This window comes from Gigantopelta aegis, chromosome 4 (genome assembly GCF_016097555.1).
Source record: "Gigantopelta aegis isolate Gae_Host chromosome 4, Gae_host_genome, whole genome shotgun sequence".
Lineage (NCBI taxonomy): Eukaryota > Metazoa > Mollusca > Gastropoda > Neomphalida > Peltospiridae > Gigantopelta > Gigantopelta aegis.
In genome coordinates, this window is record NC_054702.1 from 86,593,949 (window position 1) to 86,666,037 (window position 72,089).

Here is a 72,089-nt window from a genome sequence, read left to right on the forward strand (position 1 = left end):
ATACCAAGCGTTCTTTTAGTGTAAAAACACTTGGTTCATCAACTCACCCATCTTATTTGCCCATTCTGCGTGTCCTCATATTCCGCCGCCAGTATGTAACCCAGCAATCTATCGTACTTCAGTGATACCCTTTGAACAAATCATATAGAACAAAATTACTTATGATGGGGACCCTCAAATTTAACTAATATTTTATTAGATGAAGATGTTACTATGGAGTTTTAATTACCATCTAACGAAAACCTTTAGAGCATTTTTACCTTTTCATCAACATGAAAAACTAATAATATAGTTTTATATATATATGACAACACAATATCCAAAGTTCTCAGTCAGCGACTCTTGTCATGTGCGCCAAGAGCCACAAGACCACCTCTGTTTTGACAGTTCATGTGTATTAAATATCTCTCTCTAATTTGTTTACATAGTTATTAAATCGGCAGCAGAGCCTTTCCAAGCATCACCCAAAGGTTAACAAACTTCGTGATAAGTATAGTTAATACATTGTTGACGTGGTCTGAACGTGAAGAGTAGTGATGAATTACCGGCCATGTTTCACGGGGTATGCAGACCAGACATCCTGGCTTGCACGTAAGACCGTAAGTCATATACCGCTGTAACGAATACGGCGTGGAATGACTAGCTGTATAACCCTACACTGACTGCGTTTTTCTTCGTAACAAGTAGGCTGAAGGTTGCATTGTACCAAAAAAAAAGAAAGTTCCGAGTCATAGTTCGACATGAAATATTCACGGAGTAAAAACAGCTGCGGTCCTGATTGGTAGTAATGTGTGACATTGATTATTTGTGTAAATACTGTTATCCATTGGCAATAAATAAATACACTTTTATTTGTTATAAAAGTTGTTATACAGTAGGGTAGACCGGGGTTGGTTGTTACAATGGCCATATCTTTTCCATTTAAACGGCGTAAGCGAACTGGACTAAGACAGGTATGTTGCTTGAAATCTTTATAGTCCGCCATATTTAACAGGGTGGAAACCAGTGCAAGGTACCCCAACAATGGAACTGCGATTTTCAGCAAAAATAAATGTTACTAATAAAATCATTCATCAAATCTTTTAAATTGTATTTCACCCCGTATTTTCTTGCAGGTAGATTAAATGTGAGATGCCACACGTTTTATTGTTGTACTGTCTGGGTGTGTTGATACGCTACTTGTATCAGTTTTATTAGTAACCGTTAGATCGGCCTCGGTGGCTTCGTGATTAGGCCATCGGTCTACAGGCTAGTAGGTACTGGGTCCGGATCCCAGTCGAGGCATGGGATTTTTAATCCAGATACCGACTCCAAACCCTGAGTGAGTGCTCCACAAGGCTCAATAGGTAGGTGTAAACCACTTGAACCGACCAGTGATCCATCACTGGTTCAACAAAGGCCATGGTTTGTGCTATCCTGTCTGTGGGAAGCGCAAATAAAATATCCCTTGCTGCCTGTCGTAAAAGAGTAGCCTATGTGGCGACAGCGGGTTTCCTCTAAAAAAAAACCAGTGTCCAATAGCCGATGATAAGATAAAAAAAAAATCAATGTGCTCTAGTGGCGTCGTTAAATAAAACAAACTTTACTCTTGTTTTAGTAACCGTTAACATTACCGGCAATAGGAATTGATTTGGTAGACTGGAACCTGAAATCTAAGTTTTCCAGTCTTCGAATGTCAGACAAATCGTAGATCTTGATTTCTTGTTGGAGGTATTGTAATACTAACACGCTCATCGCATAATGTATGTGTCTGCCTTCTTTTAGAATATCATTCTGTATTACGCGTTGCTATTTACGATCAAGTAAAGTATCGTATATATGTTACGAGTGAAACTTATTTCTCTTGGGATATGACATTGATAATAAATTTGTTGGGAGTTAATTTTCCATTTAACACCCCAGACAGGTTTTAATCCCCCCTCTCCCACCCAAAATCCCCTATATTTTCACAGAATTATTGTTTACAATTATTTAAATTTCCATTAAAACAGGCGCCAAAGGAATTGCTTAACAGACGTAAGTTTTTACTACTTTTGCTCGACCGGCGTTGTAAGAGTGGAAATAACCCGGATGAAAGGAAGTTATATTTTATGCTGCACTTTGCTACATCACGTAAACACCATGTTTATGTCCAATAAGGCCAATGCTTACACTCCCAGCAATAAAATGTCTGAATACGGATTTTGTGTTCTATTGGGTTTTTTTTTTAATGTATTTGTTATATTTGACTACTGGGGAAAAGACATAAACTGTGCTATGGTACATTGATTCACTTTTTGTCTTCTAAAAAACCCGAAACAAAACAAACAAAAAACACTTTTAAAAATAATTGTATATTTAAAACCCCCCAAATATGTTCTTACTAAAACAATATTAATGAAATCAACGTCTTTGAATACAATGGAACAAGTTAACATAACTATTTTCGAAGAGAAATATTCTGACAGCCATGAACCCTTCGGTTATTACAAAAAGGTGCAGGATGTTGCATGATTTTCACAGTTGGTACTATTAAATAATAATTAATATTTGACAAGTACAAAATCACAGCAATTTGTGTTTTAATTTTCTGTGATAATGCGACAAGATTGGCCCCGTAACACGAACCATCCTTTGAATTAGTGCCGTGAATTAGATTTAATTGTAATCACGACAGCCCACTGAGAACATCATTCAAGACAAAAAAAAAAAAAAAACCTACAGAAAAACTCTCATAGCACAATAAAACAATATTTATAATTCATTATAATTGATACTTTACACTAATAAAAACCAATTACATGCGTTTTATTTTTGATAAAATATTTTCATATTCACAAAATAATAGTTTATATATATTTTTAATTAATGTTCTCTATGCTAAATGAACTAAACGTTTTTTGTTTGTTTAAAACAAGAATAGATCCACAATGTAACATGTACACAGTATTTGTCGTAATAAAGATGATAAAACATGAAACTACCACATGCTGTTAGAATAATTGTTTCCGAGTTGTGAATACTGTAAATAGTATTATACAACGTCTGGTTTTGAGAAAGATACTCTGATGAATTATATTATTACCCAGTGGCGGATCCAGAAAATTCATTTGGGGGGGGGGGGGGGCAATGGCATGAGGTGAAATGCCAATGGAACTTTGGGGGAGATTTGGAGGGGATCGTAAAAAAAGGAAAATTGATATATAATAAAATTATAACTGTCGCAAAATTTAGGGGGGCGGGTGAAACGGTGACAAAGAGAATGGCACGAATCACACACTGCGTGTAACCATGTACATATCCCCGCTCGGGACATAACTTGCACGTGAACCTTCCCTCCGTACATACTAATTTATGGTGACTGCTATTCTTCCGGAACAGTATTTCGTCCCTAATCAGAGATATTTGGCAACGCCAGAGTAACGACTGTCACGGAATTACCAGAATAGATGAATGGCAACTGTCATAAGAGGCTCCATGCCTTTCCCTGGGCCTTGTTTTACGACCTAACGCTTAATTAATTCCAAACGAAATCTGCTCGCGATGGTACAGGCGCTGTGACGAATGGCGAAACTATGATGTGATTATTAGGATTTATAAAATTAGACCCGGCCTGTGTGCACAGGGTGCCAGATTTATGGGGGTCGCAACGGGCCACTCTCAGCACTTCAACAACTAAGTGGAAGTAATTCTTCTAATATACGGCGAAATGTTGGTTTTAGAAAATGGCCTACCTTTACCATTTCAGTTTTCAGTTTTCATCCAGTTATAAAATACCCAATTCTGCTGAAGAGGACCGCGATCGCGATGGTGTGATAAACGACACCACTAGAGCACATTGATTTATTAATCATCGGATATTGGATGTCAAACATTTGTTAATTCTGACACATAGCTTTTGAGGAAACCGCGACATTTTTTCCATATGCAGGAAGGTATATTTTCTATGCACCACCCCACACAGGCCAGCTCATAGCACTGGTTGGGACGGGGAAAAGTCCAATCAGAGCAATGGTCCACCGAAAGAGTTCGACCCTACGACTCGAGCACCTCAGACAAACGGTCTACTGAGGTAGACTCCGCACTGTGGTGGTGTAGTGGCTGGTAGGTACTGGGTTTACATCCCTGTACTGGTTCCCACAAGGATGGAGTCATAACGGTTCAATGAGGTGTAGGGCCATTAGAATCGATCCTCATGGCACATGGGTTATTTCTCCTTCCAGCCAGTTCTCCTCAACTGATGTAACAAAGGCCGTGGCTTGTTTTATATATCCTGTCTGTGGGATGGTATACATAAAACCAAACGATCCCTTGCTTTTAATCGAAAAACGTAGCCCATGGAGTGTAGTGAGTTCAAGGTTTCCGGACTCTCCCCCGCCTCCCCCCTCCTCCCCAAGGCCTCTTTCTCTCTCTCTCTCTCTCTCTCTCTCTCTCTCTCTCTCTCTCTCTCTCTCTCTCTCTCTCTCTCTCTCTTACTAACTACATGCACTAACAACCATCAAATCACTGCTCTAAACAGATTGCCCAGATAGCCGAGGTGTGTGTGTGTGTTATGAACTGTTATTGGATATAAGCACGTCACTCAAATTAAAGTTTTTGTTTAAAGACAGTACTAGAACACATTGAATAATCAATCATCGGCTATTTGATGTCAAACGTTTGGTAATTTTGTTTTTGATTAGCAGAGGGATCTTTTATATGCATTTTCAAGAGACAGGATACCACATACACGGCCTTTCTATACCAGTGGGGCACTGGTTGGGATGGGGGACAAGTGGGCACGACGAGGAGGTTCGATCTTACGACCCAAGCACTCCAGGCGAGCGCTCTACCGACTGATCTAAATCCTGATCACAGTTAAAATGAACTCAAAAATGCAGAAAAATACCTTCACAAGGTGTCAAGAAATCCTTCATTGCAACCAGTTCAGAATTGTTTTACTTAAAATAAAACCTAACACAGACAAAAAACCAATAACCCACCCCCCCCCCCCCCCATACACACCTTGTTACGAGTTTTGCACATATTGGTATACATGTACATGTACTCTTCCCCCAAACGGGGACGGGATTTAGCTGTCAGTTGAGTGCTCGCTTGAGGTGCTTGCGTCGCAGGATCGAACCACCTCAGTAGATCCATTCAACTGATTGGTTTTTTTTTCGTTCCATCAAGTGCACCACAACTGGTCAAAGGCCGTGGTATGTTCTTTCCTGTTTGTGGGAAAGTGCATATAAAAGATCCCTTGCTGCATCAGGAAAATCGTAGCGGGTTTACCAATAACCGATGATTAATTAATCAATGTGCTCCAGTGGTGTCGTTAAACAAAATAAACTTTCTCCCCAACACCCCCATTCTCAGTCCATAGTTAATTTTAAATTCTACATTTTGACAAGACAGCAAGCCGTGGTTACACTATGGAATACACGACACTTTGTTGAGTATGGTTAAGGCAATTGAGAATGAAAGACAGATGGAAAAAAAACCTTATTCAGGTCATAATTATGTATTAACCTCCACGTTCTGACAGCAATCCCCAGGACGCAACACCTATATGTACCAGGCCAGCAAATTTGATTATTTCTCTTCCCTCTAGTACTGTTAATAAATATAGTCCTACTTCTGTCTTTCATCCACGTCTGAAAAATAACAAGACGGATTCTACTCATGGAATCAAACGAGACTGAAGATGGCACTACTGAACACTGCACATCGCACGGAGCTGGTGAGGAATACGTAATCACTATCAAACAGAAAGTCTGGCAGTGAGTTAAAAGCTGTCCCGTCTCACATCCTGAGGACATCTGCCAAAACAAGACTGTTGCAACAGTTTATTATCGCCTTTTGAAAGTAAGCAAACATCTACCGCATAACATTACACAACTTCATTTGGGATGCACGTGCTGCTTCCTGAAGCCAGGTATACTTGTTTATGACAAAACCCTTTTCTGCAAAGGAGGAAACTTCAAAATAAAGCTACAGTCTAGACGGAGTGTAATACTGGTCGATAAATATAGCCAGTTATAATGTCAGAATATTTGTTTCGTATTGCACATCCGTTTAGTGGTGTAGCCAGATATTATGCCAGAATATTTGTTTTGCATAGCACGTAGGATTAGTGGTGGTGATCGTAGGTCGATGGTTTATTTTGTAATGCAGCCAGTGCACCACGACTGGTATATCAAAGTCCGTGGTATGTGCTATCCTGTCTGTGAACTGGTGCATATAAAAGATCCCTTGCAACTAATGAAAACAATTAGCGGGTTTTCTCTCTATGACAATGTCAAAATAACTAAATGTTTGATATCCTATAGCCGATGATTAATAAATCAAGGTGCTCTAGTGGTATCGTTAAAGAAAACTTTATTTTGTAATGATGCTGGGGAAAGCTAAGATGGTTGTGATGATGGTGGTGATATAAATGACGGTAGTGACGATGTGTGAAGTTGTGTAATGGTTTTATACTGACTGGTGGTGACAGTGCTAGTGGTGGTGATGGTGCTAATGGTAACCATGGTGTAAGAAGTTGTGTAGTGGTTGCATAGTGACAGGTAGTTGTGACAGTGTTAGCGGTGGTGGTGTTGGTGGTAACCTTGATGTAAGAAACTGTGACATTGGTAGTGATGAGTATGCTAGTGGTGGTGGTGGAGTTGATGGTAACCGTGGTGCAAGACATGTAATAATCGCATAGTAACGTTAGTGAAGGTGTACGAAGTTGTGGAGTGGTCGAAAAGTGTTGATGTAGTGGTGACATTGGTGTTGGTAATTGTACGTGTAATTGTAAGTGCACTGTGTTACGTAGTATTTCTCCGAAGTTTGGCTCCCCACAGCATAAACAACTATTTAAGAATCGTTGAGCTCTAGATGGAAAGAGAATAAAACCATCGACTTCATATATTACACGGCAATGCGCTTTACCCACTAAGCTTGATATTCCACTTATCTTACAATGACAAATGACGTCACGCAATTGTTAGACGCTTGGAAGGGAACTTTGGCTCCACACTGCATAAAACGTGGCCTTCTAATCCAAAACGATATCCCGTTCTACCCACTAAGCTCAATATTGCAATTAAGTTACAATGACAAATGACGTCCCGCAATTTTTAGAGCTTTGTAGTGAGGTTTGGCACAGCATAAACAAGTAGTTAAGAATCACTGAACTCTAGATGCGACGAGAATAAAACCATCGATTTCATATATTACACGGCATTGCGCTCTACCTACTAAGCTCCATATTCAACTTAAGGAGCAATGACTAATTTCTTCACGCAATTGTTATACTCTTGGAACCTAAGTTTAGCTCCACACAACATAAACAACAGTCTAAGAATCGTTGGGCAGTGTTTGGAATGAGTTATAAAACCATCGACATGATATATTACAAAACAAAGTACTACCCACTAAGCTCAATATTGCCATTAACTCACAATTAAAAAAAATGACATCACGCAATTGTTAGATGCTTAGAAGCGACGTTTAGACTGGTTGGGACGAGAATCAAACCATCAACTTAATATCCTACACAACATTGTGCACAAGCCAATTATGTTACAATGACAAATGACGTCACGCATTTGTTAGACCCTTGGAAGCAGAGTTTAGCTCCACACAGCATAAATAATGATTTGAGAATCGTTGAGATCTAGATGGGAGGAGAATAAAACCATAACTCCATATCTTACACGGCATTGCGCTCGAGACAGTAAATTCGATATTCCAGTTATGTTACAATGACAAATGACGTCACGCAATAGTTAGATGCTTGAATTTCAATTAATGTATTATGTCAAATTATATCGTGGAGAGGCATTTAGATAGGCCTACAGCCTGTTTGCCGATCCATTTCAATTATTTCAAATGAATAAATATTGTTTTAAAAAAAAGAAGAAAAAACGAAAAACGAAAGCGAAGTTTGGCTTCCCCACAGCATAAACAACGATCTAATAACTATGGCGCAGTGGTTGAGACGAGAATAAAACCATCAACTTCTTATCCTACACGACATCGTGCACGACCCAATAAGCTTAATGCCGCACACCCTAGTTCCATCCAGCGAAAATAAATTATAATTTAGTTTATCTACAAACCTGTAACACACTTAGATCACGTTTTTATCAAATGGAGTGAAAAAGCAGGTTTTATATCGATAAATACCATGGGAATCCCCATGTCCCAATTGCTTGAAATAATTTTGAAAGTTAGTATTCTGATGTCACCGGTAGAAGCACAACAATGCCTACGTCACGACAAATTTCACAGACTTGGGTTTTCCGTTGAACCTCTCCTGGACATGTTCCAACTGTTCTGTCCTGGTTGTATCCCCTCTCCAGATTCGTCTTCTTAGCAAAGGTTAGCGGTTTTAAGGGTTTGTAACGTTTTGTATTGAGACACTTACTTGTTTGCCACTTTATTGTGGCTGAAAATGTTCACCGCCGCTGGAAACGTCTCCAACTTCCTCCACCTTCGGATGTTTCTTCGCGAATCGTGCACAAGTATCCGTACACCAAAATGATCACGGTTGCCCGATATACCAACGTCTGTATTAGACAATATACTGGATCAACGCTTCCTTAACGTTTTTTCTCCAACACGTTTTGTGAAAAAATGCAAAAAATGCACAGCACACTCGACAAACATCTGGTTACCAAAAAGCACTTTTGTGAATGGAAATGTAGTATGGTCTAAATAATTGGTAAGTAAAGTGCAATTTTATTTGTGAAAAACCACCAACATCATAGCGAAACACAACACGCCGTAATGGTTAACAACTAAACGTAACTTGCCATTAATGTCCCTTTAAAATTGATATCACGCAATTGTCAGACTCTTGGAAGAGCAGTTTCACTTCCCACAGCATAAATAACCATCTAAGAATAATTGGGCAGTAGTAGGGACGAGAATAAAACCATCGACTTCATATTCCAACACAACGCCCGTACTAACAAGCTCAATATGTAATTTTGTTACAATGACAAATGACGTCACGCAATTGTTAGACGCTTGGAAACGAAGTTTTTCTCCCCACAGCATAAACAACAATATAAGAATCGTTTTCATTGTCCACTAGTATGGGACGAGAATAAAACCATCGACTTCATATATTACAGCTCTAATCTGCTCTAATATTGACTCTTCGATATTCCAATTTTGGGGCGTGACAAATGACGTTCTGCAATTGTTAGACGCTTGTCGAGGTATCTTTGGCTCCCAAACAGTATAAACAACAATATAAGAATGTTTTCATTGTTGTAGGGACAATAATAAAACCATCAACTTTCATGTCGTACAGAAATCATGCACTAGCCACTAAGCTTAATATTAACGTCTCTTTACTGACAAAAAAAATTTCGCCTTCAGCATGTCACGCAATTGTTAGACACTTGGAAGCGACGTTTTCCCACACCCCACCACTCATCACAAATCGTTGGGCACTGCAGGTGATGAGAATAAAACCATCGACTCCACATCCTATACGACATCGCGTTCTAACCAATAAGCTCAATATTGCCATTATATTACAATGATCTAAGAATCAGATATTACACTACAACGCCCTCTACCCACTTAGCTCAATATTGTAATTATGTTAGAATGACAAAAGACGTCATACAATTGTGAGACGTTTAGAACCAAAGTCTGGCTCCCAATATCATAAACAACTATTTAAGAATCGTTGAATGGGATGGGAGGAGAATAAAACCATCGACTTCATAAATTACACTGCAATGCCTCAATATTAAAATTATGTTACAATAACAAAATGACGTCATTCAATTATTGTTAGACCCTTGGAGATAAAGTTTGACTCTCCAAACCATTAACAACGATCTAAGAAACGTTCGGCACTGGTTGGGACGGAAATAAAAACATAACCTTCTTATCGTACACGACATCGCACTCTGCCCATTGAGGTCAATATTGCTATTATGTTACAACAGCGAATGACGTCACGCAATTGTTAGACACTTGAAAGTGAGGTTTGCCCATTCCCCCACCACACGGCAGAAATCGTTTGGCACTGGCTGAGATGAAACTGATACCAGCGACTCCATATCCTATACAACATCGCACTAACCGGCCTCGGTGGCGTCGTGGTAGGCCATCGGTCTACAGGCTGGTAGGCACTGGGTTCGGATCCCAGTCGAGGCATGGGATTTTTAATCCAGATACTGACTCCAAACCCTGAGTGAGTGCTCCGCAAGGCTCAATGGGTAGGTGTGAACCACTTGCACCGACCAGTGATCCATAACTGGTTCAACAAAGGCCATGGTTTGTGCTATCCTGCATGTGGGAAGCGCAAATAAAAGATCCCTTGCTGCTAATCGGAAGAGTAGCCTATATAGTGGCGACAGCGGGTTTCCTCTCAAAATCTGTGTGGTCCTTAACCATATGTCTGACGCCATATAACCGTAAATAAAATGTGTTAAGTGCGTCGTTAAATAAAACATTTCTTTATTTTCTTTCTAGCTAATAAGCTGAATATTGCCTTTGTGTTACTATGGAAATCAAATGACGTCATACACCCGGTGTGTTTTGGGCCTTATCCTACACGACATCGCGCTCTACCCATTGAGGTCATATTACAATAGAAAATGACGTCACGCAATTGTTACGCGCTGGGACGCGACGTTTGCCCACACCCCCACCACACAGCACAAATCGTTGGGAACTGACTGGGATGAGAATAAAACCATCGACTCCATATCCTACACGACATCGCTTTCCAGGCAATAAGCTCAATATTGCCATTGTCGTACAATGATAAATGACGTCATACAATTATTAGACTCTAGAGCTCTAGATGGGAAGAGAATAAAACAATCGACTTCATATATTACAGGGCAATGCGCTCTACCCACTTAGCTCGATATTCCACATATGTTACAATGACAAATGACTTCACATAATTGTTAGAAGCTTGGGGGCGAAATTTGGCTAATCCCAGTATAGACAACGATTTAACCATCTTTGGATGAGTGGTTGGTACGAGAATCAAAGCACCAACTTCATATCCTACACGACATCGTGTTCTAGCCAATAAGCTCAATATTGCCAATATGTTACAAAGACAATGATGTCATACAATTAGTATACTTCTGGAACCGAAGTTTGGCTTCCCACAGCATAAACAACTATTTAAGAATCGTTGAGCTCTAGATGGAAAGAGAATAAAACCATCGACTTCATATATTACACGGCAATGCGCTTTACCCACTAAGCTTAATATTCCACTTATCTTACAATGACAAATGACGTCACGCAATTGTTAGACGCTTGGAAGGGAACTTTGGCTCCCCACTGCATAAAACGTGGCCTTCTAATCCAAAACGATATCCCGTTCTACCCACTAAGCTCAACATTGCAATTAAGTTACAATGACAAATGACGTCACGCATTTGTTAGACCCTTGGAAGCAGAGTTTAGCTCCACACAGCATAAATAATGATTTGAGAATCGTTGAGATCTAGATGGGAGGAGAATAAAACCATAACTCCATATCTTACACGGCATTGTGCTCGAGACAGTAAATTCGATATTCCAGTTATGTTACAATGACAAATGACGTCACGCAATAGTTAGATGCTTGAATTTCAATTAATATATTATGTCAAATTATATCGTGGAGAGGCATTTACATAGGCCTACAGCCTGTTTGCCGATCCATTTCAATTATTTCAAATGAATAAATATAGTTTAAAAAAAAGAAAAAAAAGAAAAACGAAAGCGAAGTTTGGCTTCCCCACAGCATAAACAACGATCTAATAACTATGGGGAAGTGGTTGGGACGAGAATAAAACCATCAACTTCATATCTTACACGACATCGTGCACGATCCAATAAGCTTAATATTGACATCACGCAATTGTCAGGGTCTTGGAAGAGCAGTTTCACTCCCCACGGCATAAACAGCCATTTAAGAATCATTGGGCAGTAGTAGGGACGAGAATAAAACCACCGACTTCAAATATTACACTACAACGCCCTCTACCAACAAAGCTCAATATTGTAATTTTGTTAGAATGACAAATGACGTCACACAATTGTTGGATGCTTGGAAGCGAATTTTCTCTCCCCACAGCATAAACAATAATATAAGAATGTTTTCATTGTCCACTGTATGGGACAATAATAAAACAATCAACTCCATAGCTTACAGGACAACTCGCTCTACCCACTAATCTGAATATTGACTCTTTACAATGACACATGTCACGCAATTGTTAGACACTTGAAAGCGACGTTTTTCCACACCCCACCACTCATCACAAATCGTTGGGCACTGGAGGTGATGAGAATAAAACCATCAACTCCACATCCTATACGACATCGCGTTCTAACCAATAAGCTCAATATTGCCATTATATTACAATGATCTAAGAATCAGATATTACACTACAACGCCCTCTACCCACTTAGCTCAATATTGTAATTATGTTAGAATGACAAAAGACGTCATACAATTGTTAGACTTTTAGAAGCAAAGTCTAGCTCCCAATATCATAAACAACTATTTAAGAATCGTTGAATGGGATGGGAGGAGAATAAAACCATCGACTTCATATATTACACGGCAATGCCTCTACCCAATACATTCGATAGTCCAGTTATGTTACAATGACAAATGACGTCACGCAATTGTTAGACGCTTGGAAGCAAAGTTTGACTCCGCACATCATAAACAACGATTTAAGAATCATTGAACACTGGATGGGATAAGAATACAACTATCGACTTCTTACCCTATACGGCAATGCGTTCTAATCATTAGCTCAATATTAAAATTATGTTACAATAACAAAATGACGTCATTCAATTATTGTTAGACCCTTCGAGATAAAGTTTGGCTCCCCAAAGCATTAACAAGGATCTAAGAAACGTTCGGCACTGGTTGGGACGGAAATAAAAACATCGCCTTCTTATCCTACACGACATCGCACTCTGCCCATTGAGGTCAATATTGCGATTATATTACAACAGCGAATGTTAGACACTTGGAAGCGAGGTTTGCCCATTCCCTCACCACACAGCACAAATCGTTTGGCACTGGCTGGGATGAAACTGAAATTAGCGACTCCATATCGTATATGACATCGCGCTCTAGCCAATAAGCTGAATATTGCCTTTTATTTGTGTTACAATGGAAATCAAATGACGTTATACACTTGTTATATGTTGTAATAACAAAATAAGAAATGGCATCACTCAATTGTTGGACGTTTGGAAGGAAGGTTTGGCTCCCCACACCATAAACAACGATTTAAGAATCGTTTAACACTGGATGGGACAAGAATAAAACCATCGACTCGATATCTTATATGACATCGCACTCTAACCAAGACGCTCAATATTGTCATTATGGTACAATGGCAAATGATATAATACAATTGTTTGACCGTTGCAATCGACGTTTGGCTTCTCACAACATAAACAACGATTTAAGATTCGTTGGATACTGAATGCGACGAGCATAAAACTATCGACTCCTTACCCTATGCCGCAATACGCTGTATGTATTAGCTTAATATTGGCATTATGTCGTAATAACAAAATTACATCACGTAATTGTTGTTAGACCCTTGGAAGTAAAGTTTAGCTCCCAAAGCATTAACAATGATCTAATAATTATTAGGCAGTGGTAGGGACGAGAAAAAATGCATTGATTTCACATATTACACAACAAGCGCTCTACCCAATAAATTCGATATTCCAGTTATGTTACATTGACAAATGACGTCACGCAGTTGTTAGACGCTTGGAAGCGAAGTTCGCCTCCTCACAGCATAAACATTTGATTGGAAGAAGAATAAAACCATCGACTCCCTATCTTACAGGACATCGCGTAATCTGAATATGGTCATTCATTTACAATTTATGATGACAAATGACGTCACGCAATTATTACAAGCTTGGACGCGAAGTTTGCCCTACCCCCAGTACACAGCACAAATGGTTGAGCACTGACTTGGATGAGAATAAAACCATCGACTCCATATCCTATACGAAATCGCGCTCTAGGCAATAAGCTCAATATTGCCATTGTCTTACAATGACAAATGACGTCATACAATAATTAGATCCTTAGAACCGAAGTTTCGCTCCACACAGAATAAACAACGATTTAAGAATCGTTGATTTCTAGAGAATAAAACAATCGAATCCACTTATGGTACATTGATTCCATATCTTAAATGATATCGCGCTCTACCCACTAAGCTCAGTATTGCCATTATGTTACAATGGCAAATGATGTCATGTTAGACAGATCGAAGTTTGGCTCCTCAAAACAATGGATGGGACGAGAATAAAACTATCGACTTCTTGCCCTATACGGCAATGCGCTCTACCAATTAGCTCAATACTGAAATTATGTTACACTAACAAAATGACGTCACGCAATTTTCGTTAGACCCCAGGAAGTAAAGATTGGCTCCCCAAACCATTAACAACGATCTAAGAATTATTAGGCAGTGGTAGGGATGAAAATAAAAACTTCACCATCTTATCCTACACGACATCACTCTCTACACATAAAGGTCAATATTGCAATTATGATAGAATCGCGAGTGACGTCACGCATTTGTTAGACGCTTGTAGGTGAGGTTTGGCTCCCCATAGCATAAACAACTATTCAAGAATCCTTGGGCAGTGGTTGGGACGAGAATAAAACCATCAACTTCATATCCTACACGGCATCGTACACGAGCCAATAAGCTCAATATTAGCATTATGTTACAGTGACAAATGACGTCACGCATTGTTGGACGTTTGGAAGCGAAGTTTGGCTCCCCACAGCATAAACAACAATATAAAAATCATTGGGATCTGGTTTGGAGAAGAATAAAACCATTGACCCCCTATCTTACAGGACATCGCGCTGTACACACTAATCTGAATATGGCCATTCATTTACAATTTATAATGACGAATGACGTCACGCAATTGTTACATTTTTGGACCAAAGTTTGGCTCCCCATAGCATAAACAACTATTCAAGAATCCTTGAGCAGTGGTTGGGACGAGAATAAAACCATCAATTTCATATCCTACACGGCATCGTACACGAGCAAATAAGCTCAATATTAGCATTATGTTACAGTGACAAATGACGTCATGCAATTGTTAGACCCTTGGAAGGTGGCTCTACACAGCATAAACAATTATTTAATAATCGTTGGGTCTAAATGGAACGGGAATAAAACCATCAACTTCATATATTACACAGCAATTTGTTCTACCCAATAAATTCGATATTCCAGTCTTGTTACAATGACAAATGATGTCACGCAATTGTTGGACGCTTGGAAGAGAAATTTGACTCTCCATAGCATAAACAACTATTTAAGAATCCTTGGACAGTGGTTGGGATGACAATAAAACCATCGACTTCATATGCTAAACGACATCGTGCTTGAGCCAATAAGCTCGATATTCCACTTATGGTACAATGACAAATGACGTCACGCAATTGTTAGACCATGGAAGTAAACCGTTATCCGCGATCAAGACCGCATTTCTGCACAATATAGAGTCGAATGTGAATTTGTCAAAATAGTGGTTGATTCCATGAATTTCTGTCTAGTGTCTCGTCTATAGGAGGACAGCCACTTCCGAGGAGATCTTTTACTGGAAAATACTGGTACACCCTTCCTGCACCGCCAAAAAGAGGACTGTCGCGCTCAGACTAGTTTACTAAATCCAAACTAGCACAGAACAGGGCTTATTGGAATACATATAGCTGTGATGACATGCACTCTTGAATCATTGTCAAAACAGCGATGATATCAGGTGTTCGCAAAAGTTGAACATTTCCAGCAGCCGTCGTGAGTTCTGCTATTATAGCTATGAAGACCGTCACTTCATCTAATACGATGAAAAAAAATGTGTAAGAGTTTCGCCAAAGAGATGAAAAGGTATGCACACATTCAAAATATGGAATAGCATCAGCCATCATATTAGTCATACGCATCGTATTTAATAAACATAGTCTCTAAATGTAATGAATGAATGAATGAATGAATGTTTAACCGACACCCCAGCACGAAAAATACGGCATGAGTTCGACCCGTACCCTCTTTCAACGGTTGGGTAGTTTTAGGGTTAGGGTTAGTTTTAGAGCCTTTGATATAGAATACATCGGCTATTGGGTGTCAAACCCTCTAAATGTCTACCATAAAAGGTTTTTTATTGCCATTAGGAGTCCCCCAGGAGTGAAAAGGCAATACTTTTTATATTAAAACGCACTTTTAATTCAACATCTCTGGGAACAATTTAACAGCTAACGTTTGTTTTGTGTAACGACACCACTAGAGTACATTAATTAATTCATCATCGGTTATTGATTATCAAACATTTGGTAATTCTGACATATAATGTTCGAGGAAACCCGATACATTATTTTCATTATCAGCAAGGAATCTTTTATGCGCACTTTCTCCACAAACAGGATAGCATATACCACGGCTTTTGATATATCATTCGTGGGGCATTAGTTGGGATGGGAGAAAAACACAATTAGATAATGGGTACACCGGGTGTTTTCGATCCTTCGACCAAAGCACCCCAGGCGAGTGATCTACCGACTGGAGAAAGTATTGATAATATATCACATCAAACTTGAATTCAGTCTGTAATCATCCTGTTCAGTAATTTTCCGCTTCGCCAGTTCACGGGGCAGGAATTCTGTGTTTTGTTGATTTAGTATAATTGGGGTTTTCCTTCGTTTTCTTCTGAAACTGCTTTTCAGCCATAAGAAGTGTGGCCTTTCTCCACGACATCTACTTAATCAAATACATTTAATTTTTTTTTTTTTTTTTTATATATTTTGTTTACCATTCTGTAGGACCTCTCTCCTTTCTACGCCAATATTTGTAGTCTAATGAATGGGGCTCATTTGTGTGGCAACAGTGTGTCGTTGTCATCACTTTGTGCACGATCATCAGTGTGGGTCTTTGGGTGTTGCTGCCCGTTATACCGTTGTTAAGGGATAATTGGGCCCGTAGGAATCGGAGGGGGCAGCGGAGGTGAGGGCGGCTGATATCCCCACTTGAGAACGAAAATGTGTTTTTTGGCCCTACTCTATATAAATAAAGATAAAAATATGACATATCTGCGTCCCCACCACCATCACACCCGTCACTAAAGACATCCACTAGAGACTGTGATATTACGGCTTTGAGTGTGATAAAATGCACTGTCGTGTTCTTCAACAATGTTTTTCAAAGTAAACAAATCGACCGTCTCGGTGGTAATTAGAGGTATACGCATTTGCGATTGTAGGCAAAATTAATTATAGGAAAAAATGGACGAAACCAATATTTGTGTCTTATCTATTTGATTCAGATTCAGGAGACAGTAAAGATCTGTCTGGTATTTGGTATCTTGTTGTTTATAAAGCACGAACAGCTATGAAGAGATCTGTGCGGGAATGTGAAAAGTAGCACTTAGCACCTCCCCCGCACCACATTTCCAGTTTAAAATGCACTTTATGTATTAACTGTTTTGTTCATGTAGATTTCATCATCGTTTTACATGAATTATTTACTCACTGCTTCATTAAGATGCAAGGTTGAGTCTTTGTCATATTATGAACACCATAGTTTGGAATAATGTGAGACACAAACATCAAAAACGACACTTTCTGTGTTAACCCCTCGCTTTGAAAAACATGCGTGATGCCTCATTGAAATGGTATTTTGACTTTTCATTAAAAAAAAAATCACAGGAATTTGAAGTGTTGAGATCTCAGGTATAATTTCTTTATTCGAGCATTCAGGGTGAAAATAACATGTCATAGCATGAACTTTTAATTGTTTCAGGTTTGTGTATGTTGATAATGCATAAAACAAATTTAATGTTTTAAAAAGTCGCTGAAAATAACAATTCCGGACAACATGCCTAAAAGGACAAAATAATCCATAACATGAAGGTCAGCCCTCAGCACGAGGATATGAGGCTGGTATGTACTGGGTTTGCATCTCTGTACCGGTTCTCATCTACAGCGAGTTTTAACGACTCGCTAGGTAAGACCATTACACATACTTCTCTCTCACTAACCACTAACAACTAACACACTGTCCTGGACAGACAGCCCAGATTGCTGAGGTGTGTGCGTGGACAACTTCAACCTCAATTGGATATCAGCACGAAAATAAGTATAAATGAATGAATAATATGAGCTGGTATGACTGTCGAATAGTCGTAGATGTCTTAACAAAAGCACGTTGCGATTTATATCAAATCAAATCCAATATTTTAAAATTTGACAAAATTCGTGGAACTGGGTTGAATATCAACATTTAAAAAAACAATTTTAGAGACCCAAAAAACAAAGTATGTCATAACTTGAGATCCAAGTGACGTAGAATGGTTATTCGTTCACTTATTCATCCATGTTTCCATCCACATTCATCCATCCATGATCCACCCATAACACCACACACCTATCCAGTCTTTTATATATCCATTCATCCATCATTGGATACTAACTTAATAACGAACATAACCACCATCATTTCCAGCACATGCATATTATGTACTTTAATTTACGAATTTTACCTATTTCTTTAACTAGATCCTCGTGCACTAACAATATAACATATCGCTTTTGTTATCAGGGGCTACGTATGAACTGATATTACACACCCTCCGGGGAACGAGCATGAACCGGGCAGCTGGCGGAGGCACACGCCCTTTCAATCAAGATACGCCATTTACTTCCAGGAGGAATCTTTCTTTTGTGTTCCGTGTTTGATTCTATTGCCAACACTGGCCCTTTAATACAACATGGCGGTAATTTCTTTGGAAGACCATAGACACGTGGACGCGTGGAACCAGCATTGAGAGTATAAATATACACGTGTAATTAACATGTCAGCCTCTTATTGGTTTCCAAACACTCAAACATTGTCCTTTCTGACAGCGAGAAGAAAAAACTAAATTAAAATCTTCTCAAACGAAAGGAAAAAAAACCCCGTTTGTTGAACTGTCCAGCTCAGTGTTTACTCATTGATTGTTAGGTGTCAAACTCTTTTTCGATTAGTTACGAGTGTTTTTATAAGCACTTTACCACAAACAGGACAGCACATGTCTCGGTCTTTAATACATATAGCATCGATTGCATGGAACAGCGGAATTTTTTTTTCTTCAGACGGGAATCGATTTGAGGAATATTATCAAAAGACAAGCTATTATTGATTCTGTATTTGCTAAATGTCAAAGAAGATCAGCAAAAAATGGAAAGGAATTCAATTTGTTTAATATGTTTTAGGATAGTGTGCGACCCCTAAACAAGTAACCGTGGAAACTAATCAAATTGGTCAGTCAAATGTAATTGAAGTTTTTTTTTTTTCTACAGTTAACTGATTTAAAATATTACGAGCCGAACACAATATTAAAAGAATGTACATTATTAGTTTAAATGTCACAGAAAACTATTGAAGCCGCTCACCCTACTTTCTGAGGTAAGGACTTTGTATTTATTCCATTTGTTCGTAATCGGTATGCGTATACGTGTACGTAATTAATGCATAGATACGAACACACGTACGGAGACGCATAAATGGAATTTACTCCACCTACTTGCATAGAAAATGACTGCTACGAATTACGCATTGCGGTTTTACGTATTATGTACACACATGTATATAGGGATTACGACCAAATGGAATATGCGTCAACCAGTCCGATCAGGCCGACATGGAACATATTGGATTTGCTAAAAGTGATAATTTAAGTGAAGACTTGTAGGTAATGTGCAAGTTAATAGAAACGCTGTAATAGACGAAAACACTTTACTGCTTAAAAACTAGGGTCAGCGGCTTTAATGAAAACTAGACACACGGGGAGAATGGGTGGTAGTAAAAGTCCCTCAGTATGCTTGATTAAAGTAATGTTTGTAAAGCAAAATAAGGCAAGTCAAAACAAGATAGGGCAGGGTTGGTCAAGACTAAGTGGGTTTTTTTTTTTAAGTTAAAGTTTGTTTTGTTTAACGACACCACTAGAACACATTGATGTATTAATCATTGGCTATTGCATGTCAACATTTGGTAACTCTGACATAGTCTTATCAAGGAAACCCGCTACATTTTTCCATTAGTAGCAAGAGGTCTTTTATATGCACCATCCCAGACAGTGTAGCACATACCACGGTCTTTGATATACCAGTCGTGGTGCACTGTCTAGAACATTAAATAGCCCAATGGGCCCACCGACGGGATGCTTTACCACTGGACTACATCCCGCCCAGTCTTTTTATAATGATTCTGTATTGTTAAGGAGATTGGTTCGGTTTTAAAAGATACTCTTGCACCATGGTCGGAATCATTATCTTGTTCACTGTCAAAGTTGATGCCGATCTCGTTGTAAAAAGTCCGTGTTTCAGGCAGAATCCAAGTACCTTATTATTTAGTTTACATTTATATTCATTTCACTTGCTTTTCCACCTTACCCGATAATGTTCTTTTCCACCTACGTTAAATTTATATGCTTCAGTTCACACAGATGACTTTTTAAAAATTGTTATGTGAGACAGCAATACACTTGGAACCGTACCGCAGAGGACTCAGATCGATATTGTCTAAATATATAAAACCTCATCAAATCGGGGATCATCATGTGCGAAATGAATTAAATATTATTTAATAATAATAAATATAAATGAAATGATAATTTGATGACGTCCGTATTCTCCAAGCACTCGTTTGGCGATATCTATATCTTTCTTTAATATTTTTAGATGCTAAATGAAATTCCAGATCTACAGATACAAAAAACACGATGTCTTTATTTTTTGAAGTTTTTATAGACCAATTTGCAGGTCCCAGATGTGTTGTTTAATTGATTACATGTCGACGTTTTTAAGAAAAAGTTGAGTTTACGTGATAAATTTTTCACATCTCATATACGCCGTTAGATACAGAGGTAATCATCAAGCAATAATAATTGAGTTCACTTCCTCACAGTAGTTTAACAGCTATCATTAGCTTTTCTGCTGGGAATACATTAACCACTTCAGAAGTTCGGAATATCCGGAAATACTTTTTTAAGCACATGTCGCTTCCCTGCGGAATAATACAATTCCAGCTTTGCAGTATCAAAACATGTTATCTTTAATGGCTTTCTTTTAATTTCCCACGTGAAGCCAACAGGCGTGGCATTTTTTTTCTTCAGTTATAAATATCTTAATACAATAGGCTAATCGTATTACTCGTTTAGCAAATACGTGTCTATATCAGTTTTGTTGTTAGGACAGATGACCGTTTGGCATTTATAAAAAACATAACAGCATAATTACAGACACTACTTTATCATCTTACTGGTACTATCATTGACATAAACAAATTGTACAAAACTGGTATATGATTTCACATGTTATTTACCAATGAATCATGTAACACAACTGAATTAATTCCCAAAAATTGTGTACTGATATTGCAGTGATTAAAATTGATGTTAGGATATTACTTACTACTTCTCTATCAGTCAATTTACAGTTGATTCCAAATGATCATCAAACCTGTTTTAAGCGGCTACACATAGGAGTAGTCAAAAGTGGCCACTTAGTGCAGGTGGTCACTGATAACAGGCTGCCACTTTTACAATCTTTAAAACAGTTTTTTTAGTTGTTGTTTTGTTTGTGTATTTTGTATGTTTTGTTTTGTGTTGTGTGTGTGTGTGTGTGTTTTGTGAACTTTTTTTTTTAATTTTTTTTTTTTTTTTTTTTTTTTTTTGGTGGTTTTTTTGTGTTGTTGTTTTTTTGTTTATTTTTTTTTGTTTTTTGGGTGTGTTTTTTTCGTGGGGGGTGGGGACTGGTTGCCAATGTAGTGCTAATTAATGGATGAGCTCTCTATAGTTTATATAAATCAACTTTCCACATGCTGCCTTCTTCACAAATAATAAAATGTAACTTAAAACTATAAATGTGCCCTTTTGAAATTAATTCTTTTACTAGTTTATTTTCTTTGTTGATCCCCTGCGTGTGCTGTAACCTCACCGTGGTGCAGGGGTGTAACATTCTCTTTGAGAATGGCCAATACAGCACAAAACTGAAGTTTTGAGTAAAATTCAGTATCCGTAAAATTCTGTGATATTTGTGTTTTTGCACAGTTCTTTACACTGTTTTTGTTTGTCTTGAATTTTTATATTGATGTTGATCATCACTTTATTTATTTGCATTACCATAGTTTGACACCCAATAGCCGATGTATTTTTCGTGCTGGGGTGTCGTTAAACATTCATTCATTCATTCATTCTCTGTTGATAAAATTACTACTTCACGAGATGTATTGTCATAAAAGACGAAGGTACAAATGAAAAGCTTAGCTAACCCGAGTCATTTCACTATAGCAAATGCATGCCACACTGACAGTTTCTTAATACTCATTTCCTGCACCATATTGTTCTTTAAAATAACCCTTTTATAGAACAATAATAATTAGTGGTCATTTAACAAAAATATTTTAACAATTTGGGTTTCAGTTTAGGTGGCCATTAGAGACATTTCAGTTGCCACTTAAGACAGGTGGCCATTTGGGTAGGTTTGACTAGTAATTTTGCCTAAAACCAGCATGCAGCCATGGTGACATAATCCCGATAAAATGCTCAATTGGCAAATGTTGTAATCTCGTCTCATTCCTTCTGTAGCGTTACATCTAACTCAGCTCATTTTTCAGTGGTGGGTTTAGACATTTTTAAAAGGTGGTTAAATATTTTTGGAGTCATAAAATGCAAGGCACAGAGTGCTTTAGTGCACATGTGACACCTAGGGTGGTCTGCAGAAATGCTTTCTTCGAAATTTTTAAAAATAAGATGGCTTGAAAGACGATTTGCTGGCATCTGTAAAAAATTAGTCATTTTCTGATTATCAGTTTATATCACTGTAAGGGTTTTTTGTGGGTTTTTTGTTGATTGTTTTTGTGGTTTCACACTTTTTTTTTAAATCTTAGTTTTCATAATGCAATATATTTTTTGTTTGTTAGTTGACACACATTTGTTATAAAGGAACATCTTTGCCACCTCCTGTTTGGGAATCTTAACACGAATCTGCCTTTTAGTGTGCTAATCCGCAAAAAAACATTGTTAAGAAGGAAGAAATGCACTAAAGCTGGATTTACATTTACTGAGGTGGACTACTTTTAGCCTTTCTAACACCAGTAACTGAGACTTTTAGTCCTACCTTTTGTCAACAAGTGCAAGAAAATTATACAATAATTATTCAGTTAAGATTTCAAAAAGGATACATATCAAAACAGACAGTATTGACAAACTGAACACAGATCATGACCATATGATGTCCTTGATGCCTTCTGATAGGAGAAATTATGTTCCAGAATGTAATAATGTCATAGTCTCAAATCCACAATCTTGCAAACAATGTTTAGGTGACATTTAGATTAAGAGATAAATGGTAACTATTTATAAAAACACTGTTTGCTAGTCCAAATAATTATATTTTGCTGAGCAAAACAAAAGAAAAACATTCACCACAACCCCTAAATTCACCAATCATTTCTTGGATGCCAATGTTGAAGGAAAGGAAGGAAATGTTTTATTTAACGACGCGCTCAACACATTGTATTTACGGTTATATGGCGTCGGACATATGCTTAAGGACCACACAGACATTGAGAGAGGAAACCTGCTGTAGCCACTTCGATTAGCAGCAAGGGATCTTTCATGTGCACCATCCCACAGACAGAAGAGTACATACCACGGCCTTCGGTACACCAGTTGTGGAGCACTAGATGGAACAACAAGTAGACCAATGGGCCCACCGACGAGAATCGATCCTAGATCGATCACACATCAGGCGAGCGCTGTACCATTCAGCTACGTCCCACCCTTGCTGATGTCATGACATCCAGGTGTTCAAAAGGGCTAGGTAGGCCATTGTGGTGTGTTAATGGTTTTGAGATTTGAATCACATTTTATGTACCCGTAGTACTGTTTCATATTTGAATTAAAATATCCCCTACTTATTTTGAACACTATATATCAAAGATTCATTTTAGGAAGTGTACCACAGAATTACTATACCTGGTACACACTACAAATGGTATAGCATGAAATCTTGAAATAATTCATACCAAACTGTGTCAAGTGGTTCCGTGCACCATTAAAATATAAAAACATAGCAAAGTGAAATAATAGAAAAATAACTCCAATATCAATAAATGTAAGAGTTTATTCACCAATTTTTATGAAACTTTAGAAACAATACTTTGGCTAATTATTAAGATCACAATTTTGAAAACATTAATTAATATGCACTTCCTTTTTTAAATATATATACAAATGAGTACAAGAATATTGCAGTAAGAAAGACAAAACTAAACAGACAATCACAGAATAACAAAAAGAGAGTGGTAAAACATACAACGTTTTGGCTTTCTTCTTACTTGATTGATTACAGTAAAGCAATGGCTGACTGCTGTACAAAAGGCAATGATATTGGAAGTTCTAGATCATTATGAGACTCCAGCTCTACTCACCAACCCCCCACCCCTTCCCCCACCTGTTACCAGTCTTGTTCACATGCCTTGACCTATGTCATAACTTCACAACAGATCAGCATATCAAGTTTTCAAATTATGAAGAAAAACTCAGAAACAGAAGTTCTATCACAGATAATGATATTATTGTACAACAGAGCAGACAAAGTTACACATCTTGCAATAACAAAAATATATATATATTTATTACAAATAAAAAGGTCTTACTGATGCAACTGATACCTTTCTGTAACCATTTAAATGTATTTGCTTTCACAAATATGTTTCAGCCTTTGTTGACAATATGGAATAGTGAATAAAAGTCTGATGGATCCATGATGGAGTGTTTCCATTATTTTTAATCCTCGTCCTCTTCTTCTTCATCTGCCTCCTCCATCTCCTCTGCAGCCTCTTGAGCTTCCTGCTGTGCTGCTCTTAAAGCGGCTTCCTCTTCTGGGGTGGGATCGTCAGCCTCCGAGATCTCGATACCGCTGGGGAACTCCTCCTGCACTGGCGGTGGGGGTGGTGGGCTGTAGTTCTCTTGGCAATACTTCAGTCCAAAACCAATGTAAATGTTCTCAAATTTCCTGAAAGAAAATTTGACACTTTTTTATGACTTAGTTGATAAGATAAAATAACATTCTGCCATATCCAAAGATTGATTTAAAAACATACCAAAAAATTTCTGTTAAAAATGTTATATATGGTTAACTTTGAAATATATTTTTCTGAAAATTTTGCATTCAGTGTGAAACATTAAAACAAATGTAAGAACATAATAGCTCAAAAAATGTGTTTTACAAAACGTAAACAAATTGTTTCAGTAATGTTATTTAATAATACATATTCTAGGCCTACAGAACCAACATCATTAGCTTTAAGTAGTTCTACTTATACTAAACCAATCGATATGCAGAACACTTCCTTTTCACTCTATTATATATGAAACTTTAATAACAATATCAAAATCCAGATTGTGCCATATATGTACTACCAAATTAAGTGTAAATTTGTTGACTGCTAAATCCAAATAACTGCAATAACACTAAAATATTAAGCAAAAATACTGACTGAAAATGAATTTTTGAACATCTACAATCCTTCAACAAATGGGGGCTGAATAGCTTCCCATACCCCTCAAATGTTGATTAATCTGTTACACTCAGAAAATATGTCACTTTGTTTTTAAAAAACCCCAATACATACATCAAAAGCCCTGTTTGTGGAGGCTTGGTTTTAATACTTACTTCTCAAAGGCAAAGGCATGTGCGCCAGGCCAGAGATTGGAGTGCATCACAGCTATAGAATACTGTGGAATGAGGTAGGAGGAGAGAGATGGGGTCCAGGGGATGAGACCGGCGATCTCCTCGTCCTCAGCGAGGGGGGTCAGCAGTGGGGGGCCCACCTCCGGCTCAGGCTCATCCGGCTCCTCACGGTCCTCTTCCTCATCTTCCTCCTCAAAATCATCCTCGTTTTTCTGAACCGGATTCCACCAAGAACACCGACCCTAAATTGTTTTAAAAACATTTATTAAACAAGGCAAATGGTTCTTTTAACACTACATAAAATGTAAAGTGTACTGAAATAAAGGTTTATCCCCAGTTCAATTATAAAAAAAACCCCATCAATTCAACAACTTGACAAATACATTAAGTTCTACAAATCGGCAATGTGTGTCTTAGTATTAATATGGAAACTTGATTTAGAACAACCAAAGTTTATTTTGAATTTGTGCAGAATTAATTAAAAGGAAAGTATCAGACTAACAGGGTTAATTGATCAAAGCTTTGAACAACTGGGCCCTGGTTCTCATTTAGTGCTTTACAAAATGTTACAACTATTTCAATGTATACATTATATACTTGGAATAAACTGTTTGTGGATAATTATCACAATCGATACAAAAAAACAACAACATTAATTTCAAACATGCCGATATCACCTACCTGAGGTAAAACATGCTGAACATGGTGGACCCAGTTGGAAAGATTTGGATCAAGAAGATCTCGGACGGACAAACCCTCGAAGTCAAGATTTTCAATAAAGTGATCACGTGCTGGAATACAAAACATAAACTATTAAACATGCAGTGTGTGATTGATAAGTCTACAAACCAATAGTTAACAAGAATTAATCATATAACATAAGATAAAACATTATAATCATTGGGGATAAGGGGGGGGGGGGATCTGAACTCAACAAAAGTGATACACTAAGCAATGGATTAGATGGAATGAATAGACGGACATCATACTTAAACAATCTATTTAGACAGAATGTAAACTTAATATAATGTCAGTTCATTCATCTACCTGTTTGAATAACAAATTGCAAGTCTGCTAAATTTGCATTTAGTATTTTACAAATACTAAGTTCTAACAATGAAAAGTAAAATAAATATAGCAACTGGTACAGAAGTTCCAACTGAAAAATAGATTTAAAAAAAAAGAAATGTAATATTTAATTATACATATTAAAATCTTAGTGCCAAGTTTACAAAGTCTGTTTTTCACTTACATGTGTGTAACTGCAGTTATTTAATGCTTAAATACCGGAGTTTAAGAAAAATAGGCTACGTAAATTCGGCTTTAATCTTTTCTAAGAATATCAATGACACAATTTGGTTTTTTGCAATGGCTCAGGCTGGAATGAATTTTTGTACATGGTACATGATATATTTTTCTGAAAGTTATATTAGCAGGCATGATTTGACACTTTATCATACTTTTAAACTACAGATATTTGGAAATAACAGAGTTATTTTAACACTTGGTCTAAAGAGTGAGAGTGGAAGCCTGCTGTCATTACATAGATTACTGCTAATAAAATTGTAGAAATCTGACATCTAGCAATACCAAGGGCATCTACTGAATAAAAACATCTTTTTGTTTTATAAAGATGGTCTTATACAGACAGATTAGCCAGCATTACAATATGAAACACAATGTTATCAAAACAGAACAAGACTAAGAGTCCAGTAATAAAAAAAAACTCCAAAAACTTACAAACAAATAATAAGAAGAAGAACAACCAATAAACATCCCCATAAAGTTGATGAATGTTTAATATAATACAAACCTTCACCCTCCTCCTCTTCCTCCTCCTCCTCATCGAACTGGTAGAAGCCGAGTGGAGAAATGTGAGTTCCCGCTGATATCCGTGCGATCTGGGCTCTCAGATAGTTTGCCTCATTGCCTAGAAATGGGGGATAACTCACAATCTAAAACAAAAAGAATATATATATATTTATTTTTGGGGTATTAAAGTACATTTTGTTTTTCAAAATGATAATTATTATTATTTATTTTTTTTTTTTTTTTAAAGGAACACCTTTATTATCGTTTTCTAAAACTTAGTTGCTCTACATCTCAAGGTCTATAGTCCATATAAAAATCTTATTTGTAAATAGTTTCAGTTTAGTTTGACATAAGAAAAGTAAGTGATTTGGAAATAACAAAAAAATACTATTGTGTGTAATTTAGAAAAAACAATTGGCTCAGAAATAAATAACTTGTAGTAAATAAAAAAAATAAAAAATGCATATAACTTGTGATAATGTGACAAATGTATACTTACTGGGGCATCTAGTCTTCCTGTAAAGAACTTCTTTATTTTCCTCGCTACTTGTATATGTGCAGGAGTCACTGTGGGGAGCTTAATCCACATTTTCCCAGCTAATAAAACAAAACAAAAGTTAAGTGAAAATTAACAAATATATTTAGATGAATACAAAAAACAAATCTAACTTACAGTTGTACAAAAAGTTAATAATAAATTATGATATTTCAATTCTGTGTAAGTAAGAGTAATATTGAGACCTAAGTTATTAATGGATGTTAAGCGAGAACTATTATTGTTTATAATGCCTAAAAGTATACTACAGTTACTTCAACTGAATAACTAGTTAACTATGTAATAATGTGACTAATAACTGTAACTGCAACTAATAAATTTGTTTTAAAATGACAATTTTAACAGACTTACTGGTTGTAAAAATAAAACATGTTTTAACTGTACAAAATAAAAGTAAATTCAACTTAAACTCACGGTCATTGCAGACAAAATATGTTTTCTTGTTGGCTCCAGTTCTGTTTTCTTCTTTTGGGATTGGTGGTGGTGGCTTGAAATCTGGCTTTGGGTAGTCATCCTCCTCTGCCTCATCTGTAGATAAAAATCACATGGTTAATATTAAACAAGATTCTACAGAAATGTACAGTGACCTAAATTCAAAACCAATGTCAAATCTTTACAGCAATAATCAACTCAAATTTTTATGTTATTTTCATAATAATAATAATAATAATGTCAGAATACAGACAAACAGTGTACATATTTGGTTTATAAGATAAAACCTTTACTGCATGTAAAAAAAACCCAGTATACAGTCAAACTATTCCAAGCAGCCACCTCTATAAAGTAGCCATCTGTAATAACAGGACACCATATTATTCTTCCATTATTTATAACAATCATTTTTAATTCCTTAACATTATTTTAATTTTTGTATCAAATTATGATTCAAGCATGACGTCCTGGACCCATATTTTCAAAGCAATCTTAGCGCTACGAAATTATAAAACCATTGTAGGGTGTTACGTCATAGCCTACAATGGTTTTACAAGTTCATAGCACTAAGATAGCTTCGAAAATATGGGCCCAGATCATATACCTCAGCTATTTACGTGGTCTGTCTAGGATAATGGGTTAATGGTAAGTGTCCGGTAAGTCAATGTAGTTGCCTTAAAACTTCTTGTTGAGCCCTTAAAAACCTGTCTTGTTAGGATTTGATACTGGGAGGTGAAACCTATGTATCCCAGACTAAGTGTGATGGTCTAACCATCATGTCACCAAGGGCAGTACAACTTAATTACATGACATGTGTTTTTTTAGTGAACTGTCTTCAGAGGTGACCTGTGTATTTGTTAAACATTGGCCTGACTGTAGAGTTTCACAAGTTTAAAAATAGTGCTTACCTTCCTCTCCTTCCTCGGCTTCTTCTTTCTCATTTGAATCTTCTTCATTCTGTTCCTCCTGAAAATATGCATGTTTTATAGCATTGACCTATTATATTTATTGCAGGGGCTTGGCAGAAACAATATGTATAGGTACTCAGTCTAATAAGTATATTTCAATGGCCATGATTTATGTGGTACATGCAATTACAATTTGAACTAACTAATAATGCAAAGTAACCATCAGATTTGGAAAAGGTATATCATGGGTGGACCAGTTTCAGTGAGCATAAGCATTCGATTCAAAATCATATCAATATTTATACACAGGCAGCTGCTATTCAAATAGCTACCTTTTTATTAGTATTTCTACGCTTCAAATGAACACTAAACTGACTGCTATATAGCAAAGATCACTGTACTGTGTCAAAAACTGTAGCATGCATGAGCAGTAAATATTGTTAACTACCTCACCTGTTTTGGTGAGTGAAACGTTTAGTGGTATAGCTTACAGCCAAAACTTTCCAACACAAATTTGTTCAGTGTTTTATCAAAACATGTATGTTGTTCAACAAAACATGTACTTATAATAGTTTATAAAAAATATTCCAAATATTTTAAGACAAATTACAAAATGGAGTCCTCGAGAACCAATGTTAATAGACAACATTTTAGGAGCACGAATATAACAATTCTGATGTCTTGCAGTTGTGTTAAAAGTTGAACAAATGAATAGTTATAATGGTAAAATTGTTTGATTAAAACATATAAGCTGCATTCTGAATTTTAATAAATATACAAACAGATATCCAGAAATATGTTTATGTTAAAACATATAAGGACCATATATTTTTGGCAAGTATCTGTAAAGAGAGTTTTGCCAGCAGACGCTGTGACAACAATGTGACTTCAATAACAAAATAGCAGTACAGCTGAGAAGAGACAAAAATAGTTTTTAAAAATAAGTTTTGTTTCAAATAACAGTCTTCAAAAATCAAAGACAAAGGGTATTAAGAAATATGCTGTGTTTATGACTGGATAAAGTTCGATCTTGTTTTCTTTGCTTGTTTTAACTTTATTTTTACGAACATTTCTGTGAGTGTGATAGACATTTGTTTACTTTCGCCACGCAAAAGTCTACAATGTCAGAAATCTTCAAATGTACGTACTGTTGAGCACAAACGATGAAACCACAGAAATAGGGACCTCACTGAAACAGGGCCATGGTGGATAAGTTTTACAGCTTACTTTTCAATATCTCAGGATGCCAAGGCTCGAAATTAATTTTATAGAATGGGAAGTAAGCAGTTCTAAAACTGGCCTCAAAATTACACTTGTATTGTAACCTTTTCAACAGCAGTGTAGAAGACTTGATACAAATGTGGATAAAGTTTCTGATTTATATTATCTTTCTTTAAAATGAGGAATTCTTGATATAGGCTATCTGAAATATTGTCCAAAATAAGCACTTTAAGCACATGCTCTGGTGGCTATGGGTTTAACATTGCAAACTGTCAAATGACATGCACACTGAAGGCCATAGGATTTTAAATTTCATGGGAAACACTTTGCCTTGTGATCATGGGAACCCATTGAAAAATGTTTTTAAAAAATAATTATATATTATTTTCACTCAATAGTTACATGATTTTACCGACATGGTAAATGATAGTTTCTAAAAAATCTGAGGGTCTGCATTGGTGCAACAGATCAGCCCTGCATGGTGCTAATAAAACACTTATAGTCTAGATTTGAAACTCTAATAGAGTCTGAGACACTAATGTCATGACAAGCCCATAAAAATTGTATGTGTGTGACGTCATTAGAGACTGAGTCTGAACTCTAAAAGTTTTATAAGCATGGGCCATGAATCCTGCCAGTTGACAGTGTGTATTAAAATAGTCATAATATACCTCTTCCTCCTCCTCCTCCTCTTCATCCCCCTCTCGGTACTCCACCTCGGCAACATAGTAATTCTGTTCCCGACCAAAGATCTTGCCCCAGAACCTGACGTGCTGCAGTGGGTGGTTGTCCACCAGGTTCTTGAGTGCGAGCCACACACGGATCATCTCTTCGCGGTTCATCCCAATGGCTGCTTGCTCGAAGAAGAAACACAGCTCCATGATGTTTGGTAGCGGAGTCTCGACATCCTCGTCTGGTGGCATTTCATCTTCTTCACCTTCACCTTTCTAAAACAAATAAACGCATACAAATTCATGTTACACAATAGATGACATAGCTGGGGTGCGATCTGAATGTGGGGGTTTTAAAAGTACATTCAAATTCAAAAAGTCAAACTTGTAAAGTGAATTGTTCTAAAACTTAGCTACCTGTCCTAAGAATCCACCTTATTATTCTACAAAAATCATCTAATAAATACAAAGTTACTTTAAACAGCCATTCTGCTATTTAGGTTAATTTACAGGCCTCTGAAACTTAGAGAACAATCCTTTCCTGCATGAGTCTCTCACATAAGTCTATAGTCTATATATTTAAACCCATTTTTCATTCAAGCACTGAATTAGAAAATCTTTTACAGGGTCATGACAGGTTATGCAAACAGAAAAAGGGTTATCTGAATTTGTTTTTGCAATACCCATAAACGAGTTACACAAATGTTTATTTCTCAGAGGCTTGCTTTAAATATATAGCACCTTGGGTGCTGCTTAAAAAAGGTTTGGCAGCATAGGTGAGTTTTGACATTATTTTTACTCCACAATCTACATCAATATAAAATTCTGGAATATTGCTCATTGCCAATTTCACATACTATAAACAGAATTCAGTTAAAATATCTTTCATTGTTGTGATTTAAACTGGACCCAAAACATTATCAACAATTTTTCTAATTTGGTTACAAAAAATTGGTAGACAAATTGAAATTTCATTTGCAAGAAACATATTTATTTGAAATGTTTTATTAAAACAGGGCATAAATTTCACGAGAACTGTTGTTCTGTTCACGTGTCAGTTACGCAACTTTAAAATCATGAGAACCGCCCATATATCGGTAATGAAAGAGAAAATCAGTTGTTTTTAAATACATTTGAATCACCAATATAGCACAGAACCATAGTTCAAGTGTTTTAGGATTAGGTGGGCCTAACTCATTGGTTACAAGACAAGACATTTATTTTTAATATGCACAAAGACAGGATAGTACATACCATGGCCTTTGTTATGCCAGTTGTTGATCACTGGCAGGAACAAGAAATGAATGGATACTACTTTAATATAAATACCAGGCCTATATATTCCAAATGACCTCTAATTAGCGTCAATTGTAATAACGTCTTCACTTTTTCATATGCAAGAATGTAATTGGTACATCTTTACTCAGTGACACATATATCCCGGGAGGTAGCAAAGAAGGTTGATGTATTCAGATTTGGAAACAAATTATGCCAGATACAAAAATACATTTTCAAAGAAATGTACACATAATGAAAATGGTGGAAGATCTACAAATGGCAGGCAATTTTCTAATTAGCTTTTGGTCATTTAAAATGAAATACCTTAATTAAATTAAATACAAATATATATTTTTTGAGCTGAATCCCTGCACTGACAGTCTTTGTATACTGACAGTTTTTTAAGACAAATAAATGTCCAGTTAGATGCAGAGTGAAAGAACATTTATGGCACAAAACGAAATGCATACAGACTGTAACTATGTTTAATGTCTTCATTTACAAATCATATTTAATAAAAGTTTATTTTGTTTAACGGTACCTCTAGAGCACATTGATTTATTAAAAATCAGCTATTGAATTTCAAACATTTGGTAATTTTAACATGTAGAGAGGAAACATGCTACGTTTTTCCATTAGTAGCAAGGGATCTTTTATATGCACCAGCCCATAGACAGGATAGCACATAGCAGTTGTGAGGCACAGGCTGGAATGAGAAATAGCCCACCGACAGGGATTGATCATTGAGCGACTGTGCATCAGGAGAGCACTTTACCACTGGGCTACATCCAGCCCCATAATATTGAATAACTGTCAGTAAATATTTACATTTAGTCCTATATGTTGTTTCAACACTAAATACTTCGAAAACTAAAAGTATACAGCATCAGCATGTCTAATATATATACATAAAAATAAATATGTATGACTGTAAATTAATTCTTACTGAAAACAATTTCTTTTGCACTTGAGCTAAAGCAACTTCTGTGGACTGATCAATTTTGTCGTGCACTGTATCGGTGTCAGATATAAATTTAGCTCGTTTAGAGTCCTTGCTGATATCTTCAAAAATATCCACAACATTGGCTGGTCGCTCGTCAAGAACTTTTGAAAGAACATGTGAGAGATGGTCATAGCTGAAATAAAACAACAAACAGAAATAAGGAATGGATTTCAGACACTGCTTTTTGGGACTTTTTTTTAAAAAATACTGTCAGAACAGTAAAAATTATGTAATATATAAAGGATACTCCCCGAGTGTCTTGTGATATCATAATTTATCAACACGAGTTAATAAAAGTATGAAATTCGAGGCTTGCCAAGGATTTTTATACTTTTATCAATGTGTGCTGATAAATTATGATATCACAAGACACTCGACGAGTATTCTTTTTATCATCCATTATCATTCTTTTCATTTGTGACAATTGTAAAAAAATGTCAGTAATGTGGGCTGAATGTCACTATATTTGGCAGTGGTAGACTTGTTAACTAGCAGAACGACAGTGGCATGACGTCACTAATGATAGGTTTAGCATTGAAACATACACAGTGACGTAACAAAAGAAGCGATACCTCCTAGGAGAATATCGCAGAATTATAGTGCCAGTAATATCTCCTACAAAAGCCTTTAATGGATGATAAATTTATTTATTCATCTCATAATCATGCACTTCCTTCCCAAAATCTTTTTCTAACATTTCGCTAAATATTTTGTGTGTAAAAATTATAATTTTTAGGGACGTGAAATTTCACATCTTAAACTTGAGAGTGTAAGAGTTGACAGGTCAAATATAACATTAAAAAAATACTTTTGGATGTGCAGGGAACATTTTGTTTTCAAAATCGTGATAGCGATATATCTAGACAATTGAAAATTTATTAGCAACTACTGTTTAGGTAGAAGACCACAGTTATTTGTGAATCTTCAGCTGAGATTTATGCATACCAGTCCATAGCCTCCTAAATGCCCACCTATGGTTTAAAAATAAAGACAGACACAGGTAGTTTCAAGGAAATAATAAAAAGAGTCATAATTATAAGGACTTATTTTAAATATTTTTAGTTAAATATTTATGTTACTTCTATCAAAATGTGTCCAAACTGCATGCTTTTGGGTGTAATTTTGGCAATGTTCACACCCATACAACCACACCCAAGCAGACGTTGGCAGATATCACACATATATTTATGGAAACTTTGCTCATCAAACCTTACAAAAAGCCTCATTTGAATAAAGGTTTATCTATTATATTTTTCACAAAAGCAGCCATTTGAAAATGACCCAACATGCACCACTTTTGTCACAAGGAAAACCTGGTGTATCAATACCAAGCCTCATTACAGTTAAACCATTTGCACTGCTGGTGACAAACCAATTGTCATTTTAAAAAATAACTCTTTGGCTATCACTCAGCTTAAGAATTTACTTCCTATCCCAAATAATTAGCCTTCAAACATGGAACTGTGCAGACCCAACAAGCGCACTCTTTGCGCGCCCGCTTACACAATGGAATTAACTGTGAACTGCTACTTTAATGTTTTAACATTGTGTAGCAATCTCTGAAACTTGCGTAGTGAATCGTGATGTGATACTGAACAAAATGTTCCCTGATATGTCTTATGTATTGTGTACAAAAACTAAAATGCTGTGGGAATAGGCTGTTGTCAATCTTAAGGCCACAACAAATATATATATAGCCAGTCTCTGGTCAGACCAAAGTTCCAAAACTGATGCAGTGATGTGTTTTTTTGGTTGTTTTTTTGTTGTTGGGTGGGGGTGGGGGGTCTTGGGAGGAAAGTTTCTGTTTTTTCTTTTGTTTGTTTTTTCTCCTTTTTTTTTTTTTTTTTTGTTAAAAAGCATGGACTGAACAAAAAAGGTAGGTATATTTTTGGGCCCTCAGTTATCTTGGTACCCCTAAATGCTCATCTTCACAACCTTGTCCCCAAATTACTTCATTTAGATACAAAATGACTTGGTGTGTCACAATATTATTAGTTGAGGCAGTGCACATTATTTCTGGTATAGATGATGCTGTTGTAGGTACCACAGTAAATATGAAATAATGTTTTTAATTTTGATGCGCAAGGACAAAATCAACATGCATGCTGATCAGATACCAGCAATATATTTTGTTTGCCTAGTGCTGAAAGGAAGGTTGTTTGGACTTAAATTTTAACAATTCTAGATAGATCGATGCAGACCTCTGAAAACTGTGAGAACAATAGTTTTGCTCTCACATAGCAAATTTTGAATTCCTAGAAGCCTATGATGAATGGAAAATATAGTTTCTGAGGGGGTGGGGGTGGGAATTTGAGGAACTATGCTAGTGGATATTTTGATGGTGGATGAGGGGGGGGGGGGGGTAATGGTTGGATATTTTACCAAATGTTTACTTATTATATAGCCAAATAAAAGGAAAATACTTACATATTAAGACCAGTATTTGTGCTAGCTGTAAGAAGATATGATTTCGCTTTGATGAATTCCTGTTCTTTAGCCGCAAACGTGACATCAGAAGCATTCACAGAGGGCTGCGATAGTGTTTGCACTGACTGTATTGTTTGAGATAGCATAGACGGCTGAGACGGCTGAGATGCTGTTTTCTCGGTAGACACGGTCAGGGCAGAGTCCATGTTTTGACTCTCAGACTGGGAAGGCTCCTCCGTCTTGGTTTCCGATTCTTGTGGACCGGCTTCTGACATTTTGGAAAGGTTAAAAAGTAGCCAAACACAAACACGTCCCGTCGGGTTTGCTAATATTTAGTGAGCAAATAAACTTCTGGCAAATTTCTAATCTTACCAGAACGATTGTGTACAAGATGCAAGTTTATCGTCTAGAGAGTTGCTAAGGTAAACGCCGCAACGGTGTAAAACGTCACTTCCGTCATTTTCAGCAATTTGTATGACGTACTTCACACAAGTCGTAGGTATTTCCTATCGGTTCTTGTTTGTTGTCAAAGTAAATTTATCATTTTGTTATCTACTGTTGCATCGATAGATTATTAAATCATGCCATAAGAAATATAAATATGATTTCTTCCTAACTACTTATTTTTCAAAATGCAGGCGTTCCATTTATTACCTGAACACCTATTAATAGTATTATTTGCTGGAATTTAACAGGTGCCCCCCCCCCCCCCCCCCCCCCCCTCCATAATTTAAATGGCAGTGTTACTGTAAACATGTTGCAAGTAATTGTTACATTGTTTCCACAAACAATAATTGTTTTTATTGCCTGTTGGTAAAAAGAGACCTGTGGTTATAATTATAATAGTTCTGTACTTGACAAATTGAGAAGGGAAGATAATAAATGTGACATGGATAAGCGAAGAATGCTTTCCAAGAAAAAGGACTGTGGACTCAATGAAGGCATAGCAGGAAGATATGTGAAGCGGGATACACCACCAGTTCTTCGCAGTAAGTATTACAATACGTAATATCATCAAATTAGAGGGATGCGGTGAACTTGTATGGAAACTAACTCGTATGAATGAAAAACGTGTATGGAAAACGAACTCGTGTGTAAAAAATAACGGTGAACTCGTATGGGGATGTATGGATATGCAGATATACTTTGATATTTCTCTTAAATGTGTATTTTGATGATCGAACCGAACACCACCAGTAGACCAGAGCAGGAGCCTTCCTTCCATCTTGTGTAAATTTTACAAACAAAACAAACATTAATAACCATTGCTCATAAAAAAAAAAAAAAAAAAAATAATAATAGGACTGCTTGTAATTCAGTTGCAACTGTGTACTTTACAGTTCTTGATATTACAGTATATAGATAAAAAAATATTTAGTGCATTTTAATTTTTATAAACATGTAGGCCCTATAATTTGATGTAGAAAATAAAAATAAAATTAGAGTTTCTTAGCCAAAAACATTATGTGTGAAATTAACTACCACGTGACTTGCCCAACCAATCAAAACACCTATGTCATTAAACTTATTTTCTGTGACAGAAACCGTAAACAATGCATGCATGTTTTGCGTTTCTCACTAGCCCGAACTTAAAAACCACTAGCCACGGACGTCAGGCTAACAGATTTGTTGAACTCTGCATAAAAACTACACACAAGTTGCTATACAGTATTGGATGTATCACTTTATAATTTCCCTCCATACAAGTAAGTTTTCCATACGAGTTCACCGCAAGCCAAATTAGAGGTCTGTTTATTAATATTTTACTTTTCTTGAAAGTGTATCCACTTAAATACGGTGCATTCAATCCTCAATCAGAATGCAATATGACGGCATATCATTAAGCAAAATATTCATTATCAAATTGGCATTATATAAAATACATCTGTTAGCCTATCTGTTTCTATATTCATATTTAATATTTATGTAGGCCTATGTATAAGCAGGGCTCACAATAGGAAGTAAAATATGGCCTGCTGTTATTCGTTTTTAAATAGCATGCCAAAAGAAATATCACCAACTAAGAAAAAATCTGACCTGCTGGAAATAAGACAGCACTGGGTGAGTGGGGGGTTTGGGACAATGTGCAGAGAATTAGGACCTTTGATATGTATTTTAGAGCTTTATAAAATTGAAATATAACAATCACGAGCTCAGTCTCAGCTAAATAGAAGATAAAATCATCATACATGCATTTGTATTTTAAAAGTGGTGTTGTGGTTAGGCCATCGGTCTACTGGCTGGTAGGTACTGGGTTCAGATCCCAGTCGAAGCATGGGATTTTAAATCCAGATACCAACTCCAAACCCTGAGTGGGTGCTCCGCAAGGCTCAATGGGTAGGTGTAAACCACTTGCACCAACTAGTGATCCATAACTGGTTCAACAAAGGCCATGGTTTGTGCTATCCTGCCTGTGGAAAGCGCAAATAAAAGATCCCTTGCTGCTAATCGGAAAGAGTAACCCATGTAGTGGCGACAGCGGGTTTCCTCTCAAAATCTGTGTTGTCTGTAACCATATGTCTGACACCATATAAACGTAAATAAAATGTGTTGAGTGCGTCGTTAAATAAAACATTTCTTTCTTTCTTTTTGTATTTTAAAGAACATCTTTGCAAGCCAAGGTATTATTCCATATAACTACTGTATTTCGTAATGGAGTAGTTATACAGGAATGGTACCTTGGCTTGCGAAGATGCTTTCGCTTTTCACAGGCCATTCTTTCAAGCCCTGATAGTCAACATGTACTTGTGAAATATTTGTATGTACATGTATTAATATATATATATATATATATATATATATATATATATATAAATATATTATGTAAGTATGCTATGACTGGATGGTTCATATTTATAATAATTAACTGGAGGTTCAGCCATTTTATTTTCAGTTCAATCCATCAGTGTTTTCCCTGCTGTAAAACAAATGTTATACTGTTAACAAAACAAAAGGTAGGGTGGAAAGCATCCAGGACTAACTCTAGCACTCCCCAAATTCACCAGTTGTGAATTTTATAAACTCTTGACAAAATTAATATTAATTTGGTAAAATAATTTGGATTTTGCAAAATTTAAAATTTAATAGATAATTTGGCAAAATTGTTTGCTAATTTAAAGTTATCCATGGCACCCTTCTTGATCTGCCCATGTTATACCGACATTTAATATGGCAATTAAAGTCTCATACACGGTGTTTATGTATAAAACTTTGCTTCTGTCATAACACAAAAATACCTGACCCATGAAAATGTCAAGAGATTAAACACAAGTTGTCATTACTAAATATGTGAAATGTGCAACATTCAGACAAGTTTTCTCATGTGATTTAGAATGCTTTTTGGAAAAGCTTTTATGAGAAACAATTTTGTTATTACTCAAATTCAATAAAATTATATTTTATTATTTTTAAAGGGACACACCCTAGTTACGGCTATTTGTTAACCATTACGGCATTGTTTTTTGCTATTAAACCCCATTTTTCACAAATAAAATTGCACTTTACTTACATTTTATTATTTAGAATACACATTTCCATTCACCTTCATTTGTGAGATTTTTCTTCACAGTTCGTGAACATTTTCAGTAACAATAAAGTTCAGACAAGTAAGTATCTCAATACAAAACGTTACAAACCCTTAAAACCAATAATTTTGCTAAGTCTTACGATAACTGGAGAGGGGATACAACCAGGACAGAACAGTTGGAACATGTCCAGGAGAGGTGAAAAGAACGCACCCCAAGTCTGTGAAATTTGTCGTGACGTAGGCATTGTTGTGCTTCGAGCAACATCTGCCGGTGACATCAGAATACAAACTTTCAAAATTATTTCAAGCAATTGGGATATGGGGATTCCCATGGTATTTATCGATATAAAACCTGCTTTTTCACTCCATTTGATAAAAATGTGATCTAAGTGTGTTACAATTTTGTAGATTAACCAAATTATAATTTATTTTCGCTGGATGGAACTAGGGTGTGCGGCTTTAAGTAGCAAAATAACTTTCATTAGGTATGTATTTGCTACAAGTATTATATTTATGTGTAATTTTATAAAGTTCTTATAAGAACTGCCATGTAATATATACATGTATATAGAATATCACGTGACAGGCTGTAATTAATGATGTTAAATGCCAAACTTCAGCACTACACTTAGCCATGCAAGTACATGCAGAAAAATAAACCTCTCTTTTAAGATCAGGGTTTCTGCCAGAGAGTGAAAAAGGGTATGGCACCATACCCAAAGTTAATCTTTTGACAAAATTAATTACTCTTATCATTACTGATGATTTTCTTAACCCTAACCTTTAACTTAACCCATTTTCTTTGTAGCAGAAACACTGAAGATGGATTTATAGTTGTAGTTTGTATTTCACTAGTTATAGGTTTTATATTATTGAGGGGCTATTGATTTATGTATTCAGTGGATTTCGGACTACATTTTGCAAATGTTAGAATGGTTTTCATCAAATTTAAAGGGGCAGGACACAGCCCAGAGGTAAAGTACTTGATCAACGTGCTTTAGTAGTGTCAGTAATCAGAACTATTCAATCAGTAATCATTTCTGCTTGTAACAAATAGACAACAATCATGGATGTTGTTTGGTCCTTTATTTCTTTTAGAAACAATTAGAACAGATTGTTGTGTTGAACTTCTTGTATCTATAGTCCGTCCTATTCTCCTACAATATCTTTTCTGGGTAAATAATTTCAGTTTAGTTTGATATAAGAAAAAAGTAAAAGTGTTTTGGAACTAACAAAAAAAATTAAAAATTTTGGGTGCAGTTTAGAAAACAATCGGCTCAGAAATAAAAAAAACTTGTAGTACATTCTATAGTATGAAAAAAGGCATTCCCTGTGGGAAGGACTATAGTGATCTAATCTGTAATCACTAGCAATTTATTTCTTGTAAATGAAAATGGTTACTGAATGGATCTGTACTTAAGTTTAAATGTATTATATGGTTTGGTTATAAATGTTTTCAGACTACCACACACCTGTAAGACAAGCCAACACCTCCCAGCGGCGAACAGCTAAAATCCCAGCATCTTACATTCCTCAACATGCACCAACTAACCCCATTTCAAACCCAGTCTTATCTATGCCGACTTCCCAACCACGAGTTCCTGGACAATCGCTGCACTACTCGCCACTGCCGGTTAACACATCCATCATACCTGAGCGTCAGTACTACTACCAGCAGCACCTTACTAATGCCTCCATCAACCAGTTGTCTCAAGGTCTTCAGAACATCAGAGTTAGTGCCCCATCAACTTCAAGGACAGAGTCGGTGATGGCATCTAGAGGCGTTGGCGTAGCTTACTCCTATCCCATTAGTGCTGTTGGACAAGTCAGTACTGGCGGAATGCTACAGCAGACATCTCCGGGGTACTATCACAATATGTCGAGTCAAGTCTCAACCCAGCACCAGCAGCAGGAACAACAACAGCAGCAACAACAACAGCAGCAACAACAACAACAGCCGCAGCTGCAGAACCAACAGCCGCAAGGTCACCAGGTACAGACTGTCGCCTTGTATCAGCCGTCAGACGAACACAGCACAGCACCACTGGCAATGGTCAGAGAAGGTAAGTTTACTAATATTTGTACTTACCCTATATGCCATACTAGCTGTCCTATACATATACAGAACTTCACATATGTTGTTTTCGCTTCCTATTTATTGCACAAGTTTATTTTGCGCAAGAATATATACCACGAGACCGCGTAGTTGTCGAGTGGTATGTTCTTTCGCAAAATAAATGAGTGCAATAAATAGGAAGTGAAAACAACGTATGTGAAGTTCTATATTTATTACATACCTTCTTTTATGTTTTACAAAAACGGCTTTTAATTTAACGTCATAACAACACTTTGTTAAATATATGATCAAAAAGCCTTTCATGGATTTGCTTAACGTTACGAATCATACTCTGCCGCAGCCTTGTGTAATGTTTCAAATAAGATGTGACGTAATTTGTAAATCATATATGACGTCAGTAAATTAAAGGTGGTATAATGCAGTAAAAGGAAAAAGGGAATTCCCCATTTAAAAGTTCCGGTCCAGATTGCACATATGTGTAATACAAAATAAATTTATTACACGGTTGAAAATATTGAATAGGTATGTAATAAATGTATATATCAGATGGTTTAAGGTGATACTGCACGATATGAATGCCTCATACAAGAATAGCTGATTGACAAGACAAACATTACGATTTCATCGGTTGCTATGCAATTAGGTTTCCATGTGTCAAGGCACTCGTATTATGTGATTTTGCCTTTAGAGAATAAAATGTTTTGTCTAGAGGCTGATAATCATCTCTCTGCCCTGGACCTAGTAGTAGTAATGACAGTATTAAAAGTGTGTGAAACTTAAGTGGATGTGGACATGTATGGTAAAATAGTGGTACTGAAGATTTATATCCTATGTATCATTTCTAGAAGACAACAAGGACCCAGTTACAACCCAGTATGCAGGTAACCATGGTAACTATGGCAACAGTGAGTACATGAATCTGCAGTATGATGAAAACTACCAAATCGCCCAGTACCACCAGGAGATCCGGAACCACTATGCCCAGCAGAACAGCGCGACGAGCCAGCCCACCCTGCCCACCACCGCCGTGTACTCGGATATAGATCACACACACAACACACAGCACGAGGTGCTTCCAGCCTCGTCAGCACCATCAAGTGAGGTTCTAGTTACACAGTGGTCCATGCATTTAACGGCTAGCTCTGGGTGTGTAGAAAATTTCACCAAATTATCTATTAAACTCCAATAATTGCAGAAAGTCACCATTATTTTCAACAAAATATTCATGAAATGAAATTCTTTCACCATATTCAAATAAAATTTGCCAGTTGTGTTTGAAATTCGCAATTGATGAATTTGGTGAGTGCCAGAGGTAGCCCTGATTTTTTAGCATATCACTAGCACTGACAGCATCTCTGGCTGGTGCCCTATGTATTATGGTGGGGGCGAGACGTAGCCCATTGGTAAAGCACTTGCTTGATGTGTGATCAGTCTAGTATCGATCACTGTCAGTGGGCCCATTGGGCTATTTCTTGTTCGAGTCAGTGCACCACGACTGGTATATCAAAGGCTGTGGTATGTGCTATCCTGTCTGTGGGATGGAAAAATGTAATGGGTTTCCTCTGTAAGACTATGTCAGAATTACCAAATGTTTGACGTCTAATAGACGGGGGATGTGTTTAGCAAAACAAAGTATTCAGTACAATTCATAAATTGTGAATGGCCATATGCATTGGGGTTTTTTGTTTCTTTATTTTTATAGTGTCTAATAAATGTAATATTATTTCAGTGGTTCCAAATAGCTAATAATAACACAGAAAATTACATGTTCTCTAGAGCTCTTTGTGATATTTATAGCAATTGCTTTGATTTCTTATTGGATGTTCACAATTTCAGGTGGTTACGCTACCCAGGAAGAATTGCGTCTTCCTCCTGGCTGGTCTGAGGACTGGACGATGCGAGGCCGCAAGTTTTACATTGATCACAACACACAGACAACCCACTGGAGCCATCCACTCGAGAAAGATAGTCTTCCTACTGGCTGGGAACGCATCGAATCAAAAGAATATGGAATATTTTATTATAAGTAAGAATTACAATTTATCAAATGTACTATTATAAGTAAGAATTATTATTATTACTGATTTGCTAGTTAGGTTGTTCGTATTTTAATAGAATCCAATAGCCAGTGATTAATAAACAGACCTGTCAACCCTCCCGGATTCCGCGGGCGTCTCCCGGTGTTTGATCAAATCTCCTTTCACCTGTGCGGGAGACAGTTTCTCCTGTTAAATGACATTTTTGTAAGCATAAAAAAAAATTGATCCTCTTTTGTCAGAATAACAGAAGGGAAGTAACTCTGCCTTTTTTTCTCATTCGGAAAATGTCGACTACTTTCGGTTTCCGAGAATGTAACAGGCCGAATTGTCCCGACTGTTTAACCTTTGCCGAAGTGAGAATTGTGGGATAGCCTATTTATATTGTTAAAAAAGCACATGGAGTTTATAAAATGACGTGTTATTATAATGTTTGTGGTCATCGTAATGGCTATGAAGCGTGTTGCCGCTAATTCAACAGGCATTCTTGTTCAACTTTGACATTCAGTGTTGCCATATAAAAAAACAAAAAAACTATCCAATTTAGTTCTAATAACACCTCTGAATTGTAAAAAGTCTTCCCACTGGATTACATAATGCAACTATGACAAATCTGAACTGCCAGACTCCCGAGTTGACAGCGATACACACGATGCATGTTAAAATCACATGTCACAGCAAGACAACGAAAAGACCAATTAGCTGTATAAACATACTTGTGTCAGTTAATTTTGTATGTTTGTGCGGTAAAATGTTGGTTATAAGGGTACACTTCAAGAAATTATTTTTGTACAATTAAAAAATGTTGTGTGTGACATTGACATAAAGTTACTCACGGAAATGGGTATAATTCCGGTATATTTCACACGATGTCCGTAATGAGGTTTTACTTATGATTAATGAAAATACAATGTTTATTGCATCATTATAATGATTTTAAATAAGTACCACGCCACCGTTCCTCATTATAGTAAAAACTGAATATTAATTTATAAGATTTATATAAATGTCTTTGGTACTTAGGTACACTAACCACAAATGATAATGTAACGCAACCTGTAAGGCTGTAAGTGTAATACCGTAAATGTACTAATTATTTTTTTAATTCTTGTTCATGTTCTTAACATTTTTGGATAAAATATTTTTTTTTTTTAAATATGTATTAAATCATAATAATATTTAAACTTAAAAAAAAAAAAATAATAATAATTTTTTATTTACTTTTTTTTTTACTTTTTTTTTTTTAATGCCAAGATCTACGGTTAAGAAGTATATATGACATTATAAAGTATTCATATAACTTATTGTAATAATGTTTTTTTTAAATCTTGTGATTTTGGGTTAAATTGTGTGAATTTAAAAAATCTCCTGCTTTTTGACAAAATCTCCTGCTTTTTCAACACACACCTCCTGCTTTCTCTTGACTAAAGGTTGACAGGTCTGTAAATAAATCAGTGTGCTCTTGTGGTGTTGTTAAACAATATTCGAATAGAATAACTGAGGGATTTATCAATGAAATTTAACTTGGATGTCCATGGTATTGACCGTGATAAATTTAGTGTAGTTTGTGAATATATGAAATCTTTTTAATCTCTTTATATTGCTAAGTTATAATAAATTAAAATGGGTTATATTTCATGTTAAAAGTGGTACTATTAAACTCACATGGTATTATTTTTAACTTGAGTTACCCTGAATATTGGATTTAGTGAAAATAAGTGAACAAACCCTGAATATAACATTGTTATTTCTCATGAAGTGTTCAGAATAGCACATCCTTGATATTTTGCCATCAGACATATTTTTATGTTCTTCATGGCAACATCATGTTTTTTGATGGTATGGTGTACTGTATTACTGTATTAAAATCTCTACTATTTCTTTCAGTCATACCACGAAACAAGCTCAGTATTTACACCCACTGTCTCCAATAGTGCCACAACACAACATGCTGATAGCGTACGGTAGACCGATCCAGACTGAATACCGACCACAACGTCAGAGTAATGTGCTGGTACCGGCCAATCCATATCTACACACAGGTAGGTAGCAGCACATATATGTAACAGGACTCAGTCTTGTACATGTTTAACTCTTTCACCACGACAGGCCGGTATACCGGCTAGCGATATCCAGTGCCTCTCAGCACGACAGGCCGGTTTAGTGGCTTGTAACACCTGTTCATATTTGGCGCCGAGTGACGCGTCAGTATTATAATTAGACAAAATCTCGCGCGACCATAGCTGCCATGTGACACACTGTAATGGCTGCGCCCATGTTCAGCGAATTTTGAATGAGTTTTTCCAAGTTTATACTGATATTCTGACTGTAATTAAACATGAACCGAGGTGACGAAATTTCGTCTGTTGAAAACAATGATTGCGATTCAGATGATGGGTTTTCCGATGATGAAATGTGGGATAATATGGACTTTGGTGCATTTGATTTAATCGAGATTGGCGATCGTGAACGAAATGTCATTCAACATGGCAATTTAGAAGAAAATGATACCGATGACGAGTTACAAGATGACTTTCCACTGTTTTACCACGTGCCTGACTTTACCTGGACACATGAGCCATATTCGGTTACCTGCAGATCAACGTTTACTAAAAATCCGGGGCCCGTAAAAGTGTTTGACGTCAACACAAACGCCATAGAATACTTTTTGTTATTTTATTCCAATAGTGTATGGAAAAATTGTGTAATTTACCAACATGAATGCCAAAAAAAAGCGTGATACAGATCCTGCTAACAACAAAGGTGTGTGGTATGATGAAATGAAAGCTTATTATGACTTGTTAATTTTGCAAAAGCATTGTAAATATATTTTTAAAATTGTAACTGGAATGTTCATGAATTAATTATCTAACAAGAAAAACATTTGTACTGTTGTTTTTTTAAATTACCAGTCCTACCTACTCAAATAGGTGAGTAATATGCATAGTTTACCTGTAATTACCAGATTTATACCTGTTGAATCTAACATTTTAAAAGTATTATTTGTTTTATCTAGACAGCCGCCCCATTCACCTTTCTGGAAATGTACAGCTTATAACTAAAATTAATGATAAAACAAGTAGTTTTATCCTTTAACAAACATGATCATAAATCTGCTATTTAAACTCAGTGTGCAGGGAAGGTCAAGGCTGTAAAACTTAGTGGTGAAAGAGTTAAAGTCCAAACACAAGACTTAGCAAAGTCTCCAAACTTTAACTACATGCTGACTTAGCAAAGTCTCCAAACTTTAACTACATGCTGACTTAGCAAAGTCTCCAAACTTTAACTACATGCTGACTTAGCAAAGTCTCCAAACTTTAACTACATGCTGACTTAGCAAAGTCTCCAAACTTTAACTACATGCTGTTTGTGTGGTGGAACTTTGTTGTTGAGTGCAGACTTTAAATGTTTTTTAAGTAATGTTCTAGGCCTGTGCTGATAAATAGTTAAAGATGACATTTAAGACTTTAAATGTTTTTTAAGTAATGTTCTAGGCCTGTGCTGATAAATAGTTAAAGATGACATTTAAGACTTTAAATGTTTTTTAAGTAATGTTCTAGGCCTGTGCTGATAAATAGTTAAAGATGACATTCAACACTTTAAATGTTTTTTAAGTAATGTTCTAGGCCTGTGCTGATAAATAGTTAAAGATGACATTCAACACTTTAAATGTTTTTTAAGTAATGTTCTAGGCCTGTGCTGATAAATAGTTAAAGATGACATTCAACACTTTAAATGTTTTTTAAGTAATGTTCTAGGCCTGTGCTGATAAATAGTTAAAGATGACATTCAACACTTTAAATGTTTTTTAAGTAATGTTCTAGGCCTGTGCTGATAAATAGTTAAAGATGACATTCAACACTTTAAATGTTTTTTAAGTAATGTTCTAGGCCTGTGCTGATAAATAGTTAAAGATGACATTCAACACTTTAAATGTTTTTTAAGTAATGTTCTAGGCCTGTGCTGATAAATAGTTAAAGATGACATTCAACACTTTAAATGTTTTTTAAGTAATGTTTTAGGCCTGTGCTGATAAATAGTTAAAGATGACATTCAACACTTTAAATGTTTTTAAGTAATGTTTTAGGCCTGTGCTGATAAATAGTTAAAGATGACATTCAACACTTTAAATGTTTTTTAAGTAATGTTTTAGGCCTGTGCTGATAAATAGTTAAAGATGACATTCAACACTTTAAAGGGACGTACCCTAGTTTTTAAACACTAACGCATATTTTCGACTATTAGAGTCATTTTTGATAACTTAAATGACACTTTACTTAGATTTTATTGTTTAGATTATCCATTTTGGTACATTCGAAGTGTTTTTGGTCATCCTGGTGTTTTTAATATTACAAAATGCACTTCTCATATTTTTAAAAACGCATGTGCGTCTGAGAAGTAACAGTTATGGAGTCCAGTTTTAGTCTATTTTTAGAGGGTATATCATCATTACAAAGTCACAGACTCATGTTTCACTCAATTGTAACTTTATCCAAATGTGTTGCAAGTTTGTAGATTAATTAAACTTAGCGTGCATTTTCATGGGTTCAAACAAGAGTCTCTCCCTTTAAAACATTCTCCAGTGGCGACAGCGGGTTTCTTCTCAAAATTTGTGTGGTCCTTAACCATATGTCTGACGTCATATAACTATAAATAAAATGTGTTGAGTGCATCGCTAAATAAAACATTTCTTCTTTTTTTCAATCTTGCTATAGTGATAAAGACATTGTGAAACCGTGTGATAAATTTATTTTAAATCACACATATGTGCGATCTGGACCGAAACTTTTAAATGGGGAATTCCCTTTTATTTTTACTGCAGTTAATGCCTTTTATATACTGATGTAATACCGGTATATGATTTACAAATTAGGTCACATCGTATTTGAAACATTGCACAAGTCTGCCGCAGAGTATGATTCTTAATGTTACGTAAATCCATAAAAGGAGTTTTGATCATAGATTTAACAAAATGTTGTTATGATGTTAAATTAAAAACCATTTTTATAAAACATAAACGAAGGTAGGTAATAAATACACAGCTTCGCATATGTTGTTTTCACTTTCTATTTATTGCACTCGTTTATTTTGCGAAAGAACATACCACTTGACCACTACGCAGTCTCGTGGTATATATTCTTGCACAAAATAAACTTGTGCAATAAATAGGAAGTGAAAACAACATATGTGAAGTTCTGTATATGTATAGACTTTAAAGTTTTATAAGCACAGGGCTTGTGGTCTGAATTTAAACAAATAACAAATGTATGTGGAAGTCAAAAATGCTGATGGCACAAACTGTAGTACCGTATATCTTCGCCTGTAAGTCGATCTCGGCTATAAGTCGAGTCCCTAATTTCAAGCCCTGAAAACTTATTTTTTTTATTGGCCCGTTTATAAGGCGACCCATGAAAAACAACTTATAAATATTGAAATATTTCTTATTTTCAGCACATGAGAACAATAATGTACAATATTTGAACCAAAAAAATGTATTTTACAAACTTCGGTTTTCACGTTTTGTACATCGCAATATAATCAGACTATTCCAATCAAACTATCATTATTACATAGCATCAAAATGAAATATTCCCTTAGTAGAGAGTGATTTCTGGTCATTTCATGTCAGATCACCCCATTAAATTTGGTATATAAGGTTATTTTGGCCAAAAAACCTGAAATTCCAAGTTTCAGCTTAATCGGACCAACAGTTTCCAAGTTATGGCCTTTTCTTTTTTTTAAATTTTGTCAAAAAAGGGCGTGACCGCCCTTTTTTAAATTGCCATAACTCAGCAACCAATGGTCCAATTTTGACAAATGAGGTATCATTGAAAAGGGGGCTTTACAAGGAATCCAAATCTGGCATTATTCCTGACACTTGGGTTACTTTTGGGCTGATGACCTTTTGACCTATATTTTGACCTTGTGGGACACGTGACTTTGAGATGACCTTTGATTAAAATTATAGCCCAACATGTTATCTACAAAATATAAAAAAATTGGATGTGAAAAATGTTTCATTAGTCAGCAATTTCAAATTGAAATATGTTTATCTGTTGTTCTATGCTCTCTGTGTATAGACTGCACATGTATTTAAGCACTATTAAATGTACATGCATCAACACTGTTTTTTGGCCACATTAACTCTATATACCAAATTTCATTGAAATTGGAGAGGGTAGGGTTTAAATTTCCCTTTTTTGGGGGTGATTTGACACGGAATGACCCAAAAGCTGTTTGACTGTTACTGTATGGTACTGTACAGATGGTTTTGTGCACAGACAACAACTTTATTTATAAACACTGACAACATATCACTACAATAAAACTGAAAGTATCATGTTTTGCCGCCATATTAATACATGTAAGGAGGATAACTCTGGAAAGTACACTGGTTTTTGTACCAAATGATGTGTGTCCCTATTGCTCTAGTGAACTGCAGAGATCAGTCTATTTTAAGGGAAAGCTCAGTAATATTCATGAAGTTAATCACCGACAAAACATTGTTTGAACAACCATTAATGCCAGTGACCAGATTTCAAAATAAACTCAGGCAACAGGTAGTTAATATTGTTTACATATTTACTATTAGTGATGACTGTTAATTTAACTAAGTGGACTGTTGTCTTGGCATGTGAGTGAGATCGCACGCCTTTTCGCATAACCAAAATCGTTCTAATGCCAAAAAAAAAGGTTATAAAAAATAAATGTGTCAAATTAACATATAAATACATGGCATACTTCAACAATAAAACTTGTAAAATAATCCCTATAACAGTAATATTTTTTGGTGAATTTTTTTACCCTCTTATAAGTCGACCCCCCAAGTTATAAAATAATTTTTGGGTGAAAACAATTCGACTTATAGGCGAAGATATATGGTAGCCTTTTTTCTGTAATAACTGTAATAATTTGGTGAGATGCATTTTAAGATGCTAGGGTCTCCACGAGTACTCGAGTACTCGGGCACGGGTCGAGTCTGGACTCGAGTACCCGTGCAGGGGAGAGCAATCTGATATAATTTGTTTTACCTCCCTGTCCTGACATTTTTGTAAACTTAGACGTTACAACAATGGACACAAAACAAAAATCTAACGTCAGGATTAATTTTGAATTAGATACCGAAAAAAAGAAAACAAAATGCCATCTCTGCGGCATTCTTTTGAGTTACAATGGTGGTACGACCAGTACAATGCGTAAGCACCTTCTTTTAAAACACCCCAGTGCCACGTGCGAAGTCTCACATCCCATTAATACTACTAGGCAAACAACTATCGGTAACTTTTGTCAATTTGCCGTGAAAAATCGTAAACCGGCAGACAGGCAGTGGTACTGTTCCTTTAATTTGATCATCGTAATATCAACAAATTTGTGAATATATTAATGACGTCACGTTTGAAACCAATCAAAACCACTGATATAAACTGAATAATTCTATCAATGCGCCATTCAGAACTCCTCGTACATTTCTTGTAACGTAGCGGAAAGTGACGAGGTGTTCCGATTGATCAATGCGCCACTTCAATGAATGATTTAAGTCTTGTGTAAGAAATTATGTTTTAAAAAAAACCAATTACATGAATTATGGATGCATTAAACACATTCAGGACTTAAAGTATATATTATCTTGATTGTGAGTACTGGTTACTGTGTCAAATATAACTATATTTGGGATACACGATAATGCCTTCTTTCTTTCTTTTTTTAAACGTTATTCCTTAGTTTTATTATCATCTCGTATAAAAGCCGGGTACTCGGGTCCGGGTCGAGTTTGACAAACGAGTACTCGAGTCCAATTTTTTGGACTCGTTGAGGCCCTATAAGATGCTCAACCTTAAATACCTAACTTTCTTATATATTTCTACCACTGCTTTTCTATCGTTCTTTCATTTTATTTAGATTCATGTTTGTCTGTTATATGTTGTTATATGGCAGTAGTTTCAACATATTCAGTTGTCTTTCAGAAATTCCTCACTTTCTAATGGTGTACTCTAAAGCTCCACCGGAACATGACCACAAACTCAAGGTACAGAGCGGAACAAAACAATGGGTGAAAATACCATCCATTAAACTGTTCATACACTTTGTCATACCTTTAGCAAAAACTTAATAACAAAGATAATGTTGAAATATCCTATTGATAATCATATTAATTTATATCCCATCAAGACATTAGAAAACAAAACACCTGCATTATCTATTAGCAGATTGATGGATTTTGCTTCATTTTTAGTCTAAGGATAAATATTTATTCTTTCAATTAATTTAAGAATTGAATTGAAGAAAGGGGGCTTTTTTTGCCTTTAAAATATTCTGAAATTTATATTTAAATTCTATTATTTAAAAAACCCAAAAACAACCATTTTACCTTCAAATTGAATTTTGTCAAATACTTTTATGCCTTTAAAATGTTTAATATTTAAAAGAAAAGTAAAAATAATGGGTGTCAAAAGTTTATCATTTATTTAATGTTTAAAATTAGTTTTTTCCCTTATTTTAAAAACTAAAGTTTTTGTTTGTTTCGTGAAAATGTTTAATATTAAAAATAATACTAAAAAATTGGTATCAAAGTTTATTATTATTTTTTTTTTTTAAATCAGTTTTCTTTTTGCATTTTTATTTAAAAAACAAGTGTTCATTTGTTTTGGTCACAAAGATTGATATGTTTTGTTTGTTTTCAGTGGGAGTTGTTCCAGTTGCCAGATCTAGAGTACTACGATGCCTTGCTGGTTAGGTTGTGTAAAGAAGACTTAAGAAAAATAGTAATGGCGTATGAAGGATATCGAAGTGCATTATTACGAGAACTTGAGCGTCGGAAAGACGAACGACAAGAACAACAACACAGAATGTTAACACAGAATGTTGAGACAAAAGTATAGTGTGAACACTGTACATTGTGCAATAATTTATACAGCTTTTTGTGATGTGAAGTCTGTGACATTTTCTGAGGCCCTGTTTGGGTTTATAAGGAATACATCATAAAATTATTATTATTTTGGTGCCGTCAGCTTTGCATAACGTTTTCATCTCCTTGTTACTAATAAACATATATATCATGTTATTTTGTTGACAGCTGTTAAGTAAATCATGTTGAAATGATGTTGAAGGAAGTCATATTTTATTATTTTTAGTACAACAAATTTTCGATTTAATCAAAAGCAGGCAAAATGGATACTGGTGTCCTATTTTATTATTTTCGAGTACAACAAATTTCTGATTTTAAAATCAAAAACATTGAATGTTTTTCAGTTATTTATAATAATTTTCAAATGAGATATCTTTAAATCTTTTAATTATTTGCTCGAAGTTTTTTGTTCTGTACTGAGGTGTTACTACTTTTGCTTCAACTTCTGTAACATTGTTTGTGTCTACTGACAAGTTGAATACTGTTGAAACATTTTTGTTTAGAAATATCTACTCTATATTATCAGTGCTTACCTCCCCTTGTTGGTTGTCATTCATTCAAATGGCTAAAATTAGACTTACGTTAAGTGTTTGGGCTCATTTATTGCAATTACATTCATGTATGTTGGAATATTTATAATCATTTCACTTACATAGGGTGTACGATACCAAATAAAATCCAATAGGCAACAGTGTTAACATAAGTGGTTAAAAACATTCTCTGCAATATATTAACCCATAAATATCAGTACTACAACTCCACCATCAAAGTATTAACTGAAGAAAGGTGGAACCTTTCATTGCTCATTTTCTATCTAACCAGACATTTTTACAACACCCCTAGTTTCCCACAAAATTGTAGTATTTAGTTTTACAGGTACAGCACACATATTTCATGCATAAAGCTACTTGACACAGTGGTACTATGGTAGATGAAAATTGCTTAAGTTACAAAAAGACTATATGGGGAAATCATTTTTTAATGTTTTTCTCCATATCAAATGTCTTCTATTTTAAATGAAAAAAATTGCAGTATATAAAATGTTTTTGCGATTCATTAAAATGGCATAATGACGTTTGACATTTTTGTCTAAAATTCAGAACTGTTGTGCAGAGAAAAAGGTAACTTTTAGTATATTTAGTGTATGACAGGCTTCAGAATGTTCAGTCCTGGTGTTTTACATGCCCACGCAAGTCAGGAGCTCTGTGTCAAATGACTGATGAGCAGTCAATGTGCTAATCATTATTTTCTCTTAACATTTTGAATGCTTTAGTTATTTAATGATGAAATGGGTGATGTTTCAGAATTAATACTGAAACCACATCACAAGTGATAATGTCCATTTTAAGCAATACAATGATGTTTTTTTTAAATGGATTTTAAATATACTACTCAAAAGAATTTAAGGGTCAAAAATTTATAACCAAATAAGTTTCAGAGTGTATTAGATTGATGATGTAAACTACATCAAAAATTTAATTTATCATTCCATATTTGCAAAAAACACAAATAAACGTCACTGTATACAAGAAAGTCACATGACATGCTGTCAAAGTTGAAGGTTGTCAAACATGGATTTTACACATTAGAACATTCGTTTAATAGTGTGTGAATCCACCCCTGGCGCGAATACACTCGACACATCGTTGCCTCATGCTGTTGATCAGACGTCTGAAGAACTCTTGGGGAATGGCCTGCCACTCTGCCATAAGAAGTTGACCCAGATCATGAAGGTTGGCCGGAGGGGCATGGTTATCCCGAACTCTCCTGCCTAATTCGTCCCAGGCGTTCTCTATTGGGGCCAAGTCAGGCGAATATGCTGGCCAATCCATCCTGGCGATACCTTGTTGTCTGAGAAAGTCCGTTACCACCCTGGCGCGGTGGGGTCTGGCATTGTCATCCTGCAGAACTGCCCCGCCGCCAATCTGCTGAAGGCCTGGGAGAACCAACGGCCGGATAATCTCATTCAGATAGAGGATTCCATTCAGATTGCCATCCACCACATAGAGGGGGGTCCTGTGGTGGATAGAGATGCCGCCCCACACCATGACGCTGCCACCACCGAACCGGTGACGTTGTCTAATGTTAACGTCAGCGAAGCGCTCCCCAGGACGTCTGTAGACACGAACCCGACCGTCGTTGAACTGGAGACTAAACCTGGACTCATCAGTGAACATCACTCGACCCTACTAAACACGTTGCCACCGCAGATGAAACGTGCACCAGTGACGTCTGGCCGTTCTGTGACGTGGTAGGAGTGGTGGTCGAACAGCCTGGCGACGGCAGCGTAGATTATTGGCTCTCAGACGATTGCGTATGGTTTGATCAGACACTCGAGTTCCAGTCGCAGTCCGCAGATTGTCACGTAATCGACGTGCAGTGGTTGTGCGTTGACGTAGAGCCATATTGGTGATGTAGCGGTCCTCTCTATTTGTAGTGCTTCGGGGTCTTCCCGAACGTGGACGATTTCGAACAGAATTCGTTGCTAGGTACCGTTGCCACAGTCGGCCAATGACACTCTGACTGACACCAAGTCTCAGAGCAACATTTCTTTGCGTATTGCCATCCTGAAGCCAAGCAATAGCCCTTCCTCGATCTTTGAGAGTCAGTTGACGTCGTACCATTGTCGAATTTGGAGTGTGCACCGTACATGAACGCAAGCTCCAATTATACGGAAATTCAGCATTGGGAACATGGAATACACATGCAAAGCGTGCAAATGAAGCGCTTTGTGAAAAAGCAAGTTATGGGCACTTAGCAGACCTTTCGCTTTCGCCCTAATTTACGTGCAAATGTAAGCATGTTTTCGCCATTAGAACTAGTCGACAGTGTCAATGACAGTGGATTTTAATTCATTTATGGGTTGCTTAGACCCACTTTCGTCAAAATGGAACAATACCATGCGTGACATTATGGTCTAGCTAATATAACTGACATTCAGAAAATAATGTCAAAAATATCGTCTGACCCTTAAATTCTTTTGAGTAGTATATATACTAGTACATCTCCCTATGTTTAAATATTTTTTACAGTTTTCAGAGTTAGTAAAATACTTCATATCATGTATGGCATCAAAATGAAGGTAGGATAGTGCTTTATAATGTCAATACAGGTTCTTACATGGAACACATTGTTATCAAAATTGTGATCACCAACAGTTGGTGATCTATTTTAAATTGATTCGAAACTAGTACTTAATGTTTCAGAATTGTGATATGTGAAACTTGAATAGCAAATCATGGTATGATACTGAACTAGATGATCCCTGTCTTGACTTAGTACATATAAAATGAAGTGACTTTTATAACTTTGTTATCAGGAAATGGTACTATTTTGTATGGTCTCCTTCAGTTTATCCCTAATTGGACACAATAGTATAGATCATATACAAGATTGAATTGATGTCACTTATGGTAAAGGTCACATGGAAATGTATTATCAGTGCATACATTTTATATACTAGTACAAAAATTAAAAAAACACTGATTTGTTACTATATGAGGTGAAATTGCATACAACCCAAGAACAGATTTGGTGATTATGTGTAGTGTGACACATCAACAGTTCAATGAAATATTATGGTCTTGTTGTTTCTAGGGGTCTCACTTTTGTTTTTTAAGATGATAGTCATCACTATAGGATATTTGTTGTGTTCACAGGACATTGCCATACTCCCTTAGTTTGTTCCTTTAATTTTATACAGTATGTAACGTCATCATGTGGAGATAGGCCTACTTCCAGTTTGCCAATACACTTTATTTACTAAATAAACATCATTTAAAAAAACTCCAAGTAAACTCTTAGCTCAGTCATCAGATCTTACTCCTATTGACATTTATAGAATGTGTTGGAAAAACGGGTTCATTGAAGCCAGTATGCACCAACCAATATGAATAATGTCAATGTTGCTATCCAAGAGTACTAGAGGTACATCCAAAGAGCAATACTTCATCGTTTAATTACAAGCATGTGATTCAAGTGTTATACACATTTTGGTCATACACATTAGTGACACTGAACACTATTTACTCCAGTTTCCAAATTAATTAACTATTGTGCTTGATATATCTTTGTTCTGCTTGCTTCATAATTATTCACATGTCACCAGACATTTTGTTTTCTACGTTTGTGCATGGTAATGTGTTTTTAAGTTTTTAATTTGATCACATATCTACTTCAGAAGATTGTTTATTAAATAGAGCATCTCCATTACCAATCCTCTGCTGGTCAGAGTACTGCTTATTTATCATATAATGTATTCATTTTTCATCGTATAACATACAGTAATGGGGAGTGTTTTCAAAATTTTGATTACTGACAGTTGATTATCCAGCGTTCTCATTATGCAATTTGTCATACCGACCTGTCGCATCCAGTTTGTCATTTGAAATAGAACATGTTCTAATTGGTATGACTCTGAAATGACTTGTTCTGATTTGGGAGTTTCGATCACATGTAATAGGTTCGGTGCAAATAATCGCATAATGAGAATGCCCCTTTAGCAACTACTATTTAGTATTTTAGAAGTGTTGTGATCTCTGAATTTTGCAAAGTGAATCATGACGTGATATTGAACAAAATGTTCCCAAAACATATTGACATTAGCAACTTATAGCTAAAAATGTTTATCTATGTTAGGGTTTCTTTAAACTGTGTTTCAACTTATTTATTGAGAATCACAGAAGTGAATTATTGAATACTGTGTATTTACATAATTCTGTTTAGACATTCTTTCCCCAGCATATTTACTGACTGCAATAATAAATTATTATTTTTAGGGTACTAGGTACCATTATGTGCCTTTAAAATTGAAAAGTTAAAATGGAGTGGGATTTTAGGAGAAATATAACATATATTTTTTTAAAACCCAAATTATTTTGAAAATGAAACCTTTGTAAATATATTTTAAAATTTTCTAATCCTATAAATAGAATGTAATATATGATATATAAGTTATATTTTATAGTATACATAGAGCTACTTCGAACAATGCTAGAAAGTTATCTTTTTATACAAGAATAAATTCAATGACGCTATTCGTATATTATTCAGTAGATAATTTAAAACTGCTGAAGCAGTCAAAGAGGAAAATATTTTTGGAATAACAACAACATATACTGATGAGCAAACGAAAGATATCGATAATTTTTTTAGAAATAGTAAAACTAACACAAAACTCAAACAGCTCTAGGGATCAAATGTGCAATTTCACATAAACATGTTTCGTTATACTTGCACTTTCTTTTGATCATCAGTATATATTGCTGGTAGCAAAAGCTATCTTTGAAGATGGTTTTTCACATCTCAACTTCATACTGTGATTTTAAAACTTTTTAACATATTTATCTTGTGTCCTTTCGAAAACATTTTATACAAGATATATTTGTGTCGGTTTTGTCACGGGTGAATAACAAATATGACATGTAACAAAACAGTGTTATATATTTATGGTAGAATTTTATAGTTTTTAAAAGTTTACTCATTTTAAATATTTATTCAACTTACACTTGCTTTTACTCGCCTATTTACTTCATTCTTCTTATTACCATGTTAAGTGTATCGAGTATGTTTAGTTTGGAATTCAGTTACTACTAGAACAGGTGTAATGTACAGATGCTAGCTACAAAGAGATATTTCACTGCATGTGAAATGGTAGGGAAAGAATATTTGCTTTCACTTAGCACATTTTAATCTACAGGTATTTAGGGTCCGATATATGGCTATTTTGATGCTTAGCTCTAGTATATCTTGCTGCCACAACATAGTAAAAAGCAGCAAGGTGTCTTTTATATGCAATTCCCCAGAGACAAAAAAGCAGGTACCACTGTGACAGCCTTTGGTACATGTATGCCAGTCATGGGGTACTGTTTGAGACAGGAAAAAACAAGTGGGTCCACCAAGGGTATCTATCTTATGTCCCTGTATTGAGGGGAAAAAAACCCTGCTCAATAGTTTATAATTATATAAAAAATTGGGTTTTTACAGCAGGCCTTTGTCGTTTTCTACACACACTAATTAGCCATATTATTTATTTATACATTAAGACTTTCAGCAAAGTACAGTTGTATTCTGTTTAACCAAGGTAATTAATTATGCATTAAATACTAATTATTTCTTCACCAGAAGAGAATAGAGTATGGCCAGTTGTTTAAAGAGAGAGTGCGACATTTGCTTCTGGGCTGGGGAGGGGGTATGGGGGAGGGGGTATGGGGGAGGGGGTATAAAAGGTTACTCAACATTTAACCATACACAGACAACCATGACTTCTTATTATAATGTTTTATTATGCTTTAGGTCAAATATTAGGCTTAAAGCTGGGTATGGTGAGTGTGTCATCTGTTGCCATCTGTAGTTTGTACCAGCACAGAAGAGATGTGTTTTGTCACATTCTATTCAGGGCATTTCCTTTTTAACTGCGGGGTGGGAAATAGCCCAGTGATAAAGTGCTCGCTTGATGAACGTTCTGTTTTAATTGGTACCGTACTCACCACATCCAGACCCAGCACCAATGTTTTCTGAGCCTTACTGAAAAGCCTGCCTTAAAAAATAACTTGATATTATTTTATTTCTTTAGAATGGCTCGCACAGGACAGAATTTTGTTTTAGCCAATATTCAGATATGCAGACAATTTCCTGGAACAAGTATTATAGCCACTTTGTATAAAAATTAGCAGTTGGCTAATCTGTATGTGGTCATTAGCTATATTGCAATATGACACAGAAGCTGACAGCCAGTCATATGGTGACAATTTAGAATTTTGAAAAGCAAATTTTTATTTTACCTAAACATTTTACGACCACCTATTATATTAAAACATTCTTTGATGTATCAGTGTATAAATATTCCTGGTTATCGTGCTAGTTGCTCATGTTCTGAACTGCGTACGCTACAACAGCTTGTTCTGAATGTGCACGTAAAGCCCTATGACCTGACCTGGTCTGAACTTGACCATCTGGTTTGTCCTTGGTCACCCATGTACTTTTAAGGTTATCAAGTTATACTACATTTAATTTAGTGGTCATTGGATACCATTTATCTTATGGGTTGTTTCAAAAACCAAAACCAGGTTTAAAAAAAAATGTGTCTAACAAGCAACATCTGACCGGAAATAAGTTAGATATATATTTTTGTGTTGTGTTGAAAAAAAAAAAAAAAAAAAAGAAATGGTATACTAATGGACATAAGTGTAGTATTCTATATTTCAGGGGTTTTTTTTTAGTATATATCCTCAAAAATCCAAAATTTAATGCAAAACCAGGTTTAAAAATTATTAAATATTTTTTTCCAAAGTTATTAATGGTACTTGCACTTGTACCAGTTATATGTGCATCATTGGTGGCAATCTGTATTTTAATTTTAATTTTAATGAACAGTTTAGATATGAGGTGGAAATCATCACCCTGAAGTGGCCAGTCAAATGTTTTAAAAATGATCACCTACATTTAGTTTGCATCGCTATGTAATATGATAAATCTCACTTGGTGTTCTCTCAAATGATTGTATAATAAATGATTGTATTATATTCTGAGGGTCTATGCAGGAACACAAGTCTCAAGTCTCAAAGTTTAGTCTTTGGACCCTGTCATGGACAGAACTCTCGAGCGATGTCAGATGTTGTGCCCATGTCAGGCATGCTTGAACAGTTCTCTGATGGAAGCATGCCAATAATTACCCACACCCACACCCACAGTCTTCGGGAGTAAACTGGCCAGGTTACAGTTTAATAATTATAGAAAATAATATTTTTTATATTACATAGATTTTAAATCTGTAGTGTTGAACAATACCATTGTAAAGGTATCGTTCAACTTCACACTTAATCAGATTAAGACTGATCTGTTAGTAAGTGTTTTGTGATTAGTGCAGTCAAAAGGGGGCAGGCTGGTTTTTGTTCGAATGAAACGAAACTGCACAAATCTGGATAACAACATTTATTCATATTAGCATTACTACCAAACAGCTATGTCGGGTTGAAAACAAAGCACTACACATTTTTACATGGATTACAACTAATTTTGAGGGTAGTATGATAGAAATACATGGTACATTTCCCCAGAATATCAGTCAAATTTGAGGTTTTGAAAGTCCAACATATTTTTTAATCTACATTTTCTGTTCTTTGAAGCCCGAGTACTGATTTTCTGTATAGACATCTCTCTTCTGACATATTTGCTGGAAAACAGGTTTTTTCATCAGCTTAGACTATACGGACTCTTAATACATACTTAAAATCATGAATTTTGTCTCATTATCATTAAGTTTGTACTAACTTTTTATACTGATACCAATGGACTGAAGATGTTAATTAAGACTTGTTTGTTAAATAGAAGTTGACAGGTTGGTGCTATGTACATACTAATCGGCATTCCATGTGTTGTAGCAGTTATTGTTAAGTTGTGGTATTCGTAGGACATATTGTGAAGTTTACTATAAATTATGTTGATTTTTAGTACCCCTTTGCTATTAAAATGGATATTAATGTTTGTTTTTTGTTTTTAATACTATTTTACATTTAAGAAAGCAGTTATACCACCGACTAAGCTACAGGAAAAGTATAATCTTAGTATCATGAAGATTTGAAATAAATCTTGAAGGTGAGAATAAAAACAATTAATCTTTAGTGGTCTCCAATATTAGCTTCTGTGTGGGACACAACTGATGCTGGATACATACAATATTAGAGTGACAGACCTTAGTTTTTAAACACTACAACATATTTTTCACTATTAAATCCATTTTTTAAATAATTTAAATTAGAAATACTCCTATCTTATTATTTAAAATATTCCTTTTCGTACACCTGAAGTGGTTCTGGTCATCCAGATTTCTATAATTCCCCAAAATGCATTTTTCATAATTGTAAAATCACACGTTCGTCTGATGGTTATTGAGACATTGCTCTACTTGTATTTAGACAGAATTTCCCAGTTTAAACATCACAGACTTTAACTTCTCTCTGTTATAAAATTCTCCAAATGTTTTGCATGTTTGTAGATTAATTAAACTTTGTGTCCATTTTCATGGGCTGAAACTAGGGTCTGAACCTTTAACATAACCAAAGGAATTGCAAATCCCACAAACCTCATCTCCTGGTCCATTTGTTTTTCATGTAATCAAAGATGGAGGTTTTTTTTTTTTTTTACACAACTTCGAAATCTATAGAATTTGAAATTTTTATCATATTTTATTCTGTCATTTTAATGGTGGAAATTGTTGACATTTATATTGAACATAGAAAAATGTAATAATAACTGCAAACATTGTCATGCATATTTTTGTTTAAAACAACTAAATATTGTTTAACAGTTACAACACATTAAACTGTCAAGAAAGAATTTGATTACAATTTTAACCACCCAGAATGAATGTTTAATGACACCCCAGCACAAAATACACATCAGCTATTGGGCGTCAAACAAAGGGATGTATATGGAAATATTATTCAACTACCCAGATGAAATATATATATATACAGTGAAACCCCTCAATACCGGACATCCATGGGACATAAGTAAAATGTCCGGTTTTCAGAGGTGTCCGGTTTTCAGGGGTCTTCCTGGACGGAAATACCTTCCGTTCTCCATAAAATAGGGAAAGTGTTAACGTGTTTTAAAACAAGAACAACAAGACTATGTTGAAAAATGGTGCATTTATGAGCATTTAGAAAAATAAAAACATCCATGGGAGTAATATTGAATAAAAAATACATTAAAAAGTCCACAAATTATCAATCAATCGATAAATCGGCCTACGTTGAGAAACGTATCCATCGATGTCTGTTGTCTTTCACATCTGTGTTTAACAATGGTTGCCTGCGTTAAACTTTCTAATTCCTGTACATGCAATAGCAAACGTTCATCTTTCTGTATTGGAAAGTCCTTTAAAATCTGAAGCATGTTCAACACGTCGGGATAGCTGAGATCGTTACCCGGAACCCAACACATTCACACAATAGGAAGGCAGCAAATTAAATTCCCTGTTATTTGTGTCAATCTTTGAAGCAAGTCATGAGACATGTTTGTGAAGGATCACATTTAAGACCTTAAAACACACTCGTAACTTAATAAAGACATCTAACCCAAACCCGAACTCCGCTAATGTTAACCATAATTACAACACAATCAATGTGTTTACAGTAGTTAACTCCATACCAAAGCTTGCGATCAGTCCTTTTAATTGTGTATTGTCAAGTTGCTAATCTTGCCTGCTGAGCGGTACCTGTACTGTATGCAGCGGTGATTACACTGATAACAGCGATCTCAAGCATGCGCATATTGCACTAGCCATCGGCGTTCACAGACAGGTGGGCGCCATATTGATTGGTATCGGTTTGATCGTCCGGTTTTCAGGGGTAGGATTTACACTAAGTTGACACATTGGGACCGAATTGTTTGTCCGGTGTTCACTTTGGAGGGGTTTCCGGTTTAGAGGGGTAAAATATAGTGTTAAAAGATGTGTAAATCACGGGACCGCGGAAAACGTCCGGTTTTGAGGGGGTCCGGTATTGAGGGGTTTCACTGTATATATATATATATATATATATATATATATATATATATATATATGGTAAACACTAAACAATGCAAACACTGGTAATCTGTATTTATTTATTTGTACACCTTGAACATTGTTCAGGTTGAGTGCAGGGATTACTAGGTACAATACTGACCTGGTTTTTGTTTTACTTTGGACTATGATAGGACTGGATATATATTTTTATCTTGTGACCATGTACTAGAAGTAATCAGTATGCACCTGTGTGATCACAGACACATTATCTCTGCAAATCGGTCTGAAGTTTCGCGTCGGATGATCATCCAGATAATGTATTCTTGTCCTATTTACTAGAATAGACCATCTCACTTTTACCTCGACAGACCTCATTGAGAAAAAAAATTAAAGGGAGTAATTAACTTCTCCTCTAACTTAGATTATGGGGAGCCATTTAATATATTACCATGTTGATACCATATAAATGCACATGCTAAAGGGAGCTAAAAATTACTCTCCTTGATCTAGTCTCAGTGGAGTGATGAGGAGTGAGAGTGATAACTCTCCTTAAATGGCGAGGTCTGCCTTTAACATTAATTCAACATCTTTTAACTTTATGTATTCTCATCATATGAAAAATCAAGTTAACAGATATTTTTACTAATTAAAAGTAATTCACTGTCCATTCATCTGAATTTTATAGCATATACTGGTAACACAATGTCGGAGGTGAAGAGTATAAATGTGTTTGCATTTTCCTAGCTAAGAAAAAAGGAAATGTTTGTTATCAACACCTCAGTATATTGTTTAATTATCAGTAATTAGGTGTCCAATAAGAAACATGGTTGGTGTAAAAGTAATATGTAAGCTGTGGACACATGTTGGATGCTGCATATAAAAGATCCGTTGCTGCCAATCGGATATGGTGTGTGGTGGCATCAGGTTTCTCTCTCATTGTAAGTGTGGTCCTTAACCATATGTCCAATGCCATATAACCGTAATTAAAATTTCTTGAGTGTGTAAAATAAAAGATTCCTTACTTCCTTTCATGTATGGGTGGCTGTGGGGAGGCCTGCCTCTGTTGTTTTGTTTTGTATAAGCTGGTGAATGGCATCAAAGCCATGACATGTTGTTAGACAATTGTGACACATAGTCGTGGCAAAGAAACCCATCGCAACCATGTTGGCAAATCTGTTCAGTCATTGGGGGACAGGACAGCACATACCAGCCTTTAATGAGTCTTATCAGGAGAGAATTGGTCCGATAACTAATTGCATATTGGATGAACTAGATCCTGTCACCAGTTGTAAAATATGCATGTATATAGATGTGATTTGGCATCTAATGCAAGGGATATACATCTAGAAATACTGAAACATGCTCATGGCATTTTAGACAATAAAACATTTAACATACTGATGGAAAGAAATAAGGAAATGTCAGGAATTGTATACCAAATTTAGTTCGATACTAGCACAGTAATGTTTGTATTTTATAATGTGGGACTAGATGTTGGAAGCAATGAACTGACTGCCAGTAAAGTGGTCAACGTCTGACACCATGGATTGAGGTTTTGGTTATAATCACTATTTGCTGTTACTGTTAATTTGTGTGATCCCTTATTTTTTTCCATCAGTATACATCTAAAAATTATAACAAATACACAAATATATAGTCAAACGCTCATTATCTCGACATCTGTTATCTCGTCCAGCCCAGGGTCTCTTTGATGTTGAGAAATGGTCCCAATATAAAATTTTCACTAACAACTGTATTATGCTTACTATCAAGAGCCACCGATATCTGAAGCTGTTTGGTTCGGTCCTTTCAAAATTGAGATAATGACGTTTGACTTATTTCTTTTGAATATCTGACTTTTAATTGAAATAAAAATTACAGCATTGAACATACTGCGATCGTTTAGATGCATTACCACCAAGATCAATATTGCTTCACTTATTACACAAAAAAGCAACAACAAAATGTTTGTAATATGACATTATTTACTGGCACATACTGGAAGGCACAATATGACTATTTTGGCAATGTGGTAAGTTAGGTAATAATATAATGCTGGTCAGAACAAAATTAGGATCATACACTATTAAAATGGTAGGTAAAACTATAGGTAATTACCAATATTCTAAAATATGATTATTAAAATATACGATATCAAATGAACAAAGATTTTCCAACACAAAACATCCAGTAAACCGTATCTTGAAAAATTTCTACATTTATCTGTTTTTGTATGACACTCAAACAATTAAAATATCTTCTCACAGACACATTCAAACATCTTACAATATAAATAACAACATTGCAGTTTGGAAGACTACACTAAGTTAGTAGGGATGGCAGTTTGTACAGCTAAATGTCTGTCATAAGACAAAAAACCTACATAAATAATAACAAACTTTAAAATATTCAGTTAGTGACAAATATCAAAATAAATTATTTTTAAATTTGACTTATATGTTTTCATGTGTTTGTCTTTAAAACAAAAACATACACATAGAATAATACAAAGTACACGTATTATTTTAATATGCATTCTTTTGAACTGAAAAAGTTAACACCAATTTTGATGTATATCCTAAATTTATGGACAGACATTTGATATAAAACGGATGCACAATTGGGAACTACTGACATAAAAACTTCATTAAAAAAGTATTGAATCACAAAATCAGTAGACCCCTATAGTTAACTAAGAGCGTGTTTCACCATAATAAAAAATACTCATTTGTAATACAGCTTAGCATGTTGGTAGATAAACTGACCAACTATAGTAGAATCTTGTTGGCTCGACCTCAGAAGGGTCAAACACACGGCAACGCTCGAACCAAAAACGAAGTCCCGAGTTTTTTGTTTGGTAAACCCGTATATTAACTGATGATGGGTCGAACACATCCAGGGTCGACTATAAGCCTTCGCTCAAACTAAATTATTGGTCCCACTTGTGTTAATAGCTATATTTTCCTCAAAGTGGTGATCCATCAAATATCAAATGGTAAACCACCAAACAGGACCAATAATTTCTGCGTTTGCGCAGTTGGTTATTACAACCTTCGGATTAATTATTTAGGTGGAATGAACTATAGATGAATCGGGGAATCACAACTATAGCCATGCAATCCTTTCGTTACCACACTTATCATGTTGTTTGTTAAGCGGCTATCGGTAATGATCTTTCAAGTACAGCTCGTGTTACGGTAACTGTGAGATGAACCCTAATACCAAGCAAACAATTAGTGCACAAATGGGCCTCAGTAGGTATCAGGTCGTTTCGTAACCATACCGTTTCGTACCATACCAGTTCGTACCCAAAAGCATACCAGTTCGTACCCAAAGGCATACCAGTTCGTAACCAGATCGTCTGCTTAAAATAGCACAGCAAATGGTAGTGCAGGGTGCACATTACTTTCTACGTCCGTTCGGACTAAGCAAAAAGCAGATTGGACGTGTTGCGACAGATACTAAATATGTGTTAAAGCAAATGGATAAATTAAAACAAAAAGTTGTATTCTTCTATCAAAAATGTATTATATCGGACAATGTAGGCATTATTAGACCTAAAAAAAAGTTCACATTCCAAAAAAATGGGATATCAGATCTTATATATTTTTGTTATATGTGCGTGCGTATGCGCACGTAAGTACGTGTGCGTGTATGAATGTTTTTGTTTTGAGCATATCTACGTACGAAGAGAGGATCGGTCTTGCGAAATATTCCGATCGATATCTTGGAACGGTTATGCATAACAATAAACACCATCGCTGCACTGTGGAATCGACACCAAATTACAAGACAAAAGAATTGCTCTTTGGCTACGAAAAGGTATGCTTTTTGGTTATGAAACGGCATGCTTCAGTGATCCACAGCACATAATTGCTCATTTAATGCTTATAAAAGATACTGAGTGATTATTACAAAATTTGTTTTGCTAAATGTTACAATATGTTTGTAATATAACATTATAATTGTGTATTTAAAAAAAAAATTAATGTTAGGTGTAATGTATGACATTATTTAATTGGTTATGAACTAGTATGCTAGTGGTTACGAAATGGTATGGTACGAATGGGTTTGGGTACGAAACGTCTAGAAACCCCTCAGTATAAAGTGTTACTTTGAACACGACTACATTTCTCGAAAGTGAACATTGCTGGGGGGGTTTTGTTGTTGAAATATTCAAATTGTTTGGTAATAAATTCATTTAAATACAGATTACGAATTTGCCATTTATTGATTTTATTTCAGAACAATTACATGTATTACATAATTTGTATCTAATTCAGCTTTCTAACTGATGTTATGGAAATGTCCAATATTGACCGAATGGTTCGGTCGAACTACCCGATGGGTCAAACACTTTCTCGAGCATCGAGCATCGACAGGATTTGAGCCAACGGAATTCAACTGTATTAGATTTTGAACAAATTGACTAAAAAGTGAAGTAAATTATGACATATTTAAATAAAATAAATAACCCAGTAGTATAAATAATTTATAAAACAAATATACAGTATACTTCTCAATGTTGGCTAAAGCAAAATTCTTCCAGCATTGCCCTGATTGTAGTTATTAATGTCGGACAGCGTTGCCCTGATTGTAGTTATTAATGTCGGACAGCATTGCCCTGATTGTAGTTATTAATGTCTGACAGCATTGCCCTGATTGTAGTTATTAATGTCTGACAAACACCAATGCTTAATGTATCAGAAAATATGATAATTTTGTCCAAAATATTTTTCATTATCAGTATGTTATTTGTTCTATTGATAATTTCAATCCTTTCTCTTTTGAATGTCCCCAATCTCTGTGCATTCTAAATTCAAACTGCATTTAGTGAATGACTGTGTACTTTGTAAAATAAACTACATTAAACTTTCCAATGCCAAAAACTGATGACACAAATGTTAGTTTAAACAATGGACAAATGCATACAAATTAAAGCATAACCTGCCCACATAAGTAAAACCAGTACATGTCGACAGTAGGTCCTCCACATTTTCCCAGTACTAACGACTCATTAAATACACAAGCATTCTTGAGGTTTGTTTTTCTATACTCTCGACAACCACCATAGTTTTTTAACAAGAGAAATTACAACACAAATAATAATAAACATGTAAGTATTTGTCACAAGGTCACCTGAATGACTATTAAAACACAACCGTTAGGCCTACAGGTTTAAGAGAGTGTCACTGTAGGAATCAGGGTGCATCGATAAACACTCTCTTCTTGATGGGGGACTTGGACTTGTGAGAATCGGGTGATGGACTTGGTACAAAAGAACTGTTTGGGTGAGCCATGAGGGCAACGTCCGTCCTGTCATTCAAATGATCCTGTAAAAAACCCCCAAAAACATAACATTTAAAGGGACTGTCTCAAGCTTGTTGCCAATGTAAGATATTTCTGATTAGTAGAGATTTCTTTAACAAGTAAAATTATGTATTAACTACATTTTTTTTTTAATTTATAGTAACAGTGACTTTATATACTAGATATTTCTAGTTATCCCAAAAACTGTATTAGCTTTAATTTCATTTCATAAATTACCTCATTTTAAATGTTTTATATTTTAAAACGTCACCCTCATGCAAACAAGTGATTCAGATGTGTTGTCTATTTTGAAGAGTATTTCCCCAGTTAAAGTCACAGATTCTTGCTTCACTCTACTGTATTTATCTAAATGTATCACAAGGTTGTAGATGAACCAAACTTGGGTTTTTGACTTTAAATGTTTCATATTTTATATTTTAAAAACTCATCCTCATGCCTGAGTAATAAACTGATTTAGACTTATCATACAAATAAAACACATACTGGTAAAGGTAACATAAAAACAAAACTCTGAAATATTAATATATATGTCATGCATTTAAGAACTCAATGAATTAAGTCACCTGGACAATTAGAATGAATGAATTTACATAAAATTTTACCAAAGTGCCTTAGATGTATATCTATGAACATAACATAATTTGTTTTACCTTTATTCTTGTGAGTTTTTCTTCTAGTTCCATTTTATCACCTGGTGGATCCAGTTCCTTCCTACACTTTTCATATATGTTATCTATTGCCATAAAAATTATTCCTATTTCTGTTCTCTGCAATAAAAGAATGGAGGACATTAGTAGGTTAACATGAAATAGTATATGCAAAAAACATGAAACAACAATTGTTGATTATTTAATTTTTATTATATTTATTGAGGTTATAAACAGAAACAAATATAAAAAAAGGCAAAGCCAGTGTCACAAAATAGTGGATATATTCTTGTTTTGTTTATAATCCCATATTTGTAAAATAATTTGTGATGACCGTTTTAACTTAATTCATAATAAAATTTAAAAAGACAGTATTCATGTTGCATTTAAAACATTTTTTTTTTTTTCAGTTTGAAAACATAACTAACCATAATGGTGAGGAATAAAAATCAGATTAAAAATTTTGGGTTCCTTTTAGATCTGTCACTGAGATAGAATGTAGCATATTTCATTACTACATATTTCAATTTGTATAATATGCATGGTGGTTTTACTCAACGCTGCAAAGAGTAGGCTCACCCTTGATCTGAGTTCACCCTTGCTCATGTGGAAAGACTGTTCCATCTCTTCATTGCTTTCTACCTGGTCCTCATGGATGTCCTGTAACCGTGACAACTCACTGTTGTTGAACATCTTCAGTTTACTGTGTTCCTTGTTCAGCTCAGTCAGCTCACATTTCAACTCTTCCAACTGAAAACAGAAAAATAAAAAGTGAACATTGAAAGTGCATGTTTTAAAAGATGGAAACTAAATTTATTTAATTTATTTATGAAGCCAAGTATATACAAACTCTAAGATGATACGGTAGCAGCAACCACAACAAATGCAATCTTATAGACATGTACTTTTTAATAGCCAATTACAGCCAATGATGTATAATACATGGAGCATGGAACACTTAAAATAAGGCTACAGTATGCTCACATATTAATGGCATACTGAACAATACCATTATACAAAACTACATTTTTAAAATCAGAATTAATACAATTTTGGGGCAGGATTTAGTACAATGACAGAGCACTTGACTGAGATTCTATGGGTTGCTGGATCAATTACCCTTAATGGACTCAGATATTTGCCTAACCAATCAGTGTCTCACAACTGGTACATAAAAGGCCATGGTATGTACTGTCTTGTCTATTGGAAAGTGCATATAAAAGATCCCTTGCTGCTTTATCAATAGGAGTATCCTATATGTTAGCAGCAGGTTTTCTCTCTCTCTCTCTCTCTCTCTCTCTCTCTCTCTCTCTCTCTCTCTCTCTCTCTCTCTCTCTGTCGACCAAATGTTAAAATAACCATGTTATACAAGAATTAGATGGTTGTTAAAATATGTCATTAAACAATCTTTAAACATTCTTTTTCTTATATTTCCATTTCCTGACTACTTTGATTACACAATAGTCCTCACCTGGTCCTCAATGCGTTCCAGATGGCCAACAAGATCTAGGTTTGAATCGTTCAGTGTGCGGTGTCGCATCATCATTCCTTTGACCTTGTCTTCTGATGGAGGCAGGTAGTCTGTAAACCAACCAGATGAACAGACATTAAAGACATTCCACACATATCTCTGCCAGTGCTAAATACATCTAACTGATATGTATACAGTAGAACTGGTTCTTTGAGGAATTCATCATACAGTATAATCAATAATACCTATCATCTCTAAAAACAATAACAAAACAATATTTTGCATCCATTTGTTTTGTGCATCAGATGACCTACCAAAATACTGATGTTGCTGACAAATTACTGGTCTGGTCTTTGTTCATTTTAAAGGCTGTTAATATATTATTTAAGTTACAACATTTTATATTTGATGTCTTGATGTGTTGTTAGTTTAAGATGTAGCTATTGTTGAAAACTGATTAATTACCTTCAGGCATTGCATCGATGACCTGCATGAGGAAATCTTCATACTTTTTGTACTTCGCAAGTTTATTTTTCAAGTATTTGTGCCTGACAAAACAACAATACAATGTCAACTGCAATATTTTTATATACATAGAATATATTGGGATGATTTTTGAAAATGTTTGGATTTTTTAAAATAATTTCTTTTTCAAACATCATGTTATTCAAGGAGAGTTCAGGGGAAAACTGCAACAAAAATAATTTCTAGGTCAAACCTTATTTTCACTGGACTTATAAGGTCAGTATCAGATTTAGTGGAACCTGGCTATGTGATGTCAAATAATTTCATTTATTCTGTCTTGAACAAAAATAAGATCTTGAATATGATATTGAAACATCACAAATGCCTGAACTGAAACTCTTTAAAACATTAAAAATTAATCAAATCACTATGGAGATTATAAAATGAGTATATGGGCAACATAAAATTTATAAAACAGCTTTAAAACTGTTTTATTTCTTAAACAATCCTCAGTTTTATACTTTTCCCAGTAGGATCACCATGAGTACACAAGTATCCGGGCACGGGCTGAGTCTTGCATGACTTGAGTCCATTCACAGGACTCAAGTACCTGTACAAGGAAGAGTACTCTCATTTAATTATATTTTTGACATCATTTTGCAATATGCATACCGCCAGTTACATTATAGAGCTATGAGACATGGAGTGAAAACAAAAGTGGAACATGTGGAATGCAATACAAGGACATGATTTGACATCCACGTTCAGCACTGAAATTAAGATGCATAATGCTGTTTTACTTCATTCCTTAGTCTCATCGTCATCTTGTGTAAATGTTGGGTACATGGGTCCAGGTTGAGTTTTGACCCTTGAGTACTCAAGTTCAATATTTGAGACTTGGGTCCAGGTTGAGTTTGACCCTTGAATACTCAAGTTCAATATTTGAGACTCGGGTCCAGGTTGAGTTTGACCCTTGAGTACTCAAGTTCAGTATTTGAGACTTGGGTCCAGGTTGAGTTTGACCCTTGAGTACTCAAATTCAATATTTGAGACTCAGGTCCAGGTTGAGTTTGACCCTTGA

At 35.5% G+C, this 72,089-nt stretch overlaps 3 protein-coding genes and 1 long non-coding RNA gene across 4 annotated transcripts in view; 2 read left to right on the top strand and 2 right to left on the bottom strand.

Annotated features, from left to right (window-relative positions):
* The first annotated feature begins 15,462 nt into the window (after positions 1-15,462).
* On the top strand, positions 15,463-20,040 carry LOC121371305. The gene is made up of 3 exons (XR_005957784.1): positions 15,463-15,890; positions 17,796-17,999; positions 18,594-20,040. It is a non-coding gene; the product is annotated as an uncharacterized LOC121371305 (long non-coding RNA).
* Positions 20,041-24,142: 4,102 nt separating this feature from the next.
* LOC121371300 (radial spoke head protein 6 homolog A-like) lies at positions 24,143-36,462 on the bottom strand. Its single transcript, XM_041497103.1, has 10 exons — positions 36,041-36,462; positions 33,557-33,746; positions 31,333-31,608; positions 29,441-29,498; positions 28,515-28,628; positions 28,044-28,141; positions 27,546-27,687; positions 26,414-26,523; positions 25,715-25,974; positions 24,143-25,054 (listed from the first exon to the last, which is right to left on the bottom strand). Exons 1-10 carry the CDS (start codon positions 36,313-36,315, stop codon positions 24,826-24,828), a joined length of 1,752 nt encoding a protein of 583 aa, XP_041353037.1. The 5' UTR covers positions 36,316-36,462; the 3' UTR covers positions 24,143-24,825.
* Positions 36,463-36,555: 93 nt separating this feature from the next.
* On the top strand, positions 36,556-52,736 carry LOC121371301 (scaffold protein salvador-like). Its single transcript, XM_041497104.1, has 7 exons — positions 36,556-37,029; positions 41,027-41,629; positions 42,489-42,740; positions 43,480-43,669; positions 45,567-45,721; positions 51,644-51,705; positions 52,361-52,736. The coding sequence occupies exons 1-7, from the start codon at positions 36,930-36,932 to the stop codon at positions 52,556-52,558; spliced, it is 1,560 nt and encodes a 519-aa protein (XP_041353038.1). The 5' UTR covers positions 36,556-36,929; the 3' UTR covers positions 52,559-52,736.
* A 12,325-nt stretch (positions 52,737-65,061) lies between these two features.
* LOC121371304 (cilia- and flagella-associated protein 73-like) overlaps positions 65,062-72,089 on the bottom strand; it is a 10,505-nt gene continuing 3,477 nt past the window's right edge. The window contains exons 4-8 of the mRNA XM_041497106.1: positions 71,009-71,091; positions 70,544-70,653; positions 69,652-69,822; positions 69,076-69,192; positions 65,062-68,427 (exon numbers count right to left, since the gene is read on the bottom strand). Of these exons, the coding sequence (XP_041353040.1) occupies positions 68,296-68,427; positions 69,076-69,192; positions 69,652-69,822; positions 70,544-70,653; positions 71,009-71,091 (613 nt within the window). The 3' untranslated portion in view covers positions 65,062-68,295. The remainder of the gene's footprint in view (positions 68,428-69,075; positions 69,193-69,651; positions 69,823-70,543; positions 70,654-71,008; positions 71,092-72,089) is intronic.

Bases quoted from the DNA above. Each gene is read 5' to 3' on its own strand.
- LOC121371300 (XM_041497103.1), bottom strand. From the start codon at position 36,315: ATGTCAGAAGCCGGTCCACAAGAATCGGAAACCAAGACGGAGGAGCCT. The intron at 33,747-36,040 runs GTAAGTATTTTC...GTTTTATTTCAG, and splicing joins ACAAATACTGGTCTTAATAT to CTATGACCATCTCTCACATG. The intron at 26,524-27,545 runs GTTTGTATTATA...TTTGTATTCCAG, and splicing joins GGAAGAGGAGGAGGGTGAAG to CACGTGATCACTTTATTGAA.
- LOC121371301 (XM_041497104.1), top strand. From the start codon at position 36,930: ATGGATAAGCGAAGAATGCTTTCCAAGAAAAAGGACTGTGGACTCAAT. The intron at 42,741-43,479 runs GTGAGGTTCTAG...TCACAATTTCAG, and splicing joins AGCCTCGTCAGCACCATCAA to GTGGTTACGCTACCCAGGAA. The intron at 45,722-51,643 runs GTAGGTAGCAGC...GTTGTCTTTCAG, and splicing joins CAATCCATATCTACACACAG to AAATTCCTCACTTTCTAATG.